The sequence below is a fragment of the Miscanthus floridulus genome, chromosome 10, assembly GCF_019320115.1.
Source record: "Miscanthus floridulus cultivar M001 chromosome 10, ASM1932011v1, whole genome shotgun sequence".
NCBI lineage: Eukaryota > Viridiplantae > Streptophyta > Magnoliopsida > Poales > Poaceae > Miscanthus > Miscanthus floridulus.
Window position 1 is genome coordinate 116,117,820 of NC_089589.1, and position 72,089 is coordinate 116,189,908.

The 72,089-nt window shown below is 44.4% G+C and overlaps 3 protein-coding genes across 6 annotated transcripts; 1 reads left to right on the forward strand and 2 right to left on the reverse strand.

Annotated features, from left to right (window-relative positions):
- The first annotated feature begins 24,429 nt into the window (after window positions 1–24,429).
- Window positions 24,430–34,380, forward strand: LOC136489367 (uncharacterized). The gene is made up of 5 exons (XM_066486026.1): window positions 24,430–24,488; window positions 28,138–31,251; window positions 31,366–32,937; window positions 33,681–33,753; window positions 33,994–34,380. Exons 1-5 carry the CDS (start codon window positions 24,430–24,432, stop codon window positions 34,378–34,380), a joined length of 5,205 nt encoding a protein of 1,734 aa, XP_066342123.1.
- Window positions 34,381–37,624: 3,244 nt separating this feature from the next.
- LOC136487016 (disease resistance protein RGA5-like) lies at window positions 37,625–50,129 on the reverse strand. 4 transcript variants are annotated; one of them, XM_066484122.1, is made up of 11 exons: window positions 44,498–44,635; window positions 44,090–44,421; window positions 40,979–43,400; window positions 40,685–40,879; window positions 40,392–40,607; window positions 40,119–40,313; window positions 39,826–40,041; window positions 39,553–39,747; window positions 39,326–39,437; window positions 39,134–39,212; window positions 37,625–38,222 (listed from the first exon to the last, which is right to left on the reverse strand). In XM_066484122.1, coding segments are annotated over exons 2-11 (3,939 nt in total). In that variant the 5' UTR covers window positions 44,398–44,421; window positions 44,498–44,635; the 3' UTR covers window positions 37,625–38,221. The 4 variants fall into 4 exon arrangements, with proteins under 4 accessions (XP_066340219.1, XP_066340218.1, XP_066340217.1 ...); XM_066484121.1 differs by adding an exon at window positions 49,943–50,129 and having other exon boundaries at window positions 37,627–38,222; window positions 44,090–44,848; XM_066484120.1 differs by adding an exon at window positions 44,960–45,590 and having other exon boundaries at window positions 37,627–38,222; window positions 44,090–44,852.
- A 14,895-nt stretch (window positions 50,130–65,024) lies between these two features.
- LOC136489368 (uncharacterized) lies at window positions 65,025–68,977 on the reverse strand. Its single transcript, XM_066486027.1, has 4 exons — window positions 67,197–68,977; window positions 66,035–67,074; window positions 65,875–65,962; window positions 65,025–65,804 (listed from the first exon to the last, which is right to left on the reverse strand). The coding sequence occupies exons 1-4, from the start codon at window positions 68,742–68,744 to the stop codon at window positions 65,025–65,027; spliced, it is 3,456 nt and encodes a 1,151-aa protein (XP_066342124.1). The 5' UTR covers window positions 68,745–68,977.
- Window positions 68,978–72,089: the final 3,112 nt, after the last annotated feature.

The window sequence follows — 72,089 nt, forward strand, 5'->3', positions numbered from 1 at the left end:
CGGAATTTTCACTTGGTGGGGAATCCGGTGTGGAAGCATTAGATCCAACAGAATTTTGGCTTGGTGGGGTGGAAGCATTATCTCTATTGGAATTGCACCATATCTTAACTTTATTTAACTCTTTCATATGAACCATTAGCTTCGGAAATCCCGGGTCGTCATCTGTGAGAAATCCTGTCAGTGTCCGCAAATTGCTCCTAGGCGGCAAAAATTTGTCTGCTTTAATATTCTCCCAGTTCATCTGTTCAAGCTTGAACTTTCCCAACAGGTGAGCTAGGTGTGGAAGCTTGATGATTCCCACAGGCAGGACCTCTATCTGGGTCTTCCTCAAGTCAACAGTCTCTAAGCAATGCAATTTCTCAATATCCCTTGGCACTTTTGTAATTTTCGCCCCAAGGCTCAGATATTTGAGATGCCACAGCATGTGTATGTCAACTGTATGTTCATCCTCCAGCTCGCTGCACTCTTCAAGATCCAAGACTCGCAGTAGTTCACACTTGGGGAAATACCCAGCAGCTTTGCCTGCAGTCCCACATACAGTAAGAGAATGGGCGCGGAGTTCCTCCTTCTCATCGCTAGATGTGCCACTAACATTTGATACCCCACCAATTGAAGACCTCCCCTCCAGAAAGAGGTGACGGTACTTGCTTCTCTGTAGATCATCAAGATCTGTAATGAAATTAATCGACCTGGCAATATACAGCAGGAACTCGTGCATGATGCCATGAGCTCTGCAGGTCTTCACTTTTGCATTCTTGCTTGGGTCGATTCGCCGAACTATATTAAGTTCAATTAGTTTGTCCAAGTTATCATCTGCGACATGCAGGGCTCTGCGTGGATCAGCATCTTGCACATATCCTTCGGTTAACCATCGCCTTATCAGTCTGCTCCTCCCTACGGGTTGTGTATTTGGGAACACACACATGTACAATAACAAGATCTTGAGATTGACATTGTGCCGACCTCGCAGGCTGTTGAAGTGTTTTGTCAGAACTCGTTGCAGCTCAGTGAAAGCATGCTCCTTCGGATCGTTCATACGATCACCTAAATCTTCCCAAAAGGTTCCTGGAAACTCTTCTTTCCTTAGCAAATATTTTGCCACGCTTAAAAGAGAATGTGGGTGGCCATCAAACTTCTCCACAATTTGTGCCAAATTCTGGTCAGATACAGCTAAATTATCCTTCAAGATACCGTCTAGCAACTCCTTGGAATGTGTCTTCTCAAGAGGTCTCATATTGTACACATAGCCGTCCCTACCATGCTTGCTGCAGAGATTAGCTACCGCCTGGTTTGTCGTTGTCACTATTATTCTGCTTCTTCTCTCTTTGGGGAAGATACACTTTATATTGTCCCACTCTCGCTCCTCGATGTCATCAAGTACAATGAGGTACCTAGAATACATTGAGAAAATTAAACTTAATTCTTAATTCAATTATCTTCTTCTAAGGAAAGTAATGGGAGATTGAGGGTCCCAATAGATACATTGAAATCGAGGTTTTTCTTGTTGTTCATGGCTTCACTTGTTGTATTTCCTGTTTCATTCTGAATTATACTTTTTGAGTGTTTTAGCTCACATGTCGTTTATTTGGTCTTAGGTAACCACCTTTTTCAAGAAAATGTAATTGTTGCTTGCTGGATCAATTGGACTCATCAAAATGCAATCATCTTTGACTGGGGCACCCTTTCTTTACAAGGTTGAAAGAAGTTGTTCAAGACAGAGCTTTTTCTACCACTACCACAAAAAAGAATATCCTTAGGGTCCAAAAACCTCAAGGAAACCTTAAAAAGCGCCAAGTACTATAACTTTGGTTTACATTGTATCTCCATCTGAGGTCGTTTGAAAAATTTTTAAAAAGTTGAAATTCAAAACTTTGAGAACTTAAAACATAGTTTGTGAACTTAAAACATAGTTTGTGGAGTAGTCCATTAGGTTTTTCCTTTACACCTATGGTCTTGTACCTTGTACATACTCTATTTTGCTAATATAATAAAAAAATAGGTAGGGATCTCCCATGTCCGCAAAAAAATCCAGAGAGGTGCACTGGAAGTTCTAGTGAGAAAACTAAGCACCGGAGTACTGCATAGTGTGGAGGAGATTGTAACGATTAGTTCTAGAGAAAAATGTATTGACCTTTTGGTGGTCAGATCATCCAATTCATGCAATTCTTATTAGCTATTAGCCAATGACTAGTTGGGGTGGTTTTCCCTATGTGAACACATGGTTGATATGTGCCCATGCATGTCGAGTTGATGATGTGTGATTGTCAGGAGATTATCAGGCTTCAGTTGAGTGTGAGACTAACCTTAGTGTGAGTTTGGTGTGTGCAACATGTCTCTTGGCTTGTGGTGTGCAGGTATGGAGCATAGAGACAGTCCATGGCTATGAAGAAGGTCAAGTAGAGAGATGCCGTGCTGGACTAGGAGCGGTGAAGGAAGGACGTGAGGCTTGGACCGAGAGACCAAGATGTCCGGAAGATGGACCGTGGGTGGCTAACACTTGGAGACATCGACAAGCAAGTGTACATGTGGAGGAGTAGACCATATTGACCAAGTCAAGTGGAGGCGCGAGGGACTTGGTGATCGGGCGGTCGAGGACAAGTGGCAACACACGTCAAGATCGTGGAGGAGGCGTAGTGGATACACTTCGCCAACTGGGTTTGGTGGTTTGGGCCTCAAAACCACCGGCGGACGGTTTTCGGGTTTGGGCTTCAAAACCCGGTTAGAGTTCAGTATGGAATTGGAGACGGCACGTGGCGTTATTGTGAAGCTTGCGTCGAGGCGAAGAAAACTCATGAAGAGCTCATGACCATCAGATGCACTAATCAAATGATGGTCCATTTTTCCCCTGGGGTTAAGTGGTTCAGTCTGAATATCTAAGGGCATGTTAGGAATTTGTAATAGCTATATAAATAAGTGGGTGGGTGCTCCTAACCAGCCCACCTCTCTTGTGCTTTCATTCCAGAGTTCCTTAGGTGTTAGTTTTTTAGTTCTAAGCCTGAGTCTGTACTAAGTGAGATCCGCAGCCGTGTCTGTGTAATCATTCCTTTTAAGAACCAGATATTGTTGGTGCTTGAAATAAAGCAATCACTCCTCGGAAGATCTGAGTTCTTGTTTCGTTTCGGTTTCTCTCGTGAACCCCCTTCTCTTTTGTTTTTGTGGTTTTTAGGATTCTATGGATTTGAGACCGATTGGGGTGGATAGAAACGTGCAACGACCTTACAGAAACATATCTACCAATTGGTTTGGTCAGATTCCTCTCGAGCATGAAGTTGGGGGATTTTGAGGAAAGTTGAGAAAACCCCGATCATATCTGGGAGAATCCAGATCCCTGGTGTTTCCCTTGGTTTTTGGAGTTGATCTTTTGGCAATAGTTTCTAAACTTCAATTGAAATGTGACCACAAAATTGAGCTCAATCAGAGCTTGTTTGATCGAGTTTTGCCTTTTTCTTCTTTGGTTCGGGCTGCTGAAAGCAGTAAGTGAGAAACTTCCACACCGGAATGAGGAAGTTCCGTGTTCGAATGCTGAAGTTCTATGATCAAGTGGAGAACTTCTTTTGTCAAAAAATAAACAATAATTTTCAGAGGCAGTTGGCCTATTTAAGGACACCAAGTAATCTACCATGTGTCAGAATAAGTTAATTGAGGCCGGCCCTCTTCACTAGTCCGCTACTCGCCTCCGTTAAATATGAGCCAATTTCTACGAAAGATCTATTAAGAGGCTCATCTCCGTTAAATTAGGCTCAACCGGTCTTGGTCCACTACTCGCCTCAGAGTACATAGTACAGGGTAAGATAACCCTATCTACTCTCCCTCCCCACCAGTTGCCACAGATACTTCTCTCCGATCCCTACATACCTCGATAGTTTTACCAAATCCTCCCCCCCCCTTCGTACCCCACCCCAGTCAAGCACGTGTGGTGCTCCCCACCACAACCATGCGTGCATGACAGTCCCTACCATGGCCTAGTGAGCACTGCAGCATGTTGGCCGAGCTCGATGCAAAGAGGCAGTGGGCTGGGGTGAGGAGGCGACGGTGCAGGCCTAGGTGGAGGTAGCGACGCCCATCTTCCCAAATGTGGAGATCCAAGTCGGTGGCAATGCTTCTCTCTCAGCATGCAAATCTGGGTCGTTGATGGTGTCCCACTCCCCAAGTGTGGAGATTCCAATCCTTGTTGGAGCTCCACTCCCCAAGCATGCAAATCTAGGTCAGCCACACCCATTGTCAAAGTGCGCATTGCGATGGCCACCATGGCAGGCTCCGCGGCGGACACCATGGGCTAGCTTGCTGGGTTGTTTTTTCTTTATTTCTTGATTTTCATTTACAAAGGCGGGCATTTAACCTACTATCTACGTAAATATTGGTTTACACATAAGCTTTGACGCAGGCTGTCTACACAGTTTTACTACAGTTCTGGAATTATTACTAATCAAGAAAGCCACATGGCTTCTCATCCAGTGGAAGGCTCCAAGTCATCCCAATTCGGGTCAACTATGTGATCTACAATCCTATGACTAATATTTCTCAAAACTGCTTACATGAGGAGGCTAATAATATTGCTTAGAGCTGCTTACATGAGGAGCAGCTTCTAATTATTCTTCTTGGCTTCTGCTGATTCAGGTTCTCTCCCCAACACCAAAATATATAGAGGCAAGTGGGTAGGCCGGCGCGCCACCTTTGAGGGACCGCGCACCATGCTCTCACTGCCCCACGCCACGCTGCCACCGCTCTGCGCCAAAGCTCAATTACTGGTGGTAGGTGCCACCCATGTCCGCCGTGCTGCTCCCACTACCACCCATGTCAAGCATTGGGAGGGCCGCACACTCCTCACGACTACATGTGTGGGACTCATCGGTTGTGGTGCGCCGCAGCTGGGTCATCGCCTTGTCCTCTGCTTCCACCCATGCTATGCTCGATGAGACCCATTCTGCGCCGCAGAAACTTGGGGCACAAGCAAATTACTAGTTCTATTTACAACAACAACACGATCGCTCTGATTTAGGAGTTGAGGTTGCCATCCTTAGATGCATTTGTCCATTTTGTGTGGCAATAGAACAAAGGCTAAAAAACGTCATTTCTCATTTGTTACGAGTGGCCTGATTTTAAAATACCGTGAAAACCCAGTGGTTTATTGTCCGAAACCTTCTTAATTTGTGCTGGTTTTTTGGAAGAACTAGGAGAGTAGCAACATGTGCATTGCAAATGGTAAAATATCCATAACATTTTCAGATAAAAGTACATATGCACAGACTAGTTAATAAGTGTAATGAAATTTTCATGTTAATGAATTGGCGTCAATTTAATGAATGTAATTTTGCATTTAGAATTTCTTTTATTTTAACATTACTTACAAAATTTTCTTGGTTTACTGCAGTTATATACTAGCTAAAATTTATGAGTAATATTCTAAAACCAGTCGAAATAATATAAAAGATAATGTAATTAATAAACTAGCAGTCTGGTGACTATACCAAGTCTAAATTAGCTATGGATGATAAATCTGCTAAATAGAAAATGAATTTTTACCTTTTATTTCTCAGGAAACTTGTGATATTGTTTTCGACATGGCCGCCTTGTGGATATTCCTGATGGTTCTTAGAAAGCTCCTCTTGTAATGCCATTTGAAGGTCAGTGGCATCGTTTTTGCACTGGGTTGCCACTACCCAGGCCAGGCAATCGAATTGGTCTGCACAATCATCATACACCGCCCTTGCGAGAGTGGTCTTACCCAAGCCGCTGAAACCCGCAATGGAGATCACGCTCAGTTCTTCATGTGGGTGGCCTTTCAACACCTCCAAGAGATCCTCCTTTGGCTCCTTGATGCCCACAAGTTGGTCCTCGCTCCTGCTCCTTAGCTTCTCGGGTATCAAGGGTTGGCTGTCATTGATGTTGTTCCTGTTTTGCGGCTTTGCACGCTCCAGCCTCTTCTTGAGGTCCTTGACTTCTTTCGCAAGGTCCCTGTCATGGCAACGGCCGCATTCAGAGAAACAAAGGATCCTGTCCATGCAATCTTGGATGTCATATGACAATTCTTGCATCTCTTTCATGTATATCCTTCTCGCGGTGCTTGGATCCCTCTTTCCCGAAAGCTGATCCTCCCCTTCAGCGAAGAGCATGCGAAGATCTTTTTCGAGGGAAACCATGTCTTTCTTGAAGCCCTCCCACAGCTCACTGTCCTTCTCTACAAGCTTGAAGACCAGCGCCATCACGTTGTTTGTCACGGGGCTCAGCGATGCACCCACCAAAGCTCCCACCACAGCAGATACTAAGGCAGCAACCATCTCTCCGGAGATTATCACTGACTCTCCTCAGATCCTTGTCATGCTAATTGGTAGAGTGATTTTTGAACTTGGGAAAGCTCCGAGGAGAGGGGTGCTCCGACGGAGATTTATGGAGACAGCTACGAAAGCGGACACCAAAGGCCAGACCACTATTCGTGGAACAAAGACGTAACCCAGCGTGACTAGGCTGCTGGTGCCTGATGTTACTTTTTGCAGTTGGGCCTCAGTTATCTGTATCTCTATCAACCTAAAACTTATTTGACTTGGGTGTTCATAACTCGAAATTTCGTGGAGCTAGAGTTGGGGACAGCTCAAGAGTGTCTGACAGTGCCTTCTTGTTTTCATTTTATCCTAAAAATAATTATTTTTGAAAGATGCCTAAAAATAAATTTGTCTTGGAGTCGCGCTCAATGCAAATGCTATTTTGTTTTTTCGAAGTCAACTGTGACAATGCCAACTATGAGTACTACAAACAATCTACGAATAATTTCATGAGATATATAAGGACGACAAGAACGTGCTACGTTGAACTCAGCCCTTCATCTATTGGTTGATACAGATCAAAGTCAAAACACTTGCACAAGTTGATTCTACATTATATGTTAATGCCCAAGTGGATTCACGAGCAGTTGGCTAGGCCCTAGTTAAGACCGGAGGACAGAAGTAGTTAATGTTCAATCGAGATGAGCTGAGATGTAACCTGTAGACCAACTGTACAACACCATGACTAAGGGCACTGGGCACTCCCAACTCAGAAACCACGTGGTTTCTATGTTCATTAATTAGGGTGCCAACTAAGCAGAAATCACTACGGGAAACACGTGATTTGCCAAGTGCAAAACTCTTTGCCGAGTGTCAAATTTCGGGCACTCGGCAAAGACCTGATTTGCCGAGTGCCGCACTCGGCAAAATATGGAGATGTCCTAGTTTGTGAGCATCGTACGTGACAACGTGCTCGAAACTTTTTTAAATTTTTTCCACGGCATACGCATACGATACGGCGACACCTCGACAAGTTTCATGATTTTCGGAATTCGTTCGCATTTTATACAATTAAAAAACCACTCCCACGCAAGTTGGCGGCGTTGCCCCGTGAGCACGTTGATCGAAATTTCGAAACAGTTCCTGGATTTAGCCTAAATTTACACTAAGAAACAAGGATAACATTTTTTGAACGAATGTAATCCATTATTCGATGCACCTGCAGTTCAAACTTACATTTTCCGGAAAAAATCAACAAAACAAAATAAACTATAGAAATATGCCAAAAGGCAATGAAAATGTCCCAAATTTAAACATGTTGTTTGTGGTAGTGTACTAAAGCTTCCAAAAAAAATTGGTGGCAAAAAACCAAAAAAAATTATTTTGCCGAGTGCCTAGGGTTGGCACTCGGCAAAGTAATAACTTTGCCGAGTGTCGCCCAGCTGGCACTCGGCAAAGAGCTGCTGAATTTTTTTTAAAGCTTCGCCGAGTGCCAGATCACGACACTCGGCGAAGAAAATTGACTTTGTCGAGTGCCGCCGATCTGTCACTCGGCAAAGCCGCCTTATCCCTTCACCCGCGCCCGGCCGGCGCGCTCTCTCTCTCTCTCATTTCTCTCTCCCTCTCACCTCTCTCCCTCAGCCGCTGCCGCCGCACATCGCCGGCCGCAACTCCGCCCCGGCCACCGCGCCTCCCCGCCTCGGCCACCGCGCCTCCCCACACCGGCCACCGCGCCTCCCCACGCCGGCCCGCGCAGCCCGTCCCCGTCCGCCTCCCCGCGGCCACTGCAGAAGAGAGGAGGAGGAGGCAGGGGGCCTCCCCGCGGCCACTGCAGAAGAGAGGAGGAGGAGGCAGGGGAGAAGAGAGGAGAAGGGGAGAAGAGAGGAGGAGGGGAGAAGAGAGGAGGAGAAGGAGAAGGAGAGGAGAAGGAAGGTGCCGGCCTAGGCCTGTCGACCCTCACGCCGCTGCAGTCGTCCCCGCCGTCATCGCCAACCCTCGTTGTTGCCATTCTCGTGGCGAAGGTATGCCCTACACCTGTAGTAGTTAGTAGTAGTACTTAGTAGTGTTAGTAGTAGTTGGTAAGTAGTAGTAGTAGTTAGTAGTGTTAGTAGTATTGTTAGTAGTAAGTAGTGATAGTAGTAGTGTTAGTAGTTAGTAAGTAGTAGTAGTAGTATTGTTAGTAGTAGTAGTTAGTAGTTAGTAGTGTTAGTAGTAGTGATAGTAGTAGTGTTAGTAGTAGTAGTGTTAGTGTTAGTAGTAGTTTAGTGGTAGTAGTACTTGTTGTTGTACTACTTCGATACTTTCATCTGCATGGAAAGAGAACTAAAGTACATGGCTCATCTTGGTATATATATGTTTGTTGGCATTCGTGCCTATGTTTGGTATATATGTGGTTGTTGGCCATCGCGCCTATGTTTCTTGCAAGTTTTGGAAACCTCCCCGTGCAGGGGAGGTGCTGCCGAAATTTTCAATGGATTCTAACCTATTGCCTTTTTATGTAGGAGAAGGACCCATGGGAGGGACTCGGCGACCCCGATCATCTTCGTCAGCGCTGCTGGTCTGCCTGCACCGCATCGCCTCGCCACTGCACCGACACGCCACTGCCCCGCTAGCCTGACTCCACCGCCACCCTAGGTATAACCCCCTCCTCCTTTGCATGCATGTTTTATATGGTCACGTAGCCCAGTTAGGCGTCTCCCATTCGAAAGAGATACGGTCGGAGGTATGTAGATCTTTGCATATCTGCGACCGTATCTCTTTCGGATTGTCCACATATTTTGGATAGCCCGCGGATGCGTAGATGGGGTTAGTTTCCATGGTTCGCTCCGGTCCGAGATAGACTTTCGGCATCACCTCCCTGTTGTTCTCCGGATACACACTCTCCCTTGCAGGACGTGTATCGGGAGAACAGCGGGGAGGTGCTGCCGAAATTCTATCTCGGATAGGAGCGGAGCATTGAAACTGAACTCATCTACGCATCCGCGGGTGGGATTAGGACCTATCCTCACCTATTAGATGGTAGGAACGCTGTGCAGATGCAATTGCTGGTTATATTACTCGCTTACATATGTATATGCCAGAGGATGGAGAACCGTGATTGGATGTACACGGGCCATGCAAGTATGACCCCAGAATGGATGACTAAGACTAATGCTTTCTTGGAGCATTCATTTGGCGAGGCTGCAAGAGGGTCGAGTCGGATGCCGTGTCCCTGCAGCAAATGTGACAACCGTGTAAGAAAGAATAGGAAGAACGTGGGGGAAGATCTTTGCAAGTATGGATTCACGCCAAACTATACCTGCTGGATCCACCATGGTGAAGCCGATCGTATTAGAGAGGAGGTGGTGAGACCACGCCTCGAGGCTTTTGATGGAGATGTCGGGGTAGTAGACTGGATGGATGACTTTCAGGAGGCACGGTTCGGTGAAGGATTAGAGGACGAGCTAGAGGAATCCGCAAAGGCATACTACGATATGCTGTCTTCGGCACAGAAGCCCCTTCATGAAAAGACAATGGTTTCGCAACTGGACGCCATTGACGCCTAATGGCGTTCAAGTCGTAGTGTAGCATGAGTCGAGACAACTTTGATGGTATGTTGGTAGTTGTTGGATCCCTGCTTCCGAAGGGTCACATTCTGCCAAAGAACTTGTACGAGTCACAGAAACTTCTTCGTGCCCTTAAGATGCCGTATGAGCACATCCATGCTTGTCCGAATGGTTGCGTCCTATTTAGGAAAGGTCACGAGAAAGCAACGCACTGTCCAAAGTGCAAATCCTCTAGGTATCTGGAGGTCGACACTAGTGATGGCAAGAAGGAACAGCTTGGTATCCCCACGAAGGTCCTACGGTACCGTACCGTCCAATTTACCTCGTTCAATCTTTGACATCCCACTTTGCTCCTACGAGCGAGTAATGTAACGATCTATCCGGCCTCACCTTGCAGGCCCGCAAGGATGCGGAAATGGATGCTAAGTTGAAAGGGCTCGCCAAAGGCTTCGCCTACAAGGTCAAGTCATTCACCGTTTATGATGTGAATGGCTATCGCTTTCACACAAGAAACTACTAGTGGAGTCGACCCAATCGGAAAACCACGAATACCGGAGTTCGTACGCCCGACACCGATGAGCGCGACTACTACGGCATAGTAGAAGAAACATATGAGCTCAATTTTGAGTGTCGCAAAGCTCCTAATCAAGTCGTATTCAAATGCCTTTGGTTCGATCCTAATGTCACGAGAACAGCCCCTGAGATTGGACAAGTCGAAATTCGACAGGATTCTGTCTATCAAGGAGAGGATGTCTATATTGTGGCTCAACAGGCCACGCAAGTTTATTATCTCCCATGGGCGTGCCAAAAAGACCCCAATCTTATCGGTTGGTACCTTGTGCAGTTGGTATCGCCGCACGGTAAACTGTCTGTCCCAAACGATGAGGATTACAACTTTGACCCAAACACACGGGAGTTCTATCAACCAGAGGGGCTAGAAGGGAGGTTTGACATAGACATGTTTTCGCTGATGGGCATGGAAGTAGACAATGACATTGATCAGGACGATGAAGATGAGGACGATGGAGAAGAGGTGCAAAATGCTAAGGACTTACAAATGCTTGAGCGATTACAGTTAGGCGATGACAATGATGACAACGATGGAAATGAGCCCGATTTACTCGACAATATTGATAGTGATGACGACACCTATGATCCAGCCGCTGCCGATCATGAAGAATATTTCTAATTCATGTAATACTATATTATTATTATTATTGCAATTATGTTTCGTTCATTTTGCATCTCTTTATAAGTACTTGTAATTTAACTGTGCTAATTGGTTTACTCTTTGAAATTGCAGGCACTCGACAAAATGCTGGGCGGAAGGCAGGCCCGTCGGGGGGTCAACTCCCTCTACATGAGGGAGCGCTCACCACCCCACGCTGAGGACGACCCCTTGTCGAAGCCGCCGACGAGGAGGACGAGGAGCGGCCGCCTCCGCGGCCATCCGAGGACGAGGGTGCAGCCGGTTGCCACCCCATCGGTGGACGAGGATGACCAGGCGGTGGGCCTACACATAGGAGGGGGTGGCACTTTCTCTGACTCGTCGGACCACGGGGAGGCGGCGATAGCGATAGAAGGGGGTTCCACTTGCACTGCCTCTGGCTCTACCTCGTCGGGAGTCTACTTGCGCAGGCCCTCGCAGCTCCCAACGCAGCCGATCCCACTTCACCGGCGCCCGGTGATTCGACCCAGCGGCGACAAGTAAGTATTATTTCACTACTATTTCATATGACATGTTGAAAATCGAACTGGAGACTAACAATTCTTCTTAATGACTCTTGCAGCAATTGGGAAGTTGTGTCCGGAACGGACCGGCACATCAATGGCACCCTGGGCCTTCTGATTCGGCAGCACTACCCTAGCATGGTCACCTACGCCTTGGTGACTTCACCGCCCTAGATGTGGGACCACTTCTACGCTGCCGAGGACAGCGAGTTCGGCACCATTGCGGCGTGGATCAAGGTCGAGTTCTAGGTGAGTCTTCATCGCACTAAATTGGTCAATACTACGCATTCATTGGTCGTTCTTGAAATAATGAAATGATACATGTTGTCTATATGCAGAACTTCTTTAGGTGTGACGAAGGGTTTGAGGACCGGGCAGCGCGAGTGTAGGACAAGATCTGTAGGTCCCGACTCTCAGACCTGTACCACGAGACGCGGCTCCAGTGCATCATCAACTACAGCGCCGACGTCCTTGGTCAGGTGGTGAGGAAGGCCGATGCCAGGACCAAGACACTCACCAAGGAGCAGTACCTCTCGGTAAGTACGAAACATTAATACTGACTCCTTCCATGAAGAATAGGTAGGCTTCATTTCATCTTCTGACATATCAATAACTTGATGGCATGCAGCAATGTCCTGATTGGTGCGCCAGGCACCGCCTCTGCTGGGAGGCCATTGTGGACAGGTGGCTCTCGGAGGAGTGGGCGGAGAAGCACAACATCCGTCGAGACTGCCGCCTGCAGATGGGTGGGGCGCCACACCACCAAGGCAACCGGAGCCTCAGCGCGTACGCCCAGACATGGGTAATCTTCTTTGTGTTTTCATCTTTATTTATTTATTCTAACGCTCAATTCTCATTACTTGTAATCATCTTTGTGTTTTCCTCGCAGTCCCAGGCGCACCAAGGCCAGGAATGCAACGAGTTCATGGCGTACGCCCTGGCACACAAGGGCAAGGCGACGGCCCCGGAAGTCACCTACAACCCGGCGGATGGGCCCGAGGCGTACACCAACGCGAGCGTCCACAACAAGCTTAGCGAGTACACCTCGGCGGCCTGCGAGTGCCATGGGGAGGACTTCGATCTGGCCACCCAGCCCCTGGACACAGACCTCCTGATGAGGATGGGAGGAGGGAAGCAGCACGGCCGGTACTGGATGGCGGACAGCACAGTCGACTCCACCTCTGTTCCCAACCTCACCGAGATTCGAGCAAGGAGCACGACCTCCTCCCTCCCCATATGCTCTCGGCAACAGAGCTCACAGCAGTAGATGATGGAACTCCAGGTTAGTACTGTTTTATTCATCGTTCATTGCTTTTACACATCTACCTTGCCTTTGCATTGTTTAAACATTGCGGGTGGAATGTTGCAGGCCGACTTGCGGAGGTTGGAGGCCCAGCAAGCGGCCCAGGCAGAGGCCCATCGGCTGGAGATGGAGGCTGTACAAGCCCAGAGGGCGGCTGAGGCGCAGAGGCTGCAGGACATGTTCAGCTTCATGGCGAGTCTTCAGGCCTTGCCAGGTGTGGTCGTGCCCCAGTCGCTGCTCGCTCCAGTTGTGGCTCCTCCTCCTCCTGTAGGGACTCCGGTGAGTATATATGGTTGTTTATTCCTTTAGCTTGTGCGGTTCTCCTGTAGATACTCATGAATTCGCTTCTCTTTTGTGCAGCAACAGTCGGCGGGTTCGAACCGGACTCCGCAAGGTGGCCCTTCTCCACAGGCCGGGTGGACAACTGGCCCTCCTCAAGGTGGCAGTTCACACTCTGGGTGGGGCGGCTAGCAGTAGGTACCGTTTATTTATTTCTTTTCATGTTGCATGGACTTGTGTTAGACTTAGCCTTATGTTGGACTACTACTAGAGACATATATATATTGTGATGGATATTGTCATGGATGATGCGAATGTATGTGATGGATTATGGACAATGGATTTGTATGTGATGTATTATGGATGGTGGATGTGTATGTGATGGGTTATGGATGTGTATGTGATGGAATATGGATGTGTATGTGATATATCATGTGCTGTGTGTTGATATATATGTGATTTCTTTGTTTGTGTTGATGGAAAGCAAAAAACCAAAAAATAGCATTTTTCCCCTCTTTGCCGAGTGCCACACTCGGTAAAGAGGGCTTTGCCGAGTGCCGTGACCATGGCACTTGGCAAAGCTGGGAAGCAGAGACCCAATTTCCCAACTTTGCCGAGTGCCAGAGCCATGGCAGTCGGCAAAGATTTTTTTTTAAAGGGAAAATTTCTTTGCCGAGTGCAAGAGTATGGCACTCGGCAAAGAATTTTCAAAAAAGAAAAAGAAAAATTCTTTGTCGAGTGCTGCTGAGGTGGCACTCGGCAAAGAGGTCGTCAGAGTTGACGTCGGATTTTTTTTTGCCGAGTGCCCGATATGTGGCACTCGGCAAAGAAACCTTTGCCGACGGGTTCTTTGTCGACTGCTGCGGCACTCGGCAAAGCCTTTGCCGAGTGTATTTAGGGCTTTGCCGAGTGCCGCAGGCACTCGGCAAAGCGCCTGAATCCAGTAGTGAATGATGATGTGGCACTGCAATTAAAGAAGAGAGAGGAGGAAATGGTTTCTTAATAAGAAACAAAGTCTACACGGGAACCAAGACATGAAGAGATATGAAAGGTAGATGAGTGAGGAGGAAGACATGTGATTGGACAAAATATCATTTTGTAGAAACAATTCATTGGGAATTTTGTTTCTACGTGTAATATCTACCCAAATTAAATAGACATAGAAACTATCTATGGTTTCTAGCATTAGGAGTGCCTTCGCAGTGCAGAAACTATGGTAGTTTCTATAGATATTAATTGCACTGTCACGTAGGCAATTTGCTGATGTGGCAAGTGATTTAATGAGGTGAGAGAAAAAAAATCCAAGAAACCAGGTCTAACTAAGAAATCGGGTCTTCACGGTTATCGATGGATAAGAAATCACTCGTAGCCCATTAGGAGAGGAAACATGATTTCTATCACTACTTGTGTTCTGAACTGTAGAAAATCTTACACTGGGAAGAATAGTTTCTTGGTACGATGTCGTATGCAATAGAAACTACTAATAGTTTCTTGCATTGGGAGTGCCCTAAGTCAGTCACGCCTGTCTAAACCATGGATGTCCATAGTACCTGCTACATGCAATCAACAATAATATTAAAAAACAAAGGGCACTAACCTACCTACATGCAATCAACAAAGATATAATGAAACAAAGGACACTAAACTATCCGCTAGCCTCCGGTCTTAACTAGGGCCTATTCAACTGCTTGTGAACCCACTTGGACATATTATTTAATATAGAATCAACTTGTGCACTCAAGTGTTGACTTTGATCTGTATCAACCAATAGATGAAGGGCTGAGCTAGTAGGGGGCTAGTATCGAATTTATATTTTTCAACTTTTGCACGGTTTTGTCCTTCTTTCATGAAAGTTTTCATGAATTGTTTAGTGCTAGCAATTGGCGTTGTCGTAGTTGACTTGGAAAAAACTTGGAAAAAACAAATGCAGTAGCACCTACTCTAAGACACCTCTTCGTCTCATGTACAAGTGATGAGGCACAACTATGGAATCACAGACTTCCGAGGAAAGACCATGTCATAATAGATGAGTGGTGTAGCAGCAATGTGTAGTGCTCCTAGCTTTTTACAGCAACTGTAAAAACGTTTGGATACCACGAAGGGCCTGTTGGGCCACAATGCAAATGAAATGAATAGGTGGGAGATTCTCTCGCCACGTTGACACTACAAAAAAACAATAGCACATGCACTGAACACGATACTTTATCAGCGGATTATTGCATTTGGATTCCAAGACATTTTTTAGGCCAAAATCAAAAGAAGAAGGCACTGCCAGATACTCTTGATGTATCCTCAACGCTAGCTCCAGAAATTTAGAGTTAGGAACACCCAACTACAAAAAGTAAGCACTATAATTAGTATACAAAATACTACTACATGTTTAATTATTTGATAAGAAATTTCAATATAATGTTTTAATTAAAAATGTATGCATGATACTTTTAAGTAGGGATGCAAGTGGGTACCCAATGGTGTTTTTTGGGTCGGCTAACTAATTACGGTGAAATGCCATTCTAGTTCAATTTTATCTCTCCCATCAAATTACATGAATGCCATTCTAGTTCATTTGATTAAGTTTTTGGGTCGACCCGATGACCCAAAATATTTTGAACTTGCATCCCTAGTACCTGTGATAGGTTAGAACACGGTAGACCTACTCTGACGTGGAATCTAAAGTGTTTCTTGATGGAAGTTTCCAATATTCAAAGTAGCAAAATTTTGCAGAAAAGTGCATGGCAAGATTCACTATCGATACACACCTAAAACTTTACACGACATTGACGCTATTAGATTTATTGTTAAAATAAGTTTCATAATATATTCTTTTGATTTAAGATAATGTATTTTAGAAATATCAATTTCTTTTTAAAACAACTTCAGACAAATATAGATGAGCTCATATTTATAGGATCTATGAACCTCCAATATGACCCTTATTTAGGGGTTAGGGCCAAAACATTGTTGGCCTGCGCGATCCACACTGCCTTTACGGTATCTTTATTTTATACAGTCTACTAGTCGTGCCTGCGCGATCCATTGCCCCAGTTGGGGCTTGTCTTCTCAGAGGTATGCATCAGTACGTCACTAATAGTACAAACAAGAAGGCTCTCTTAAGTTTTAAGCAACTAGCATATATGCAACAGAAAAGAAAGAGAACTGGAAGTTCCGCAGCGCACCTTGGCCTCGGGTTGCTTTGCCTTCCAGATCGAGTCATCGCACTACAATCATCATGTCCACCTCATGCTTTAGGTGAATCTCGATCTCAATTACTGACGCTTTATTCCCATTGGCAAATTATTTCCATCATCGTACATGCGTGCATATATTGCCAAATATGCTCATCATGATCTGTTCTCTGGCCTCTGATTACAGGTTGGAACATGAAATCCCTGATGATAGTGCATCGTTGGGTACCATGGGATACCTCTTCCGAAAGCTCGACAAGCTCTTGCAAACTGAAGACGGGAAGAACTCGATTATCCAGAAGTTCAGAGACGACGACGTGGTTGGCAGCATATACACAAAGCTGGAGAAGCTATCAGAGGTACACGACCCACCCATCACAGTGAATTACTGGATGAAGGATGTGCGTGAAATCTCCTATGACATGGCGGACTTCTTCGACGGGCTAGTGCATGCACGTGATGCAAAAGCTGAGATCTCAGAGTTTGAGGTTCTTATGCTGGATGCGGTTAAACGGCATGACCGCTACGATCTTGGAAATTATCAGAGTCGTGATTCAAATACTGCAGTAAGTCTTCATCTTGGATCAGTGTATCCGGAGCCTGAGCTTTGTCTTGGATTAGTGTATCCGGAAACTGAGCCTGTCGGCATAGAGGACCGAATCAAGGACCTTCGCTTGCTGGTGGCGCCCAAGAGCGATGACAAAGACAAGCAACTGAAGGTTGTATCCATTCTTGGTGTTGATCAAGGGGTTGGTAAGACTACGCTTGCCAAAAAACTGTGGCATGAAATGGAAACAGAGTCCGAAACATGCAGGGCATTCGTGCTGATGGCAAAAAAGCCTGATGTACGAATGATTCTTGGAAGCATACTGTCACAAGTCCGCCCGCACGAACCGCCAGGAGACTACAGGGTGCCGAACCTCATTCATGATATCAGGACACATCTACGAAATAAGAGGTTTGCACACTGCCTAATCTCCATTTCTATATACTAGCCCATCAATTGTGCTCCAAGAAGTCTTATGTTTCATTAAGTATCAAAAGTCTTATGTTACATTTAGTATGTATAAACTTTTTTAGATAATGGAAGAAATATATACAGCTTAATCCTCTAATAATAAAGAGAGGAATCAAACCAAATTATTACAAATTAACCAAACAACCAAACCAAGTTTACAGAACAAATCTAAATAACTCAATTCTTGAAATAAATTACCATAACTAATAATATTGATTACCTTTACTAATTACTATAAATTTCTCTATTCATTTCCTAATACAATTTCCATTTTTAGATACTCTATAATCTCTACTCAATTGTGCAAAATTTATAGATTATTATAAGTGCGTCTATTCCTTTCATTGCACATCCGCGGGGTTGTCAGATATATTTAGCTTATTTAAATCATAGTTTAAGTTAAATGAGCTTTTGCTGCATCGTCCATATGCCAACATCAATTCATTTTTTGGCTTTCATGTTTTGATCTTATTAACTGCTGTAATTTTGAATCCACATGTTAATTTCAAACCATAGTGTTTATTGTATACTCCCCCGCCCCCCGTCACAAAATGAGTGCACTTCAAGTTTGGAACTAAGTCAAATCTTATTATTATGTTCCACTAAGTATATAGAAAATAGTATAAACATTTATGTCATCAAATATGTTTACTATGGACATGTATTCCATGATTAATCTAATGACACTTATTCGGTATCATAAATGTTAGTACTTTCTCATATAGACTTGGTCAAACTTAAAATTATTTAACTTTTGAGGAAGTGAGAAATGCATTACTTTTGTGATGGGTGGGGTATCTTATTCACAGTTTTCATTTCATATTTCTTTAGAAAATATTTTTCAAGCCACAAACTATACTATTAGTACAATGGCATACAAAGTCATTTTAGCCTATGACATGTCACTCAAGATGTTCAATTTATTTTATCAAAGAATTATACGTACGTATAGTAGAGTTCTTGCAATTAAATTATCACAGTGTTTCAATCAAAATGTACAAACATATTTAAAGTCCAAACTTAATTTTTATCATATGGTTCAATATAATTTAAAACAAGCAGTAGCTTCAATTGGTATATAATTTGGTAAAGGGAGAATTTTTAACATCGATAAACTATCAAAAAAATACTTATCACTCATTTATGCATGTATTGGTTCACATGCTAAAACATAGCACTTAAGTTTACTTTGATTTTAATAGTGATAGAACTAAGTAATTTGGAAATATATGTAGTGTTCTTATGGTTATTAAATCATTTCTATAATATATTACATTAGTAATTTAGATTTTAGGGATATTTTAGTTTATTTCTCATAATGGTATATGCGAGCAATCTAGCAAGTTACATTATATTATCTTCAACAATGATAGAGGTGGATAAATTTAACCAGTAAGGGTTAATATAAATTGTCTTGTAGAATGGAAGAAGTGGATAGTTTAAATGTAGACGTAGAGGGTTTTTTTTAATGACAAAAATGGGAAGATAACACCCTTGTTTTAGACACTAAGCCAGAACATGCAATCACTATCGGACCATCACTACCGGTTATTGTGGAGCCGGCAGTATCAATGCCGGTTCATGGCTTCAACCAGCAGTTGTAGCAGATCCGGAATATCACTGCCGGTTTGCGGCTCTAACTTGCAGTGATAGACATGGTACTATCACTGCCGGTTAGAGTCACGAACCGGTAGTGATAGCCTGTTTTGTAAAAAAAGATTCATAATTTTTTTCATATGGCATCGGATTAAGTTAAACTTTATATCAAAATTATAGAGTTTAAAGAGATCTAAAACCTTATAGTTGACAACTTTTTGATTTGAGATGGTTTACAAGTAAATATGCAATATACATTCTCAGATCATATTTGAGATGATTAACAATGTCAAATGGCGATGAAGTCAATGTCAAAGTTGTAATACTCGACGAGATCTATAACTTGCAATTAACAACTTTTTCATTTGGGATCAATTCGAGTGTCAAATATACAATTTAAGACTCAAAATTGTGTAGTTAAAAGAATAGCGCCAGCTATATAGTCACTTGTTTTGCATAGGTCAATTGTATGTGCAGGCAAGAGGATGTTAATGTTGAGGTCTCGACTTGGAATCCTAAGAAACATATATTTTTTATTTTCCCCTACAGTGATGAGGCTTTTCCGGGCACTGCCGGTAGTGATGGGGGGTTTTCCCAGCGGTGATGAGGTTTTTCCCGGCACTGCCGGCAGTGATAGGTCCCACCCGGCAGCGATTATGAAATTTGGCATAGTGAGAGGCATTTAAGTTTTACTAAAATATGACCTTATTTTTTGAAAAAAAAAATCCAAGAACAATATGCTGAAAACATAGAGTTAAGAATTATTTTGAATTTAAACTTTCACAAAACTTATGCTTGTTTAATGTGTCGAGAACGATCTCTTTACACAAATATATAAAAAAAATCCTATGAAAACCGTTTCCATATTTTTTTTTAACTCAGCAGGCTCTTATGGCCCTGTGATTAAAACCAAATGCTCAGCCAAATCGCGAGCAACTAGAGTTTACAAACTCTAGGAGGGGGTCCAACCATACAACCGATTGTCCCGGGTCCCAACTCAAACCCACCTTCGCAATTTCATGTGCTATAGAATTACAAGAGCGTGGAATGTTACGAATACTATCACATCTAAAGTGGTCGGCGAGGAGCTCATGTATGCTGATAAATAGGACACCTTCAGGTGCTAAGTCTCGGGCGTTCGTGGTTATTGCCTCCCTCAACAAAGCACTGTCGGTCTCCAGCTCAATCCTTGAGATCCCATACATCTCCACAACTTCCAAAGCAAACTTGCATGCCACTGTTTCGCCCATCAAAGCATCCCTCACAGGAATTGCATTTGCTGCACCAGCCATCACCGGATCACCTCTGGTATTCCTGATAATGAAGCCGCAGGCCCCTGTTGCCGACTCTTGTCTGAATGCTCCATCAATATTCATCTTGAGATAATCATCTTTTGGCGGTTCCCACCTTCGGCCTTGGGGGTGCAGCACGGTGCTTATGCTGCTCTCCCTTGTTACCATCAACTTGGATATCTGCCACCACACATGACACCGTCCCGCATATCTCCTGGTCTGACAGAGCTCTATCACCGGCATTTGCTTTGTTTCTTGCATCCCATAGCTTCCACAAGAGAATGACCACTTTGAGGCAAGTGACTGCATCCAGAGCCAAGACGTCATTGACAAATTCGATCGCTGATCGAGCCTACAGCAGGTGTAGTCTGATCGCTTCTAACTGCAATCCTCACCAGCACGCCCGGGCCGCCTTGCATTTGAGGAAGCAATGGACCCCATCCTCGTCGAGGCGCCAACAGATCGGGCATCTGGTGTCTAGATCAATTCACACCTCTTGATATTCAGCTTCATTGCCAAGCTATTATGTCCCACTCTCCAGAGAAACTGCTTGATCTTTGCTGGCCATTTCATCTTCCAAATCTTCTTCCCAAGCCCTATATTGATTCACAAATGTTTTGGGGCTACAACTAGCCAACTAGGGTGTCGTTACATGTCCACTCGTCCCCCCTTATTCTTTCCCTATGTCATCAGTGGCCCCAATCAAAACAGGCCTCAGGTATGTTTTGTGAGCGAGAAGCGTCACTTACGTAAAAATAGAGATAGATGGCAATGGGGATCCGATGCTTAATCCTCTGTGGGGAATTCCCTGATTAGGGTATGGGGATGGGGCAATTTAATCCCCACAGGGGTTGAAACAGGCCGGGGAAAATTTTGTCCGTTGTCGGATTTGTGGAGACAGGGATGGGCGAGTATCCCCTGTCCCCCGTCCCCCCCCACCCGCCCCGCGAACTCGCTCTTACTCTAAATTAGTCCTTTGACATGTTAAAACCCTACCAAAACTAAACACATGTCCTAGTATAAATAGCAAAGTAAACCCTAAAGTAGATGTTTATTGTACTATGAAATCTTGCTTGTTCAATTTATATTGATTTTGCACCATAAATTTGCTTTTGCACTCCTAATATCGCATTTTCTAACAAGGATGGGTCCCCATAGGGACAAATTCTTAGCGCGAGGATAGGGATGGGAGGAAAAGCTTCCCCATGAGCATTTGCGAGGACATGGACGGGGACGGGGAATTTTTCTCCCCGTGGTGGTGGGGATGGGGATCTATCCATAGAGGGGGGATTCTCTGTTGACAACCCTACAAAGAAATATGCATGCTAGATGAAGCAATATTGCTTACGTCACCTCATATTGTAACCTTTTGAACTAAAAAAGTTGTACTATGCAAATCGAGCTACCCAATTAATTTCCAATTGCCCATAAAATGCTTTCAAACAAGACCGTACTTGGTATATTCAGATAAGGCTTCATTGTAGAACATTTTTCCTATAAAGGTAAAACATTTTCTGTTATTAAGTGGGGACAATGTTCTTGGTTGTTCCACCTACATAATAAAAATGTTTTAAATTTTGAACAAAAATATTCTATAGTTAGGAAAACAAAATTCCAGGGCCAGGTGAATGATATTACATAATATTCCTGTCCGGTGGTAGGAAAAAAGAGGGCACCTCATGGATACTTGGAAACAATTGCAATATATCATCAAGCATTTCATATATTCAAGTACTTTGAGAACAAACATAAATACACCATAGAACATCTCATGGGTACTTTGTGAACAAACAAAAATACATAGGACATCTCACAGGTACTATACTAACGATGCAAAATACTTAAATACACCATGTATGGTACATTAATACTATGAAAAAATCAAGGATACATCATGTAACATCTCAAAAATAGTATGTGAACAACTCATAATACATCATGGAGCATCTCATAAATAATATAAATAAAATATAAGGATAATTTAGAATATGCCCCATAAATACTATAAGGATAGCCATAGAAAAATACTCAAGTTAATATCAACACAAGGTTATGAATAAAAAAATGCTATGAAATCTACAGAAAAACATACAAATGAAAGAAAAAGAAAAACAATTAAATAGAAAACAAAATTAATAAAAATAAAACAAATATAAAGGAAAGGGAAAAGAAAATTTAGTCCATGTGCAGCCCACATGTACAGTTACGTACACACGGTGAAAAAGTTGGTTGGGGAGGAATACTCGCTGTCGTCTGGGTTATAAAATCAAAGTCAATAGTCACGGTGAACAAGTGACTTTGATGGTTGCCAATTTATGAGAGGGAAATTCCAAGGAGACTAGCTATAAACAACATCAGCCTCTCTCTCCCTCTACAAAAGGAGGTGAATGGAGAGCTAAATAGTATCATCCAAGATATGTACATGTATAGAACAAATACAAAGAAATTATAAAGAACTCCCTTCCCTTTCTCGTTTCTGTTGTGTTCTTGTGCCTGTGTTCATGTGTGCAAACAACTCAATTTCTTAACTAGTCGGTAGCGAATATTGGTGCTAAAACTACTCTAGCATAGGATCCAACCCGACATCATTTTCAACAAAATCTGAATTATATTGGACCAAAGCCCACTTACCATCTTGGGTGCCGGCTTACAATTCTTTCTCACTTTCTTTTCACCATCGGGCCCGTGACCCCACACTCCCTCTTTGCCTGCTCGGTCCGGTCAAGCTACTCGGCTCCCTTCTCGTTGGTGCATCGCATCTATGTGCCCGCGTGCATACAGAACCTCAATGGCCCAACCTCTCATCCAATATATATCCTCCCCTACGAAATAAGCTTCCATAGAGTATTTCCACTAGATACTCTATTCCATCTCCTATACCTAAAAAGTAGTATTTTAGGAGATAGATATGCTACAGCATATCTCCCATCTCATCTCCTATACCTATATTTTTAACAGATCTCCTAAAAGAAACATCATCTCCTAAATAAAGAAGACAACTCCCTCTCTATAATGAACCTCGCTGGGGGTGTGGCTAGCGGAGTAGGCGTAGGGAGAGAGGAAGGTGGCGGCTAGGGTAGAGAGGAGGGGCAGGCGCAGGGAGAGAAGGAGAGGGGTAGAGGGGAGAGTAATCGCTCAATTTTGCTTAAGATCCAAACGGTTACATGACCCCCAATATTTATAGTCCCTAGGGGACTTGACTCCCAAGCAAACTAGAAGAGTCCTCAAAGATTTGGACTCTCCATTCCTAACAAACCAATCTTATTTTCTAAACAAACTCTCTATTTATTCTTAATCTTACCCAAATCTATTTCTAACTTCCATCTATACCTGACTCTTACGGGTGGGAGGGGGCCGGCTGGGCTATGAAGGTGCCCCCCTTTGCTGCGCGCGCCCCTAGCCATGCCTAGGGCGAGGCCATAGCTGGGTAGGTCCCGATGCTAGGCCTCGCTCGGCTTGCTTGACCCGTCTCGATGACTCGTACTTAGGCCTATGACATCTCTCCCCCCTCTGCACTCAAAGCGTCCTAACGCTGAATCATGGTCTAGTTGTTTAGGTCGTTTGGGGGAAGAGCTCCACCAAAGGGTAATACCCTGATGAGGATGATGAGATGACCCAGCATGATGCCCGCACTGATGATGTTGTCATGTGTACGGTCGATGACAAACTCAAAGCAGTATTGACAGCTGTCGATGTAGTCGAAGATGTAGTACTTGTGTCCCCGTGGCTGATGTTGGTCCATGTGCCTCTCGAGCAGCAGTGAGGATAGGGAGATGAATATGGCATCTATGGACAGTATCTACATGACCCTAGGGGGCCTCTCCAAGTTGTGTACCTGGTTGTCGACGCTTGGGAGGATGAACCCTGTTACACGTCGGCATAACATCAATGTGATCCTCAAGGGCAGGGTCGTTGTCAGGGTCGTTCTCCCGTATCATATTGAGATGGTCAGATTTGTGGGTTCCCTGAGTCATGGTGCAAGTTGGTGTAGATGTTCTTAGTGAGAGGAATTGGCAGTCGGCACCATCGAAGAAGCTTACCATTGTCAACGATAGTACATCATGGGGCCACTTACGTGACATTATGATGCTTGTAGGGAAGATATAACTGTATAGGTGACCTCTACATCGTTAGTGGAGTATGGAAGCCCACCATGAGGAGTCGCAGGTTCATCATCCGTCCAATAAGTAGAATGTTGAGCAAGTCCAGCAATAGCGGTGATGCCGTCGGGAGGTAGAAGTGCCCGTCGAAGAAGAGGATCCCTTGATCAAGGGAACAAGTTAGTGCAGCTCTATCGCCAATGATGGTGGTGGTGATGGTGCATAGTTCATGCACCTTCTGAACTACTTCGCGGATGTGGTCGAAGACGGTGGCGCGGGCGCAAACAATGCCAAGTGTGTTTGGCTGATGTGGTCTCTTGATGGCACGACTCTGGTTGCAGCACGACTGCTGTCGGTGAAAAAGGTCGCGGCTAGGACGCCTGGTGTAGGGGTGCTGGCACGACCTGCGCCAGGGCGGGTAGGGCGAGCATGTTCTAAAGTGCTCGACGACTGAGGACGTTAGCGAAGGTGGACGGATCGTTCTCCCCGCTGGAACTACTTCTACGGATATACAAAGTTCCAGAGGATGTTGCCGAGGTTAGCCATCCATGGCATGCTGAGGATGATGTCGATGTTGACGCTAAGGTCCACTAGGAGGGAATCGATCTAGAACATCTTGGAGTCAATGAGTAGAGGCACATTGAAGCAGGCTCCGTGGTAGGCAATCTCATTGCCTCTATCGAGGAGTATCATGGTGTTGATGTGCCACTCTGTGAGACCTGCCAACTAGGCAAAGTTGACATCTATGATGTTGTGTGTGGTGCTAGTGTCGATGAGGATGCGCACGCCATGCCCGAGTATGGCACCTGCCAAGAAAATGGTGCGGAAACCATGCACACCTGAGTTATAGGTGCCCAGCATCATCATGAGGTTGGGATTGACCTCGTCACCATTGAAGTCGTTGACAAGCATGATGTCGAAGAGGTGCTTCCACTTGTGGTTGTGTGTAAACTACTTGTCATAGTTGAAGCACAGACCTAGGCAAAGTTGCTATGTCATATCCTCGGAGGATAGGCGCTTGAAAGCCTGAGGCGGGGCAGCCGACGGTGTTGTCTATGATGATGCTTGTGTGGTAGCCTTTGAAGGTAGAGGAGGACGAGCTACAAAGCATACCGGTGTTATAGTTTTGTTGGCATCAGCGACGACTTTTGTGGGTTCGATTCCGCGGCTGTAATCAAGTTGTTTGATGTGGGTTGATGCATGGGCCTCCATTGGCTTATGCACGTTAACACCCTAGTCCTTTAGTAGCCTGTAGTAGTTGTGAAGTTGACCATGTGGCCCATGTGGCACAGCGGAGTCGTAGTTGGTGGGTTTAGTACCACCTTGGAAGTTTAGGAGGGTGAGGGCCAGCTTATAACCCTTGTTGTTCCAAATGTAGCACCTCCAGGTTAATCCTTTTACATGAAGTGAGGATGAAAGTGTAAACGAGGTTCTACGCGTATGCTGGCCCGTTCCATGTGCGGAGCTAGGCTATATAAGCAGTTTTGGACGTGGGGTGTTACAGATGGTATCAGATCATTAATCCTTGCTGCATGTGCCCGTGGAAGGGTGTACCAAAGGGTGGTCATGAACATCTATTGTGTATGTGGTGAGATATCGAGGGCGTCAGGCCTTAGGGGGGTGAATGTAACACCCAGCTCGTTAGTAGCCTGTAGTAGTTGTGAAGTTGACCCATGTGGCATAAAAGGAGTCATAGTTGGTGGGTTTAGTACCACCTTAGAAGTTTAGGAGGGTGAGGGTTAGCTTATAACCTTTGTTATTCCAAATGTAGCACCTCTAGGCTAACCCTTTTACATGAAGTGAGGATGAAAGTGTAAGCGAGGTGCGCATGTAGTAGTTGTGAAGTTGACCCATGTGGCACATAAGGAGTCGTAGTTGGTGGGTTTAGTTCTACCTTAGAAGTTTAGGAGGGTGAGGGTCAGCTTTATAACCCTTATTGTTCCAAATGTAGCACCTCCAGGATAACCATTTTACATGAAGTGAGAACGAAAGTGTAAGCGAGGTGCTACGCGTATGCAGGCCAATTTCATGTTTGAGGCTAGGCAATATAAGTAGTTTTGGACGTAGGGTGTTACAAGCACTCAAAACAAAGGGGTTTATCTTGGTTCAGGCATATAAGCCCTACGTCCAGTAGCAGTGTTCTTCGTGTTAGAGTGCTCAATTGAGTTCTTACAATGGAGAAAGAGAGAGATGTAGGGGGAGCGATATGCTGCGGTTATAAGTATTTGGTTGCTCCGACGATGAGCACACCCAAGGCTCTAAGCCCTGGCTTGTTCTTCTTCGGTTTGATCTACTCTAGGGTTTTCTTTTGGTCACAATTGATCTGATCCCTTCTACAGGAGCCCATGCCCAGCCTTATATATCAGAGGGCGATAGGAGTACAAGTTACGTGGTTGTGGGGTTTTCCTAGGGTTCTAGGTCCTAGGTTTTGAGTCCTCCTCCCGATGGCACCAAGCGCTGTCCTCTGTGATGTACCTGACGGTCGACAATGTGCCAATGGCACCTTGACACCTATCGCTGCTATCAGGTGCTAACCGTTAGGCACTATCGCCTGGTATTAGGTGACTTTCTGTTGAGCGCTAAAGCAAGCCATCGGCGAGAGGCCAAGTGTTGTAGTGTGAGGCTGAGTGCTACAATTGGATGAGAGCAGGATATTGAGCATCGTAGCAGGACGCCAAGGAAGGTCATGTCATGCCGCAGAGGCTCAAATTGTGTGCAACATCGAGCGAGGCACATCGTTGGAGCGAGGTTCACAATGCCTTCATTGTTGAAGAAACCATTTTGATCTTTTTAGATTCATCTATGTGCGATGTCCCTCTACCTAGCACGCCAACTACCCACGTGATTGGGTCTGCACGGCAACTTTTTCCTTCACTTTATTGTTTTCATCCTTTTTATTTTTTATTTTTTTTACTTTTCCCTCTTACACACATATTCTACCAGTTTGTTCTTACATAATATTGACAATGTTCAATTATCTTTTCTAAATTCGTATAAGAATAAGTTAATTGTAAACCTTATTTGAAAAGTCATTAATCAAATTTTTTGGTAGTATAGTTTTTCGATAAGTTTTCTAGAAAACTTTGTTGGTCGAGTTGGCATGCAAAAAAAAAATTTCAAGAACATGGATGACCAACTTGTTCTAATGTTGAGCAGTGAAAACTTATATTTTTTTTATATGTAGTTTGTTAATTTTTTGAAAAATAGAATCTTTTTTGAACAAGTTTTTCGTGAATAAGTTGAATAGTGAAAAAGTCATGTGTTCATATTATGCATAAAAGTTTTCATAAACAAATGTCTATCAAAAAAATTCTACTGACAATGTTAACTATGCATGTTTCTCAAACATGCATTGTATGTGACGTCGAGTATTAGACATACTCCCTTTGTGTAATATAGTTTATTCTAGAGATTTTAGGACAGATTAAGGAACAACACAAAAAATGCATATGCCCTCGCTAGATTTCCTAATTTGGGATTGGTTGATAAATAGCAAGTAAGATATACTACCTACCAAATTTATAACGATATAATACCTACCAAATTTGTGCAACTAGTTAATGCAAACTATTGTCCTATCCCCTCAAACTCCTTATATTTGGGTATAAATTTTGATTGCTAGAATATACTATATTAGAGGACAGAGGGAGTATATGGGACTAAATACTAAGTTCTGGCAAAAACACAAATTAAAACAAAACATACATACATACGTGTGTTTGACATCCAAATCACCCTTGAATTTTCGAGTATTTTCTTTCCTTTTTACTATTCTTGTTAATACTAGTCTGACAGTGCATATCTAACATGTAATGAATTATTTGACAGGTATTTTATTGTGATTGATGACTTATGGGCTGTATCAGTATGGGACGTTGTTAGACGGGCTTTCCCAGATGGTATGGATTGCAGCAGAATAATAATAACTACTACAGTTGAGGACGTTGCCCGTGTATGCTCCAGTAATAACAAGTATGATATCGATATCGGACCTCTCAGTCAGAAACAATCTAATGAACTATTCTTCAGTAGAGTTTTTGGTCCTGGAAAAGAATGTCCTCAACAAGAACAATGGGATGTTCATTCAGAAGAGAGCACAATAAAATGTGGTCACTTACCCCTAGCTATTATTTGCATAGCTAGCCTGTTGGCATGCCATCAAGAAACAAAACAGAAATTGGATATTGAAAAAATGAAACAGCAATTGGATTGTGTAAAGAAGTTCCTAGATAACAATTTGAGAAGTAGACCAACTTCTGCGGAGAGTCTGAACCAAGTACTGAAACTGTGTTACAGTAGTCTTCCTCATTATTTGAAGACATGTCTTCTGTATCTTAGTATGTATCCTGAGAACTATTTGATTCTAAAGGAAGATTTGGTGAAGCAATGGATCGCCGAAGGTTTCATAGTAGAAGGGAAAAGCATTGCAAAAGTTGCTGGCAGCTATTTTGATGTTCTTGTCAGTTTAGGCCTGATACAACGGATGGATATTGAATGTAGCAAGGAGCAACATCGCAAGGAGAAGGAAGAAGGAAAATATGATGATGCCCAAAAAGAAAAAGAGGTGCAGGTTGTAGAGGTGGAAGAGGAAGAGAACGATGCCCTCCTGCATTCCAAGAGGATGTCCTATGTAGTGCATCCGACGGTATATGAATTTATTACATGCAAGTCCATGGAAGATAATTTCATCACCATCATTGATTATTCTCAATCAAATGTAGCACTCACTGAAAGGACCCATCGGCTGTCCCTCCAGTTTGGCAGTGCAACATATGCAGCTACACCTACAAGTATCAGGCTGTCGAAAGTTCGATCACTAGCTTTCATGGGACTCTTGAACTGCATACCTTCACTTGTTGAGTTCAAGGTTGTTCGAATCATGATCCTTCATGTACAGAGTGACGAACGAGACAAAAGGTTTTCCCTTGCTGAAATTGATAAACTGCTTCTACTAAGATACCTGAAGGTCAGATGCAACATCACTGTAGAATTGCCAGTTCAGGTGCAATGTCTGAAGCACTTGGAAACACTGGAAATAAATGCAGCAGTGGCAGATGTTCCAATGGATATTGTACACCATTCAAACCTGCAGAATGTCCGAATTGGAAGGAAGATAAAGCACAAAAATCTGCATCAAGGTCCCGCTATTTCCACTGAGCCTATCTTCCCAAAAGATGTAAGCAGCAAAGCCATGTCTGCCGTCCAAGTGTTGGAGCTGCTGCCTCCTATTTGTAGCTTTTCAAGGCTTCCCGGGTGGATTGGAAAACTCGCCAGTCTCCGTATTTTGGAAGTTGTTGTCAGAGAATTGGGGAACTACGATCTGGATCTTCTCGGGAAGTTACCGTTGCTTACAGTACTCTCCTTGTATGTTGAGAAACCTGATAGGGGCGTCGTCACTTTCCACAGAGTGGCGTTGTTCCCAGCTCTTGAATGTTTTAACCTGATAGGGGTGTCGCTGAGATTTCCAGAAAAAGCAATGTCCAAGCTTCAGACGCTCAAGATACGCTTCAACGCCCGCAGAGGGGAGAAGTACATCGATATGCTAGATGGTATCCAGCACCTGTCAAAGCTTAAAAAGGTTATGGCAAGGATTGGAGTAGACACTGATGCTGAAGAATCTGACATGATAGCTGCAGAGTCAGCGTACATGAATGCCATTAGCAAGCATCCTAGTGGCCTAAGCCCCAACGTGAAAAGGGTGGGCAAAGTTGGGGACCAATATGACCCCCCAGATTCTTCAAATAAGCAGGGCAAAGAAGTCCTGAATGAGATACAAGTCATAGACTCAACTAAACAGTCTGGCATTCCGGAAAACCTGACTGCAGAAGATAGTAGGAACACCACACCACCAGGCAATGAAGACTTGGCTGCAACTCCACTACAATCATCATCAGCGGCACAGCGACAGACACAGACCGAGGAGATTCTTCAAATAAGCATGGATGAAGTCAAGGAACAATATGACCCTCCAGATTCTTCAAATAAACAGGAGGAAGAAGCCCTGAATGAAATACAACACGAAGTCCCAAAACAAGCTTACATTAAGGAAAAACTGCCCCATGAAGACTGCACCCACAACACACCACGAGGCAATAAAGACTTGGTTGCAACTCTACCTCCACTACAACTGTCAATGGCAGCACGGCCACAATCACAGAACGAGGTCTGGACGAGAACAGAGCTGGACATTGACACGCACCGCATGGTGGCGGAGCACGTGCGGCAAAAGCTTCAAGCGCTGATGATGTGTTATGAGCACGAGCTGTTCTCCTGCATTCCAAGCCTCCTTGACGAACTTCACTTCATGCAGTATTATGAGCACGAGCAGTTCAGCAGGAAATGGTTCCACATCTACTGCGATCTCGCCAATGACATTGTGGACTGGGCTGACAGCTTCGCCCTCAGCAGAAGAAGCAGATCGTGGTTTGGTCGTGCCACGGACTGGTTCATGACCCTCCCTGCCAGGAATGCCATCTCCCATGAGATAAGCGACCACGTGGTGCGTGTTCGTCAACTCCGGCGGCTGCTTCATGAGGATTTCAACGTTGTGCCGAGGCCCTTGCCCTTTGAGCCCCAAGATATATTGGTCCACAAACACCGCAGTATACTAGTCGGCCACAACAGACTGATGGAGGATGTGATCGAGATGGTCATGAACTCCAGTCCCAAGGCAAAATTCATGATCATTTCCATCGTTGGGATGGTCGGCTCTGGGAAAACGACGCTCTCCGAGGCTGTGTACCAGCAGGTTAAAGAGCAGTTTGATTGCTGTGCCTTTGTATATATGGGACAGAAGATTGATGTGGTAAAGACTCTCGGGGGCATAGTAAAGTCTCTGCGGGGCATATTTCCGCTGCCAGAAATGAAGGACCAAGAAAGATCAGAAAGCAGGGACGTTGACCAGCTCAAAAGGAAACTCAGAACATTTCTGATGAACAAGAGGTATGCCTAATTTGAATTTTCACAAACCTCCGTGTGGTTCATACTTCACAACCTCACACTGATTTGGTACTAATTTGCTTCATCTCTGTAACCATTTCTTATTTTCCGTAACAGGTACGTCATTATGGTTGATGATCTGTGGAGCAGGGAGCATTGGGAAATCATACGGTATTGTTTTCCAGAGAATGAGCTTGGTAGTAGGATAATCATCACAACAACGAACGACGCATTGGCATTGCATTGCTCTTTAGGTTCTAGCAACTGCATTTACAAGGTTGGCCTCCTTAATGATGCGGACTCTGAACAACTGTTTCTGAACGAATTCTTTGGTAAAGGACAAGGTTTTCATCAGCATTTTAACGGTAATTCTGCCGAAATCATGAAAAAGTGTGGAGGGCTGCCCCTTGCTATAGTTAGAGCTGCCATGTTAGTGCAACGTCAATCAGTCCATGTTAGTGCAACGTCATTGGTATCAAGTTCAGATGAAAATTATATGTGGCAGAGGTTCAATCTCAGTTACAACGATCTACCAAATATTCTCAAGACATGTATGCTGTATCTAAGCATATTTCCTGAGTACCAGGAGGTTGACGTACAGCGCCTAATGAGGCTATGGATTGCTGAAGGATTCATCAATAATGCAGGCTACGGAACTTTGGAGGAAACAGCATTAAGCTACCTTGATGGGCTCATTAGCAGAAACATGGTGCTGCCGTTACATGTGAACCATCATGGTATTCCAAAGTGTTGCATGGTTCACCCTGTGATACATGATTTCATTGTTCACAAATCCAGGGAAGAGAATTTTATTGCTGTAGTGAATGACCAGCACCAACATATAGCAAACAAATATCACACTATTTGTCGGCTATCTCTGCAGAGTAGTAGCAAGAAAGATAGAAACATGCCTCGAAATAACTTATCCCATTTTCGCTCAATCATTGTCACTGGTCCAGCCAGCACCGCGCCTCTCTTGACTGGTCTGAGGCTGGTGCGTGTTGTGGACCTCGAAGGCTGTGAAGTTAGGACCGTATGCCTCGATGGCTTGCACAAGCTTCTGCGTCTGAGGTACCTGAGCCTCAGAGGCACTAATGTCAGTGAGATCCCAGAGACTATTGGGGAGTTAAGGTGCCTGCAGACACTGGATGTGAGATCCACGAATGTGAAAGAGCTGCCCTTCAGCATTGCCAGGCTGGAAAAACTAATGCATTTGCTCTGTGGCAGTGCCAAGTTACCTCCCACAATCGGGAGGATTAAAATGTTGCAGACATTGTCGTGTGCCACCAATAGCTCGAGCATTATTAGTGAGCTCAGTAAAATTGCTGGCTTAAGGGAACTAGAATTATTTCTTGATTTTACTCAAATGCCCCAGGATTGGAAGCAAGTCACTTTCCCTCATGGAGGGTTTCACAGTCTTAAGAAACTGTGCATCCGATGCCACTCAGCATCAGTGGCATTTGTGTCCACGTTGCCGATGGTCCAAGTGCTTGAACTGAGTTTTGAGGGACTTCTCGTTAATGAATCTAGCGTTGTGTCTGGCATTGAGCATTTGCCGAGCCTGGACCATGTGCTACTTGAGTTCTCACAGGTGGATGCAGGTGCCATGGCGACGGTGCATGCTGTGAAAAATGCTGCCGCCACATCGCGCTATTCCAATCCGAAGGTTACTGTCAATGTGGATGGGAGGTAAGTACATATTCTACTTATCACAAACAGTTGAAGAAATATGTTGATTTAATTTTTTGCACCCCTTAAATAGATGACATTTTCATGGTTTGTTAAGTTGATGAGTGATGTACTTTGTTTAGTGGAGTACCTTTTCATTTCATTTATGTGTGATAATGTGTCAAAATTATGATGTTTTCTGCTATTATTCCTTGCTTTCAGGCCCCTTGGTTCGACAATCACTTAAATGGCCTTCATTGTTCTATGCATCCTTAGCAGGTACTTCTATTCACCTTTATATATGTCCTCTACTATTAGCTACCTGCAGACCATTGTTTATGTCTAGACAGTCATATATCTATGAGATGGCAAATTGGGTAAAGGCAAGTTTATATGGTCTTGCTATGCTAATTCTTCTTTCAAAAAATTTGGCAGGACTGATAGAAATGTCCAAGGCTGACCCCTAGCATCCACGCAAAGTGCACAGGCATCAATGCTAAGGATCCTGTGACTTCACTGCCTGGCGTGTGAACTGAAGTGCCTTATGTCTTTCGATTTGACCTTCGACTTTTTGTTCTTTAATTTTTGGCCCTCCTATGGTCTGTCATTCTGATGCTTCCGTGTTTTCAGAGTTTGGTTTGGTGATCGTTTATCAAACTTTAATAAGCACACAGCATTGTTGTTGTCCTTAGTATTTCAGCTACACCATTGTACACCGATAAACTATTTCGTATCCATGAAAGATGGCTTGTGTGTCATGACAGATCTGATAGTCTGATTCAACTGCAGAACTATGTATGGTGTGTGCCGTTTCTTTTCCCAAGAAGTTTGGGACAGGTAATGTTACTACATCAAACTTTCAGGAAAAATCTCTGTTCTTAAAGATACGGTGTTCTACACCTTCAAGGTAAAGCTAAACATGCGCACATCTCGTAGCATTGTCGGCTTTTAGTATCCGGAATTGGCTACAATCACTGATGAGAACCCGCTACGATTGAATGCCACTTTGGTACTACGAATTTAATAGAAAATTAGCAGAAAAATAATTCACTCCCCACGGTACGCGATTCCAAACAGGACCTACGAGACTACAATGAGAAGAGACTAGTGTGCGGCAAGGCACTTACGCAGAAATGGACGAGGTCCTCGACGTCGCCGACCAGAGATCCCAACGCCATTGCCTCTCAGATTGGCCGCCTCCGCGTGGAAGAAACACAACCTGACAACCGGCTACTTAGGGTGGCAAGGCGCGGTCCCATGGATCACGGCACTCCCAGCACAGATACCGCCAACTGGAGATCGATGTCGAAGGCAACGGACGCCGCCGCCTGGCAGTGGCGGGATCTGCGACGGCGGGCACTGGATCCGCCGGCAATGCCCCAGGCTGGTGGTGACCGCTGCCGGGACGGGGTGGGCTGGGCCGAATTCATTTCTCTTGCACTTCTGCAGCCCAATGAAAACTAGAGGGTCCATCACGTTCAGTGTTTACAAAACGGGTAGCCCAAGCTGCACTGAAATGGGCAGGGCTGATAGAAATGTGTCCGAGGCCTGGCCCTAGCATGCAAGCGAAGTGCACAAGCATCGATGCTAGCTATGGTACTGACTTCATCCACACACACAAAAAAAAAGCTATGGTACTGACTACAGCGAAATGCCTGGGCACGTGAACTGCATAAAGTGCTTTATGTGTTCTTCTTTTTCTTTATTTTTTGGTCCTCCTTTGCTCTGTCATTAATGTTTTCTTAAACGGTAAACGATCTTTACATGGTCGCTCTTCGTTTAGCATTTAGGCTGTTTACACGATATTTAAACGAAGTTAAACGGTCTAAATGGGTTTGTTCTTTAAAAAAATACATATAATTATATATATGCATGTAAAAAATCAAGTATTCTAGCATTTATACATATTTATCCGAGTAAAAATCAATTATTTTTGTATGTATATATATTTATGCATGTGAAAAGAACCAAATATAGATATTTATGCATGTAACATATCAAGTGTACACATTTATAAATGTAATAAACTTAAGTATACAAATTTATCCATATAAAACTGAACTAGATTTACCGTCTAAACAACCGTTTAAATAGCTGTTTAGCCCGTTTAATGTTGTTTATCTCCGTTCTGTTTAGGCTGTTTAGACCGTTTTTTCCCGGGTTTTTTTTACCGTTTAAACGGTCAACTGTTTAATTTTCGTTTACCCCTAAACAAAACAGTTTATCACCGTTTACCGTTTACTGGCTGTTTAAACGGCCATTTAATCCATTTAGGCGAACAATGTCTGTCATTGTGACTATTTCAGTGTTTTCAGAATTCCCATTGGCGGCTGCTTATCAAACTTTAATAACCACCCTCAGCATTGCCATTGTCCTCGATTAGTGTACACCGACGAACTGTCTCTTATATCAATGAAAGATTGTTTGTGAGGCGTGACAAATCTGGTTATCTGATTCAGCTGCAGTTGTCTGCCTTTTGTCACTGTTCCTTCGGATCCGGTGCCCATTAGCTCTAGCAAAAACAAGAAGTCGGCATCGAAGCAGCCCGTACGCAGAAACAAGGACTCGGCACCAAGCAATATAATATGCAAGAAGCTGCTGGACCTCACGACCGGCCCAAGAGGAACTGCAAGCCCGGCCCAAATGGAACCAGAAGCCCAAATACTGGATTCTGGGTCTAGATTCAGACTGGGTAATCGGTTTAAACCAATACTTCGGTTCGGTTTAGCAAAACTTCGGTTCTCAAGAATCCAAAACCGATCGGTTCTCCTAAGAATCCTAAAGGCTTGAGAAGAACCACCAAGCACAGATTGAAGAAGCCCCACCATGCTAGACGAGAGGCGAAACTTGCATCAGCCCACAGATAAGACAAGGAAGAATTCCTGAGCAGAAGAAGCTAGATCAAAATTGACCGAGGAACCAAACTGGCGAAAAATCTCAGCCTCAACCACCTGTCCAGGCCGGGGATTCAAGACAGGGAACTCCATGGGCGGGAGCACTAATCGAAGACGCCATGGGAAGAGCTTCATGGTGCTGTTGTTCGGCGATGTCACGTTGCATTGAACAAGAGCTCACCTCTAGCTACCTCGATCCATCCCAACGATTGGTTGTTCCCATTTTGTGTCTAAATGCCCTCTAACTTTATCTGTTGTGGAGTACAATAGACGGCATCGGTAATTTTTTTCTGAACTAAATTTCTACATATACTAATGGCATATTGGCATTCAACAGACATCTTGTAACGCCCCGATCCGAGAAGATGGCTTAGGCCCACTCTACTAATCAACTCTCTTGCGTTTTCGTCCTCGCTTCGTGCAAAAGGATCGATTTGGAGTTAACAGCTTCCCAGATCTAGGCTTTTAAGCAGGTCTAGCGTTCGTTACGTTTCAGGCATGGGAGTAAACTGGGAATAATGTGCCGACGCTATGGTACCCCAAAGCCACAGTACTCATTGCTACAGTGTCATGAATTCGGTCCAGCCCAACTGGCTCAATGGGCTGGGTCTCACATTCACCCACCTTTAAAGGATTCGACATCCTCATCGAGCTATTGAACCACCTTACCCATACGGGACAAATGTTCACGATCAACTCTATTGGCCACGTCTGTATTTTCAGTTCCCCGGCCCAAGTGTCATGCCCTCACTGGAACCATGCACAACCTGTTCAGACTTCCGAACCCTACGCAACCGTAAAACCGTGAGAGTTGGCTCTGATTACCATTTTGTAACGCCCTGACCCGGGAAAACGGCTAAGGCCTACTCTACACATTGAATGAACCACACCTGCTAATCAACTCTCTTGCGCTTTCGTCCTCGCTTCACGCAAAAGGATCGATCCGGAGTTAACAGCCTCCCAGATCCAGGCTTTCCTCATCGCTATAGTGTCGCGGATTCGGTCCGGCCCAACTGGCCCAATGGGCTGTGTCTCACATCCACCCACCCTCAAAGGATTCGACATCCTCATCGATCTATCGAACCAGCTTACCCATACGGGACAAATGTTTAGGATCGACTCTCTTGGCCACGTCCGTATTTCCAGTTCCTCGGCCCAAGTGTCATGCCCTCACTGGAGCCATGCACAACCTGTCCAGGCTTCCGGACCATACGCAAGTGTCATGCCCTCACTGGAGCCATGCACAACCTGTCCAGGCTTTCGGACCATACGCAACCTTGAAAACACGAGAGTTGGCTCTGATTACCATTTTGTAACGCCCCAACCCGGGATGACGGCTAATGCCTACTCTACATGTTGAATGAACCACACCTGCTAATCAACTTTCTTACGCTTTCATTCTCGCTTCTCGTAAAAAGATTGATCTGGAGTTAACTGTCTCCCAGGTCCAGGCTTTTAAGCTGGTCTAGCATTCGTTTCATTTCCGGTATGGACTAAACTGGGAATATTGTGCGAATGATACAGCACCCGAAGCTACAGTACATCATCGCTACAGTCCGAGAATTCGGTCAGGCCCAACTGGCCCAATGGGCTGGGTCTCACACATCGTTATTCCATTGAGCCTGGGTTGTCACGTACAGACGTTCTCACCTCTCACAAGCATTATTTTAAAAAGAAAAAAGAAAAAAACAAAGGATCGTGGCAACACATTAGATTCGTGCTCAGCAGCCATTTGCACATATATGATTGGGATTTGATATGATGCAATGCCTGTGTTACAGACCACAACTCAGCGCCAATTGATGCATAGATCCCAAAATTTTAGTACAGCCAGATAATAAAAAATATGCATCTTAGCTCACAAACAATACTGAGTATCAGGTGGACAAGGGTATATAGTAGGCATATGCAAAATGTTAACCCCATCTGTAGAATCCAATCTAAATAGCTGAAGTGATTTAGAATTTCCTCATCCCCAATCCTTCGTATTGTACATGCTGGATTTGTTCCTGATTCTAACCTTTTCAACGAAGAGGCATGAGACAAAGATTTGATTTAAGATCAAAACAAAAAAAAATAAGTTCAACATTATTGACCAATGTGAATCCTAAATGGCCATCCATGAGACGTGAAGAACTACATAGCTCTTGACTCTAAAAGTTCACACACCCTTTAACGATAACAATTCCTTCTGGTCATTAGTATGCTATATAAGAGCACACAAAACCGAAACCAGTGCATCTTGTTGAATAGAACCTGCAAAAGAAGTTTTTGTACACAAAATCCTTTAGTGTGTGCTAAATTGCCCAGCTAAGCGTTGCAGCACACGTCAATGACAACGATGTACGATTCTGACCCACTGCTTGGAGTAAGAACAGAACAACTGAGCTGATGTATGTGGTTGTGAGATACCTGAAACAAGGTACACCGCACATTATAGACATTTGGCATAACAACATTCAAAGAAGAGGTGCTACATACTTTCTAATTCACTACAAAAGCAACAAATTTTACTATTGTTTCAATTCCGCCTATCTAGGTTGTTCGTAGTCTGAATGACCCCTCCTTTAAAAAGCCAAAAGAGATTTTTTTTTTTTTCTGGGAGTTACTTCCAGATGTCAACCTTTTGTGCAACCTTCATTCCGTTATTCACAAGAAAACCATAGATTGGCTTGAGTGTGAATTTGTCATAATTTGGTAAATCCACACAAAAGGATCCATATCTTATTTAGGTTAGTAATATAAGATCCACACGTGCAACAATATTATGCCAAATCGTGAGTTTGCTTGCTAGGAATGCTCTCATAAAAAGACATAGGCTCCGTAATATGGCCATTTCCGCTACTGTTGTATGCTTTTGAAATAATATTAATGCCCTGCTTGGTACTTCGGCTTTGTTCCTCCGGGCACTATTTACCGAGGAGGTGTTATATCTCTCTTCTCAAAATAAACTAGGATTTCAGTGGAACCACTATTTACCGAGGAGGTGTTATATCTCCTCTACTTATCAATGAAAGCCAGGCAACTGGATCTTTCGAAAAAGCATTATTTGGTAGTACAGTATATTTTTGTGCACTTGAGAATGGAGGGGTGGAAAGTTGGGAACGCGAACCCAAACCAAGTTTCAAAGTTTGAGTGTGAATGAGGAATTGCATACAGCAAACAAGTTTTGGAGTAGAAAGTCATAGGAAAATGCGAGAAAGAAAACAGATATGGTTTTTGCAAAGTGGTTGGCAGACTGACGGAAACAAGGCAGGAGTGAACACTGATCCCTGGTATCTACATTTAACTATACTGCGTGTTGGCTCATGTGCTTGGCTTACTATTGTATGATCCAGGGATTGGGAACCAAGTTGTTGATGACTGGCCTCATGTCCGCTCGCGAGTGCGCCGCAAAACGTGCTGCATTTGCGAATTGCCAGAGCACAGAGGTGAGAAAAAGGATATCGATCGATCTCTATACAAGTCACAAAATGTGACATTTGAGAAGGCCAGCTCAGACTTCAGATACTTACCGCGGAGCAGTGCAATGTTGTCGGTGGCGTCGCCGTCGAATGTGACCTCGCTGGTCTCTTCGAGGTCGTGGCGGTGCTTGTACGCTTCCATAATTAGCAGCAGCACCAACGCCTGCCGTGAAAGACAGTGGTTTTGTAAGAAAAGTCTGTCACCTCACCTCTGGCGATATGATATGACGATCAAGATAGCTGTCAGATGATATGATAGACAATATATACAGACTCACCATCTGGTCCCAGTTGAGCTGCTCCAACGGGCACTCAATGCCACCGATCTCGACCTTAACGAGGTTGAAGACGGAGTTCACGTAGATGGTGCCGCCATCCGCTGCGTACACGTACACCTTGTCGCCGGGGACGCAGGTCCTCGCGTGCCTGCTCGTCTCCTCCCACATACGGTCGGTCATGCCGTCGCCCAGAATCTGATCCCACAAGACAGAGCATTCAAACACAAGCATGCACGGCCAGAGTTCCGACCCCCCTCCAGAATGGAAACTCACCGCACGTAGTTCGTCAGGCTTGACCATTAGCATCCTTATAAAGTCCTGAACAGTCTTGATGTTGTTGTGCTCCAGCCTATTGTGGAACGCGCCTTCCTTGGCGATATTCTCGAGCACCCACGCCGAGTGGCCAAGGGAGGGAGGGTAGCGCGTCTCCAGCTCGATGAGGTTGTAGCGGTGCTCGTACGCCTCCAGAATTAGCTGCCGCAACAACATCTGCGCGAGACAGCAAATGTAATGTAAGAGTTCTGATGTCCAGCTCAAGGAGGCAGATGATCGATCAACTCACTCACCGACTTGTCTCTGTTCAGCTGCTGTAAGGTGCACTCAGTGCCGCCGATCTCGACCTTAACGAGGTTGAAGACAGAGTTCACGTAGATGGTGCCGCCATCCGCTGCGTACACGTACACCTTGTCGCCGGGGACGCAGGTCCTCGCGTGCCTGCTGGTCTCCTCCCACATACGGTCGGTCATGCCGTCGCCCAGAATCTGATCCCACAAGACAGAGCATTCAAACACAAGCATGCACGGCCAGAGTTCCGACCCCCCTCCAGAATGGAAACTCACCGCACGTAGTTCGTCAGGCTTGACCATTAGCATCCTTATAAAGTCCTGAACAGTCTTGATGTTGTTGTGCTCCAGCCTATTGTGGAACGCGCCTTCCTTGGCGATATTCTCGAGCACCCACGCCGAGTGGCCAAGGGAGGGAGGGTAGCGCGTCTCCAGCTCGATGAGGTTGTAGCGGTGCTCGTACGCCTCCAGAATTAGCTGCCGCAACAACATCTGCGCGAGACAGCAAATGTAATGTAAGAGTTCTGATGTCCAGCTCAAGGAGGCAGATGATCGATCAACTCACTCACCGACTTGTCTCTGTTCAGCTGCTGTAAGGTGCACTCAGTGCCGCCGATCTTGACCTTAACGAGGTTGAAGACAGAGTTCACGTAGATGGTGCTGCCACCCGCTGTGTACACGTACACCTCGTCGCCCGGGACGCATGTCCTTGCGTGGCTGGTTGTCACCTCCCACATATGGTCGGTCATGCCGTCGCCCAGAATCTGATCCCACAAAACAGAGGACTCAAAGAGAGTCAAAACCAGCCCGCGGCGAGAGACCGAGAGTCCGTGAAAGCATTCCCCTGAAGAATGGAAACTTACCGCTCGCAGCTCGTCAGGCTTGACCGCTAGCATCCTTAGGAATTCCTGAACAGTCTCGATGTTGTTGTGCCTCAGCTTCCTGTGGATCGCGCCTTCCTTGCCGATGTTCTTCAGCCTCCACACTGAGTCACCGAGGACGGGAGGGTAGTGCTTCCGAAACAGATCACCACGGTGGTCTCTGACCATGAAGGCTTCGGTGATGGCCTCAACGATCCTGCCGCCGTCGTAGCTTGCTGGCACGACGCGCGCCCCGATGCGGAACATGCGGCAACGGACCCAGGACGAGTTGTCCGTGAACTGGAGCTCGCCCACCGTGGCGCGCCCGTCCCTCATGGTGAGGCTGACGTCGCCTGTCAGGAGCGGGCCCTTGCCATGGCGCTCCTTGACGACGTTCCTATGGAACTCGTCGGCGGACCAGTCCTCGCGGCCCTCCGGTGGGAAGTCGCCGAACACCGGGACCAGCTCGACGCGCAGCGCCTGCGGGAGCACAGCCGGCGAGCCGGTGCCCGCGTCCACGAGGATCACCTCCAGCGGGTTCCCAGCCTCGTCCTCGATCTTGCTCCCCGTGAAGACCGGGAGCTGCGGCGGGGTCCGGAACGCCAGCTTCCACAGTGGCACTTGCCCACGTTCGTTTGAGGATCCTTCCTGTTGGTTCCAATCCTCGTCAACTTGATCCACCCTTTTCACCACCACCTCGAAACTTCGGTGACATTGATGCTGTCTAATTGCATCCTTGAACGCAGACCCTGCAGCTATCCTGTCAGATTCCCCAGCACCAGGGGCTAACCCAATGCCTGCAACAACTTTCTGGAGGCTTAACAGGTGGCTGATGCCCACAGGAATACCGTACTGCTCCCTTTTGTGGGCGTTGAAGACTAGCTTGAGCCAACGAAGATTGGGCAGTGTTCCTTTCTGAAAGCCCAGCGATAGCACACCACAGGCAAATTTGAAATACTCGAGAGCTGGGAACATTCCTCTGCTGAAGATTATTGCTAAATTGGGTGGTGTTCGGACGTACAAGGACAGATGTTTGAGAACCGGTAACTCCGCTAGGACATCAATGTCGGCCGACAATTGTCTGACCACAATTTCCATTCTACGGAGTTTGTGTAGTTGACGAAACCACCGGGGCAGCCTTGGAAACATGCAAATGGGATGCAGCAACTCAAAACTCCGAAGGGGGATGGAAAGAGACGGCAACCTCCACCTCCTCCAGTAAACTGAGGGAGTAACCTTGACTGAAACCATTTGACCCGGAGTTCGGTTTGTCTTCTCTCCAAGACGAACATGCCGCAATCTTGAAAGATGGACAATATCCGATGGAACATTTTCTACTACTGCATTTATTTCCAGTGTTTCCAAGTGTTTTAGGCACATCTGCTTTGGCAATTCCACAGTAACGTTGCACCTGACTTGCAAATATCTTAGCTGGAGCAGGTTACATATTTCTGAAAGTGAAAACCTCGTGTCCACGTCGTCACTACAGATATGGAGCATCATGACTCGAACAAGCTTAAACTCTGCAATCGAAGGCATGCAATCCAAGAGTCCAATAAAAGAGAGTGAGCGAACTTGTGATAATTCCACACTTTCAGGTGTAGTAGCATATGTTGCACTGCCAAAGTGGAGTGCCAGTCGACGAACCTTCTCACTGAGAACTACTGTCGACTGAGAATAATCTATGATGGTGATGAAATTATCTTCCATGGATTTGCATGTGATAAAATCAAATACCACAGGGTGCACTGTGTAGCACAACAAACCCTTCCTGTAAGAGTTAACAATATCTATTCGCTGGATCAGGCCTAAACTCAGGAGCTCATCAAAATAACTGCCGGCAACGTCTACAATGTCCTTCCCTTCTGGTGTACATATGAAATCTTCAGCTATCCATTGCTTCACTAAATCTTCTTTCAGAAGTAAGTAATTCTCTGGATACACACTAAGATACAGCAGACATGTCTTCAGATAATGAGGAAGACTACTGTAACACAGTTTCAGTACTTGGTTCAGGATCTCCATAGAAGATGAGTGTGTACTCAAATTGTTTGGCAGAAACTTAGTGACATAATCCAATTGCTGCTCCTGTTCTGTTTCTGGTTGGCTTGCCACAAGTCTAGCAGTGCAGATGATGGCTAAGGGAAAACCACCACATTTTCTTGTGATCTCATCTGTGAAATCATTGAACTGTGGTGGACATCCTTTTTCAGACCCAAAAGCTCTATCAATGAATAAATTTTTGGCTTGATCAGTACCAAGACATTCGACATTGACAATGCTATTACTGTCATAACTGCAGCATACATGGGCGACGTTCTCAACTGCTGTTGTTGTTATTATTCTTTGGTTACCGGCTGGAAAGGCCCGCTTAATAATGTGCCAAACTGACACATCCCATAAGCCATCAATTACAATAAAATACCTGGTAACAAAATGCTGTACATGTCACATGCTTCATCATAGCAACAATCATATAAAATAGAATGTTGTAGCCATCGAAGTTTTAAATTGAAGACATAAAATGTGCTAATAATCTCAGTTATGAATGTCTGCAATTCTTAGTCAAGTTGTCAGAACTGCTTTAGAATTTCCTAATTCAAATTTCATTGCATATTTTTCAACATCTTAATATTACTGGGTACATACATATATATACTTAGATAACCATGAAAATTCAATGCATGGGAAGATTGCTTATCGTATTGTGTATACTTTGGGGTCAGTGTTGGGTGACACAAATATTGTGATTTATAACTTTAATGATGGCAAATAACATGGCATGTTTGGACACCACTAAGCAATGTTTGTTGACAAAATATTTTACCATGCGTGCAAATTATTGTAATTGGCATATACTACTACAAAAATGATTTCAGGATTCTTGGCCCTTAAGAAAATTCTTGGCACTTAAGAAAACTCTTGGCCCTCAAGGTAATTCAGGATTCTGGTAGTTTACCTACTATGGCATGTCTGTATTTTGGTCTTTGAAATAAGATTGGGTTAGAGTGAGTTTTCTATCTATAGTGTGGTATGTGCGCACCCGGAGCACTGAAAAGGGTTAGAAACAAGTTTAAAAGTATTCAGCTAATTGTCTAGGCATAGTTTTCGAACCTCTTATCTTGGAGATGTTCCCTGAGATCGGTAACGAGTTTTGGCACCTTGCAGACTTTTAGTGGCTGCTTCGGGCGAACTTGTGAGAGTATGCTTCTGAGAATCATCCTCGTATCAGGCTTTTTTGCCGTCTGCACGAAAGCCTGGCAGTCGAACTTCCCTTTAGATAAACGCCATATTCTTTTGACAAGCGTGCTCTTCCCAGCTCCTTCATCACCAAGAACGGAAACAACCTTGAGCTTGAGGTCTTCTTCACCATGTCCTTTCGGCATCAGCCACTCAAGAATCTTGTTTGTTGGTTCTTCCATGCCGACAGGGTCGGGTTCTTCGTACTGAGTTCGAAGATGACGGCTCACTAAAATTTTTGCCGGATTACTGAGAAGTACGTATCTGTTAACAAGATTGTACCTCTCACATCTTTCGTTAACCTCCTTCACGCGAGCCTCAAATCCCAAGATCTCTTTACTCCAGGCCAAAATCCACGCTACCTTAGCTGGCAAATCTTCTGGCTGGCAAATCTGGACGAACAGGTCGACGCAGACTTCCATGTCGTAGGACAATTCACGCGCATCATTCATCCAGTATTTCACCGTATGGGGAGGGCTGTGTACCTCTGATAGCTTCTTCATCTTGGTGCTTATTATGCGAAGATCGCCTATGAGTCCCTTTGCCCACTCTTCAGTACGCAGTAGCTCATCGAGCTTTCTGAGAAGGGATCCCATGGCACCCAGCGAACAGCTATTCAGAGGTTCCATCATTCTGTCTGCAACGATCAGAGATCAATTGTTCTAGTTAGGTACTGATCAATACTAAGGAACGGAATCCTATAAATGAAAATGATAATGATGCTGCAGGAAAAAAGAACTTCACCGAAGATATCCAATGCTGGCCTCGCACAATCAAGTCCAGTCAAAGCATGGTAAGCAGGAATATATGGGTAACTTCTATTTTCTCTCTTCTGTCTATTGAATTTGCCTATATCGTATCCTTAGTGGATTGTGGACCTATAAAAGTGGTAAGAGCTGATTGCTGATTGTGCGTCCACTACACTCTAGGAAAGGCCATCGAAAGCAATCGATGGACGGTGAAGTTCCCCAGTCAAAGTGTAGTGCGTCCACTACATTATAGGAGTGAAATTTTTGCATTTTGGTCCCTTTTGAAAATATTTTTTACAAAAAGACCTATGCCAAAATGTTTGCTGAAAATAGACAATTTTTAGGCGTCTAAGAACATGACGCCAAGGTATGAGGGTCGGCGTCGACTGACACGACGCCGAGGTCTTGCCACGTCACGGACGACCTCGGTCGACGGCAACACGGTGGCGCATGGGGTCCGACACGTCGGCGTTGTGTCAGCCAACGCCACAGGCCCAACCTCGGCGCGGTGGAACTACACGCCGAGCTATTGGCACCATCCGGCGCACGGCCCAGGCGGCCCAACAACGCTTTGTGGCCCAATAGCTGGGCGCGGGGTCACTTAACGCCGAGCCACTAGACTCGGCGCGGCCCGACTCAACGCCGAGGTCTGGACTCTTGAAGCCGCGCCGCGGCCCCCTTCTTCTTCCTCCCTCCATTATGAAAGCGCCGGCTCTCTGTCTCCCAAATCCCCCCACGGCCCCCACGAAACCCTAACCCCCAAATACGACCCTAGGTGCCCGGATCTCGTCTCCTAAAGCTTCCTCGAGGTAATGGTCCCTCCCCTCCTCCAATCTATCCGCGTAGATGTGCTTGCATTGTCTCTAATCATGTGGAATCATGAGTGTATGGTGTTTTGGTATATGTGTATTTGCATTTGCAAAATGTATGGCTTAGGTTGATTGAGTGCATTGTTGTTTAACTGTTTTATGTGCTGAAGATGTTAGATAAGTTTGGTTTCTAGTTATTTTGGTCATTAGGGTTCTTTGTTTATTGTAGGTGTCATTAGGATTAGTTATTTGTTGGTCATTAGGGTTAGTATGTATTTTAGTTATTTATTCATAAAATTTTTGATAATGCTGCTGGAACAGACAGATAAATGTTTGCCTACTCTACTGTTCTATTCATTTGACATCTTAAACCCTTTAGTTTTTTCTTTTCTTAAATAAATAAAAAGGCTGCACGATGTCAAATTAATGATTTGTTGTGTGCTTACATACACACCAGAAAATTGTTTGATAATACGTGATCCGGTAATTTTTTTTTTGATAGGACGTGATCTGGTATCTGTTGCACTAGTTTCAATTTGGTCAAGAATGGCAGACGCTTGAGCGTTGATGTAATCCATACCTTTTTGCCATTTTTTGTGTCTCCATGATGAAGAGGCTTGAAGCACATCCATGTACAGTCGTGAAATAAAGGATGCACAGCGCACTACTCTAGTCGTGTAAGTGCTCGTATGCCACCGTAGCTGATTGATGCAGTTGTACAGTTGTCCAAACTACAAACTTCAACTTCCAGTTACGTGTATAATAATTAGCGAAGAAGTACAGATTAACTGAGTATGCTTATGAAGGTGGCCCCAGAGGCAGGATGTGAACCTATCTATAATCTACTACATGGGTCAAGAAAATATCTAACATTTAACGAATATTTAGGTAAAAATAATTACATTTATGATGCTAAATAAATATACTATAAAAATATATTTCATGGCAAATCTAGTGATATTTATTTGGTACTATAAATATTGATATTTTTATATATAGTAAGTAAAACATAATATTGTGCTAGAACTCCATTCTTTATGGACGAGAATTCAGCGAAACATCCGGTACTAGTAGTTTGTATTACCCTCTCTAGAAAAGAATGCAATTTAGCATAACATTTTCGCGGATTTTTGGGCCATCTGATTTGGCCTCTCTAATCAACTAGTTTTTGAGCCATCTGATCTTATGCGGACGCCTAGCAGGTGACGCGGCCGACGAACACGGATCGATATATGCCTCTAAATTATAGTCTTATTGGAAAGTTAATATAGATATATAACTAAAACAACTTTTTTATTATTTACTCTTATTCCAACTCTCTATTCACAGTTTGCCGTTTGCATCACACCTCCTTGTTGTTTGAATGTTATTAGTTGAAATCTTAATTATGCTGAGCTATGTGTTTGACATAACTATAGATATCATCATGGATTCCTGAATATGCTTACATAGGCTGTGAAGGATAAAACACATAAAGCATAAAAAGTTCAGTTAGTTATCCACATATTAACATTGGTATTAGACTATAATTTAGACATATTATTGGTAGCATAATTGTAAGATCTCTATATTAATACAGTATTATTACGTTTATAATTATTTGATAAGAAAATTCAAATATTTTGAGAAGTGAGAGAGGTTGTGAGTGCAAATCAAAACCGGCTATACTTTCTATGGCTATAAGTCGGCTAAAGCTGATTTGTTGTGAGAGAAAAAACATTGTTTCATGGCTGATAATCTAGACTGATAAGTTCAAGCGAACAGGGCCCAGTCTTTGGGAATAAATAATGACTACTCTGTATAAGGCTTATATATTAATAGAGAAATTTTATTATGGTTGAAAAAAAATGAGGACCATTGGTGAGGAGAGATCAAGTGGCTAGAAAAATAGAGGTACCAAAAGCATAGTACTAAATTGGTGGGGCTACTACTAAAAATGTGGATAGATTATTTGCATTTTCTATAATCTCTCCTCATTAATGGTACTTTGTTTTCCAACCATAATAAAATTTCTCTAATTTCTCTAATAGAGAATTCTCACACTGTATATATAACAATTCTTTTAAGAAAAGGAAAAGTATGTAAATAGTTAGTAGCTAGCTATTCCATGTGGATCCCACCACAGAAAAAAGACATGTTGCCGTCAATTCCAAAACCAACGCTGCTGTGAACCTGTGAACATGTTGCCCCGCTTCATTTCCTCGTTCCTGATCTTTCTCTTTGTTTCATCGAGTGGATAAGATTCAAGGCAGCCCCTTCCAAGCTCCTCTCATACTGGAAGCGGTATTTCGAAATATCCTGACGGTATTTTGGATAACCGTAAAAAAAATTGAAACCGTCAGAAAAACTCCAGTTTCGAGTAGTTTTTTCGGTCTCTCAATTCTCTCTCCCTGTACACACAGATCGATCTCTCATTCTCTGTCCCTGTACTACTTGATGTTTTCTCGGTCTGTCCGCTGTTTACGGTTCGGTGATACCAAGCTGCTTCATGTTTGGCTTGATTGGCGGTGAGAAAGATTGAATCCGGGTTCGTTTGATACTCCGTACTTCCCTATTCATCTTAATCCCACTTGTATTAAGGTGAATTGGAGTAAGTTAATTCCTCAATTCACTCTGTTAACACATGTAAATTGAGATAGACACGAGGGTATCCAAACAAACTCTGATACAAGTTAATAAAATCCTCTTCGTCTCCTCCAATAATTTTTTTAGAGGGGAGATTAACCGAACAAGATCTCTCCAGGGTGGCGGTCTCCAATCAGAGTTTCAGATCTGTTCCCCGATGTCCCGTGGATCTCTGGCTCGTATTCAGCTTGCTCGTCCATGACCATGAGCGAGGCTGCATGTCTGTCTGCAATGGTACCAAGTGCTAACCACGGCATTTCTGGTTCGTAGTGTTGTGCCATACTACAATCCGTAGCGCGATACTCATAACTAATCACCTTGATCCTCTCTAGCTAATCAGCTTCTAACATACGAAGAATCGTACCTATCTATCCACATGCACTACTACAAAAACGATTTGTAGCAACGCCTTCTTTTCCTTGTAGGGGCGGCTCTATATTGAGCCGCCCCTACAAATGGTTGTCAAATGAGCTGCCCTTACAAATGGATTTGTAGGGGCGGCTGTTGTTATTAGCCGCCTCTACAAATGGCCCGATTTGTAGGGGCGGCTCTATATCCAACCGCCCCTAGGGGCTGCTCAATATTAAAGTGCATGTACAAATAGACGCCGAGTATTAAAAATTAAGCACTAAAATTAAAATTTTGTAAACGACCTCGGATGGAGAAACAACCAAAATGAAAGTTGTAGATCTCGAAAAGTTATGAAACTTTGTAGTTGACAATTTTTTGATTTGAAATCATCTTGTCAAGGAAAACTATGTTTGAATTTTCAAAAATTTGAAATTTGAATTTTTTAAACGACCTCGGATGGACAAACAGTAAAAATGAAAGTTGTAGATCTTGAAATGTTATGAAACTTTGTAGTTGATAACTTTCTCATTTGAAATCATCTTGTCATAGAAAACTACGTTCGAATTTCTTAAATTTGAAATTCAAATTTTATAAGTGACCTCGGATGGAGAAACTACCAAAATGAAAGTTGTAGATCTCGAAAAGTTATAAAACTTTGTAGTCGACAACTTTTTCAATTGAATTAGTTTAGGGCCTCAAATAATCAATTTATGCTCAGTTTTGTATAATACGTAGGGAACTAAAATAAAATGTAGACACGAGTGATCGTGAGGTGCAGTGGTAGAGGAGTTTATGCGTGAGTGAGAAGTTGCCGAGTCGAAACCCGGCCGACGCAAAATGTGCAAAAATCGTGAAAAAGATAGAGTGAGGGTGTGTGTCACTACCGGTGGGGACCTCCTCAGATTAAAAAAAAATTGCTATTTTTTTCCCATTTTTTCATGATTTTTGGAAATTGATTTGTAGGGCCGACTACAAATCGATTTGTATCCACCCCTTCGTAGGGCGGATGGCAAAACCGGGTTACGAGCGGCCCTAAAAAAAACGTTTCCTAAGGAGAAAGATCTACGTAGGTGTACGTCGGACAACAAAATATGGAGTATATAGAAAGGAAAAACGACAAGCGAAACCACAATCGGTCGATTTGGTGTGCTATAGATTGTAAATAAAACTGAAAAGGAAAAGAAAAGTCTCACCGGAGAGGCACCGAAGAATTTGCTCGTCGTCCAAGCGACGACGGAGAGGAAGAGGATGGAGGAGGAGGCGAGGAGCGCTAGCAGCAGCGCGGAAGCACTATGAGAGTAAAGACGATGACGAAGACGCACACGGCCCAACACCGAACCTGGTCCTTAAATCGAAGCGCAGAGCCTAGATGCTGCCGTGTGATATTTATTCGTGCCGTGGAATATTATTGGATCAACGCTCAATAGTTATCAGGGGTCCCACGTATATAGACCTACGAGGCTAGGACGACAGGGATGCATCTTAATATCAGTCAAACGTTTCCATTTTTTTCGCGAACACATGCTATGCATTGCAACTGGCCGGAGATACAACTGGCAGTGGTCACATGGATCAGCCCTGGCATTGATAATGAACTTGTTTAGCTTTGTTGGATTTAATTAGGCTTGGCAGGACCTTATTTCAACTAAATTAAATAAATGCCAATACCCATAATAAGTGGTAGATGCAGTGAAGAATTAATCTTATATAAAAAATTAACTAGAGATCGATTTTGTTTAAATGTTTGCAACTATTGTGAAGTTAAAAGAAGGTGAAAATCGAGCCACATGCTCGCGCATATCTCATGTGAGTGACTATAGTTCTGGCTCCAGGCCACAATATGAGTGGTGTGGTGCCACTGGAGTTTTTGTAGCCCTAAACTATAACCGATGCGGCCTACATCTGCCACCGGTGAAAGCGAGAAGAGTGGGAGTAACCGTCTGTTTGGTTGAGGGGACCAACTAGGATGAAGTGGGATGATCCTGGGATGAGGGTTGTTTGGATGAGAGGCAGCCAGGGGCGAGTCCATCCCTACGAGGAATATGCCGGCAGATTCGGGACGCCCCCCGTCCCACGAAATCGAGGGGACAGGGTCAGCCCAAATGGGACGAGCGGGCTGGTGGTGAGGAAGAGGAGAGAAGGTGCGCTAGCTCACGGACGGCGTGTGGGAGAGGATGGGAGGAAGAAGGACGACGCGCGGAGGAGCTCGAAGACGAAGGAACCCGACTGGGGCGAGCGCCGCCGCCTCGCAGGTCACCGCGCGGGCAAGCACGCCGCCTCTCAGGCCGCCGCACGACGCAGGGGAGAAGGGAGAGGAGAGAGGATGGCCAGCACGGGTTCCACCACCAGCCCCGACGAGCTATGCCCGGCCTCGTCGCGCACCGGGGCAACTCCCGCGGGCGACTCGTGGCTACAGGGCAGGCGGACAGGGGCGAGCAGGGTCGAGCGGGCCGACTCTGGTGGACGGAGGCCCGGCCAGCCAGCGCGGGGTCACAGGTGGAGGGCGGAGGAGGTGCGGGATCGTGGGTGGAGGGCGGAGGAGGCACGTGGAGATCGCCGGCGGAGGCCCGGTCAGCGAGCGCGAGGTCGCGACTTGCGGTCCGAGACAGAGGAACGAAGAAGAAAGGATAAGGAAGAAGAAAAAAGAAAAAAAGAAAAGGGAAAAAAAATCTAATGATGTGGGCCCTATATGTCAATAGCTCATCCCACTTTTGAAGTCTCAGAACCAACCAGAAAACAGAATCATCACGTCCCTTCTCAACAAAACAACAGATGGGATGGTCCCGCCCCTGAAAACTAAGACGGAACCATCCCATCCCACCATGTCAAGGATGTGTGGTCTATATTTGCCACCCGTTAAAGTGCAAAGAGTGAATTATAGATGAGAGTAAGGGGACACCACTACTACAGAATGCTTTTGCGCGGCGGTCGTTTTTGCTTTTCCGCGGCGGGCAAAGGCGTCCGCCGCGGCGAGAAGGTCACGGTAAATCGTGGCCTTGCCGCGGCGGGCACCTTTGCCCGCCGCGGTTAATCGATTTACCACGGCGGGCAACTAAGAATGTCCGCCACGGTAAATCATTCCGAAAAAACAAAAAAAAGAGAAAAAACCCTGGACAGGCCCGCCAAGCCCATCCACAGGCTCGTCGAGCCCATCCAGGGCTGCAGCGCCGTCGTCGCCCCCGCCGGACGATCCACCACCGGATCCGGTCGATCCACCCCTGGATCCGCCACCAGGAGGAGCGACGCCGCCGGATCTGGACCCGCCGTGGCCCGATCTACAAAGAGGAGAGAGGGACGAGTGAGGGAGATTGAAGAGAGGAAGAGGGAGACGGCCGGGGATCTGGACCTCCTCGACCTCCGGATCTAGACCTCTGTCTACGAACCTCGAAGGAGAGAAGCCGACGCCACCTTGCGCCGGAAACCACCGTGGATCCGGGCTGGCACCACCTTCTTGCGCAGCCGTGAAACCACGCCATGACCGCCTCCTTGCGTTTCCCCCGTCGTGGATCCACGCCGTGGGGGCCTCCCCCGCTGACGAGGGAGGGAGAGAGGAAGAGAAGGAGGGAGCGCCTGAGCTCCGAGGGTCGCCACCGCGTGCGAGCTCGGAGGGCCACCGCCGCGCGAGCACCCGGGAGCCGCCGTCGCGGGGTGGCGCACGGCGGAGGGAAGAGAGGAGGAGGCGCGCGGTCGCATGAGTCGGGGATGAGAGAGGGAGGCGGCTGGGGATGTGGAGTGAGGCTAGGGTTCACAAGTGAAGTGCCACTTATATACAAGCCCAGTAGAAAAGCTGAGATGGGCTTCTTCTGGGCTGAGAGTTTGGGCCTTATTTTTTAAAGCGGGCTTTATAAAATGCCCGTCACGGTAAATCGATTTACCGTGGCGGGCTTCTTAAGACGCCCGCTACGGTTAATAGGGTATTTTTCGTGGCGGGCATCTTAAGACGCCCGCCACAGTAAATTAATTTACTGTGGCGGACAAAAGAGCCTGTCACGGTAAATAAAAAATGCCCGCATCGGTAAATCACGGGATTAACCGTGGCGGGCTAAAATGGACGCCCGCCTCGGAGGCCATCGGGGGGGTGTCGCGGTTAATCGTTTGTGTAGTAGTGCACTTCTAATATTTGGTGTAGATATAGATGCAGATAGATGTTTAAGGATTTGTTGATTTTCATTTTTCTCTTGGAACAGAACGAGATCTTTTCTTGTTGAGTGGAAGAATCTTCTTTTGCGTTTTTTAGCAGAATGGAATAATGGTCTAGAAGACGTTCCCGATTGTTTGCAAGGTTAAAAGGTTAAGACCGTAGGATAGTCTAATGGATTGGCTTCCAAACCACGATATTGTCAAGTGCATTCCGCTGTATATTTGCATGGTGTTGATGTATTTAGTTTATTCCAGCAATTCGTGTTCTCGCATGAACTAGAAAATTAGAAGAGTGTTTAATGCATTTGTCTAATAAAATTTACTTATATTAAATTGCATATTTTTTCTCATTATTCATTATCTACACAACATGCATAATAGATACTTTGTGGTCTTTATCCAATTGTGATTTTTTCCATCTATATTTATAGTTTTTTTCTTTTACTGGACACATTTGTGTATCTTAATTACATTTACTTGAAGCCAATATCTTATGACGTCACAACTTTAAATTTAAATTTTCAAATCCTAATATCACTGATTGCTGCAGATTTTTTTATACCTCGATTTAAAAAAAAAAGTAAACCAGCTCTAGGAGGTCTAATGGAAATGATCTTGAACTCATCCATGTCTCGATCACCTCCTCCATGGGTCTATTGTGGCCGATGTTGGAAATAATAGCAATTTAGTGACACATAAATTAATTACGATACTGAGTGAAGAACAACAACATATATCATAGGTGTGTGATTTAACACTAGCACTACGATCCAAGGCAAACTCAAACTACCCAGTGCTAGTAACAGAAGAAATACTAGAACGAACATTAGAGAAAGTGTAGACATTCTTACACGGGTTGTCGACACTAGAGATAGCGCAAAAGTAGACGAAACAGACTGTCGATGGAGATCAGCAAACACCGGTGTAGAGAAGGAAGAAGACGTCCAACGCGCAGTCCTTAGGGTGCTTCCTAAAAACCTGATACGGCCTCTACCCCGTGCAGGGACACGAGGAGACGTAACCTTCGGAGACCTGCCCTCCCAGCACAGATGACACATCGGTGACGGGATGGGGAAGATGGTGGTGGCACAGCATAGGGATGGGGAAGATGTGAAAAGTGAATGTATGCCTATCCATGGGGATAGGGCTGCATAGTCAGAGTAGGTATGCCCAACTGCACATTCAGAAAATCTACCAGAATATTCCTGATGATGTCAAAGTTTAGTTGTTCCTATGGCAAAGGATGGAGATGAGCGATGGTGACGTCATTGTTCTGTTCTTGTATGCGGCCTGTCACAACCCTCATCATTGCTGGACGCCCAGGAACCATAACTCGTTGTGCTCTAGGCGGCAGAAAAGGCCTTGGATCAACAAAGCGATAAGCCATCACCGACAGAGTAGATGGCACTTAGAATTTGGGGTTTTCTGAGTCTAGGCGATATGCAAAGAAACAGGAGCCCAACGAATGCCAAGAATCCGAGTAGCAAACTCACCAAAAGAGGAGCAGATGATGCTTGAGGAAGCTTCTGAAGGCAGTAGTAAAGAAGGAGATGACGGCTCATCGATGAACTCCGGCGCCTTGAGACGCCAGGTTCGGCTCCAGAGAACGACGATGGAGGGAGGGGAAGAATGCCAGTGACTTGATTAATATATTCAGCAAAAGTGTGGTAAAAATTTGGCTATGGAGGTGACTACGGCCCACTCGACAGCGACTCATAAGTGTTCTGAGTCCCCGAAGATGAAGGGCCGCTTGAATCAGGCATAGAAGGGAGGCACATAGATCGAGGCGTGGCATTACAATTTCCTGATTCATGCCCGAAGTTGAGACATTTACGGCAACGGATAGGGCCGTTACAAAAAGGCTGGTCATGGGCCGGAGCCAAACATCTAGGGCATAAACGCATTAAAGGTCTGGATCCTGGGTTGAGCTTAGATTGCTCCGGCACTGGGCCTAAAATTCCGGCCGGTGATAACTTATGCATGTGCAGGGGATTAAAGAAGGACATTGAATTTGTCCAAGCACCGTGGAATGATGCATATTAACTTGGGAATCAAAATTAATACACGAGAAAACTGACTTCCAGCCGAGGTGATTGGAAGATTTAAAATTTGAAAACACCATAGCTGGAGAAATACGAGGAAGACGATGATCACCGGAGATGGCATTTGCACCTGATAGACGTACCGGGCGTTGTTGCTGACGAGTCAGCTGATTCTGACGGTTGCGCTTAACAACTTCAACCCATTCAGCGGATTGCTCTGCTTCCCAATTACGTAATTCCATCTTGTAATTTGGTCCACCACCATGCCAGAGGTGGAAGAAGACCTTGAAATTCAAGCACTCAAAAGAACAAAGCTGGAAGACATGAAAACCCACCAGCTTTGAGGAGACCGAAAACCTGAAAACCCGGTCTCCTAGCTGCACCACTCGATAAGAACCACCAAGCACAGATTGAAGAAGCCCCACCGTGCTAGACGAGAGGCGAAACTTGCATCTGCCCACACATAAGACAAGGAAGAATTCCTGAGCAGAAGAAGCTGGATCAAAATTGACCGAGGAACCAAACTGGCGAAAAATCTCAGCCTCAACCACCTGTCCAGGCCGGGGATTCAAGACAGGGAACTCCGTGGGCGGGAGCACTACTCGAAGACGCCATGAGAAGAGCTTCATGGTGCTGTTGTTCGGCGATGTCACGTTGCATTGAACAAGAGCTCACCTCTAGCTACCTCGATCCATCCCGGTACATTGTCCCGTAAAAACAACGATTGGTTGTTCCCATTCTGTGTCAAAATTCCCTCTAACTTTATCTGTTGTGGAGTACAATAGACGACATCGGTAATTTTTTTCTGAACTAAATTTCTACAAATACTAATGGCATATTGGCATTCAACAGACATCGTGTAATGCCCCGATCCGAGAAAACGGCTTAGGCCCACTCTACTAATCAACTCTCTTGCACTTTCATCCTCGCTTCGTGCAAAAGGATCGATCCGGAGTTAATAGCCACCCAGGTCCAGGCTTTTAAACAGGTCTAGCTTTCGTTCCGTTTCAGGCATGGGAGTAAACCGGGAATAATGTGCCGACACTACGGTACCCCAAAGCTATAGTACTCAATGCTACAATGTCATGAATTCGGTCCAGCCCAACTAGCTCAATGGCCTGGGTCTCACATCCACCCACCTTCAAAGGATTCGACATCCTCGTCGAGCTATCGAACCACCTTACCCATACGGGACAAATGTTCACGATCGACCCTCTTAGCCACGTCCGTATTTCCAGTTCCCCGGCCCAAGTGTCATGCCCTCACTGGAGCCATGCATAACCTGTCCATACTTCTGGAATCTACGCAACCGTAAAACCGTGAGAGTTGGCTCTAATTACCATTTTGTAACGCCCCGACCCGGGAAGATGGCTAAGGCCTACTCTACACATTGAATGAACCACACCTGCTAATCAACTATCTTGCGCTTTCGTCCTCGCTTCGCGCAAAAGGATCAATCCGGAGTTAACAGCCTCCCAGATTGTTTGCAAGGTTAAAAGGTTAAGACCGTAGGCTAGTCTAATGGATTGGCTTCCAAACCACGATATTGTCAATTGCATTCCGCTGTATATTTGCATGGTGTTGATGTATTTAGTTTATTCCAGCAATTCGTGTTCTCGCATGAACTAGAAAATTAGAAGAGTGTTTAATGCATTTGTCTAATAAAATTTACTTATATTAAATTGCATATTTTTTCTCATTATTCATTATCTACACAACATGCATAATAGATACTTTGTGGTCTTTATCCAATTGTGATTTTTTCCATCTATATTTATAGTTTTTTTCTTTTACTGGACACATTTGTGTATCTTAATTACATTTACTTGAAGCCAATATCTTATGACGTCACAACTTTAAATTTAAATTTTCAAATCCTAATATCACTGATTGCTGCAGATTTTTTTATACCTCGATTTAAAAAAAAAGTAAACCAGCTCTAGGAGGTCTAATGGAAATGATCTTGAACTCATCCATGTCTCGATCACCTCCTCCATGGGTCTATTGTGGCCGATGTTGGAAATAATAGCAATTTAGTGACACATAAATTAATTACGATACTGAGTGAAGAACAACAACATATATCATAGGTGTGTGATTTAACACTAGCACTACGATCCAAGGCAAACTCAAACTACCCAGTGCTAGTAACAGAAGAAATACTAGAACGAACATTAGAGAAAGTGTAGACATTCTTACACGGGTTGTCGACACTAGAGATAGCGCAAAAGTAGACGAAACAGACTGTCGATGGAGATCAGCAAACACCGGTGTAGAGAAGGAAGAAGACGTCCAACGCGCAGTCCTTAGGGTGCTTCCTAAAAACCTGATACGGCCTCTACCCCGTGCAGGGACACGAGGAGACGTAACCTTCGGAGACCTGCCCTCCCAGCACAGATGACACATCGGTGACGGGATGGGGAAGATGGTGGCGGCACAGCATAGTGGTAAGAGAAGGAGATGAATTGTCTACGTCTGGTCTCAATATACATGCGTCGCAGCTGTAGTAAGTAATTAGCCGCACAATCACAACATTAATTAAGATGATTGACCTGCCGTTAGTCGACTAGAGCAATTAGAGAAATCACCATTAATGCGAGAATAATCCGCAAGGTGAAAGTGATAAATCGTCAGACCATTCACGTGTATGTCGTGTGTCCACGCCCATTGCTCTACCCGGCCTGGCAAGCTAGCGCACGGGTTTATTCCTTTTTCTCTCCTCAATAGCTTCAACTAGACAGAGATAACTCAACTATTTAATTGGCCTCACTCCGAGAGTATCAACGTGGAACTGAAGTCTCCCATGTTAGGATCGATGTATGAGTGTACCTCTCTGTGTAACCCGTAGATCCGGGTAGACTTCTCCTCCTTTCTCTGTTGCAGCGCATCTGCAAGCGTAGACGCCGGTGCTGCGGCATTGTAGTCGTCCAGTGCGGTGGAGATGTAGTCCAGTGGTGCCGGCGGTGACCTCATAGCGCGAGCCCCGATCCCCACCTTCTCCATTTGTATGTGCTAGTGGCTGCTCGTCGATGGCAAAGGGCCCGGGGACCTGGCCACTGAAGGGCGGCGGCGCTCGCCTAGTCGTCGCCGCGAGAGGGAACAAAATTGTCTGACGTCGGGTTCAGCCACGCCCCTCTGCAAGGGGCATCGGACCCTTGGCACTTGGCTGACTGAGATGGAGCTAGGGTTGAGGGAGGCGCGGCCGGCCGGGGTTTTTGATGCCCCGAGCTGTACGCTCCACCGTTCGATCTGGATGGACGGACGGAGATGATCGGGCCAGCGCCGCAGCCCAGGCGGGATAGGGCGCGAGGCCGAATTCCGGGCCCAGGCCCAGGTTGCGGCCTGGGCGCGGGGGAGCGTGCACCACGCGGCTAGGCCGCGGGCAGCTGGGCTGGGAGCGCTGGCGCGCGCGCGTTAACCAGGCCATGGGCCGCATTTCGCTGGGCCACGCGCACTGTTGCTGGATCGGGCCGAAATGGCCAAACAAATAGTACAGTCACAGTTTTTTTTTTCTTATTTTCCAGAACACAATTTGATCAATTTGAATTGAATTTTTATGATAATTTTCTGTACAAAATTTATCCAACGATATTTTTTGTTCAGTAAATAGTAAAGTTGCTTCTGGAAAATAGGAAAATGATTATTGAATGTTAATGTTTCCGCTGCGTATTTAAAGTAATTATGGACTTTTAATTAAATTCGAATCAACGGGAGAATTTGATTTTAAGAGCCAAGAGATAAATATGAGTTGATTATGATATTGTTATTTTCTGACCAACGTTGTTAATAGCAATATTATAATTTTAATGATTATGCATTATTTCTATTTCTGCCCAACGGTGATGTAGATTTAATATATAAAATAATTGTATGTTTTAATTTTGACCAACGTTAAACTAAGGCATGCAATTATTGTTGTTATTATTTGTGTTCTCACACTATTTGAATTGTGTTTTCAGGAGGATACAACTTGATGAGTTGTATCAAAGAGATCCCCACTCTAAAAGGTGATAACTATATTGAGTGGAAGAAAAAGATAGACCTGGCTTTCATCCTCGCTGAGGTGGACTGGGTTGTCACCACACCGTGCCCCAGAGAACCTGTGGCACCAGTGAGGGAGACTGATGAGACTGATGCTGCATGGCAGAACAGAGAGCAGGACTTTGTTCCCGTAAAGATGTCTTTTGACCTCGAAAACAGAAACTGGGTCACAACCAATAAGAAATGCTTGGCTGTGATAAAGAATACAATTGAGCCTGCAATAGTGGGCTCAATCCCAGAATGTGACACGGTCATCGAGTACCTCGATAGAATAAAGAGTCAGTTCACTGGCTCTTCAAAGACATATGCCACTTAGCTGATAAAGCAGCTGGTCACAGAGTGTTAATCTGGAAAAGATGGCATAAGAGAGCTCACGATGCGTTGTCGAAATTATGGCACTATCGTTTAGGCCATATTTCGAGGGGGAGAATAGAAAGACAAGTTAAGAATGATATTCTTCCTCCATTAGAGCTCTCAGATTAAGTTCAATGCAGGGAATGCATAAAAGAAATGTATGTAAAAGAGATTAAGAAAGATGACAAACGAAGTGTAGGAATTTTATATATTATTCACATAGACATTTGTGATCAGCTTTTCTATAAAGAGTGTGGATGGTTATGATTCTTTCATAACATTCACATATGAGTACTCCCATTATGGCTATATTTATCCAATCAAAGAAAGAAAAGATGTACTGGATAAATTCAAGATATTAAAGATTAAGATAGTCAGGTCTGACCGTGGGGGAGTACTGCGGTCGACATACCCTAAAAGAATGGCATAGTAGCCCAGTATTCTATACCGGGTGAACCTCAGCAGAATAGAGTAGCTAAAAGAATCAATCGTACCCTAATGGATATGGTGGGCAGTATGATAAGTTACTGGAGGCGTTAAAAACCCCATTCATATTCTTAAAAGAGTACCAAGTAAATCGATGCCCAAAACACCGTATGAGTTGTGGACGGAAAGTGTACCCTCACTAAACCACTTGCGTGTGTGTGGGGGAGCCCTGCTGAGGCTAAAGTATTTAACCCAAACATTGAGAAGTTAGATCCCAAAATAGTAAGGTGTCATTTCATTGGCAACACAGAAAAGTCAAAAGGTTTTCATTTTCCACTGTCCAGAGAGACATACAAAGTTTGTGGAAACGAGACACGCTGTTTTCCTAGAGGATGAAAAGATGAGGGGAGCATGGTAGCTCGAGAAATTGACCTTGAAGTGAAGCGGGTGTATGCGCCCACTCCAATGATTCATAAGCCAATTTTCTCACTACCTGCTGTCGCTGCACCGACAGTGCTAGATACTGTGGTGCCAGCACCTGTTGTTATCCCACCTGTGGCAACAATGAATGATGATGAGGAACCTGTTCCTCAGGATCCTATAGAAACTATTGCCACACATGAGGGGGAGCAACAACAGCCTCAAACAGAAAATGTGCCAATTGAGGAGGCCCCTAGAAGGTCTCAAAGAGTCAGAAAATCAACTATTCCTGTTGATTATGAAGTGTACAACACTGAAGAATTTCAAATGGAGGATGATCCCACCTCATTTGAAGAAGCCATGAAAAGTGATCATTCATCAAAGTGGCTTGAGGCCATGGAAGATGAGATGAGATCAATGAATGCAAATAAAGTTTGGGATTTGGAGATAATTCCTAAAGGAGCCAAAACAGTAGGCTGTAAATAGGTCTACAAAACAAAACTTGACTCTCAAGGGAATATAGAGAGACATAAAGCCCGACTTGTGGCAAAAGGCTTTACACAAAGAGAAGGGATTGATTACAATGAGACCTTTTCTCCAGTCTCATGTAAGGATTCCTTCAGAATCATAATGGCATTAGTGGCACATTACGATTTGGAATTACATCAGATGGATGTAAAGACGACATTTCTCAACGGAGACTTAGAGGAAAATGTTTACATGGCACAACCGAAAGGTTTTGTCATGGAAGGAAAAGAACGTTTGGGATGCCGCCTAAAGAAATCCATTTATGGATTAAAACAAGCTTCAAGACAGTGGTACTTGAAGTTTGATCAGAAAATAAAGAATTTTGGGTTTAAAGATAATGTTGAGGACAATTGTGTCTACGCAAAGTTTAAGAATGGGAAGTTTATCTTCCTTGTCCTATACGTGGATGATATCTTACTTGCTAGTAGTGATGTCAGTCTACTACTGGAAACAAAGAAGTTTTTGTCCTCAAAATTTGATATGAAAGATCTTGGTGAAGCTTCGTTCGTTCTTGGTGGGCCGCAGCTTTTCTCCCAATCTTTAGCGCTTCCCCGTTTTGACGCTTGCTCCCCATGGGGATTCTGGATATCTTGGGGGCGGTTCGCTGCTGAGATGGTTCGCCACACCACGCTCTTCCGTGACTCTCAACAGGTAGGCTTCCCTAGACTTTCCTCTTTCTTACTCCAATCCGCTGCATGGAGCAGCTGGGGAGTACTATTCACTTGCCTTCTCTGGTCAGCTGAGAGCGTGAGCTCAGTGGAGGAGTCCCTGATCTAGTCGAAGATTGGATTTTTGTGGGGTTGATTTGAGGTGTTTTTTGTAGCGCGATTTGGTGGTGTGGGCTTTCTTCCTTCCATTTTTGTAGCATCTGTCTTGTGTGCTTCTTCCGATTTTGTGGGATTTCTAGTCCATATCTCGCACTAGTGATGACTTGCTTGACTAGTTTCTTGACTGGTTTCTTGTTCTGTTTCTCATCGTTGCTTCAGTTCTTCCGATCCGAGGAGCCCCGGTGATGAACAGCATGCCGATCTCTGCGTCCTCTGTGGCAGGCGTCGACGGCGGCGCGGTGGTGACCGGCACGCCCATGAAGAATGCAACGGCGGTGGCCGCTGTCGCAGAGATGGCGAGGCATCTCACCGTCGACACGGACGACGCCTTCGCGGGCCTGCTGGAGCTCGCCGCTGACGACAAGCGGCAGAACTTGTTAAATTTGGTTAATCTGAATATGATAATGGATGTAATGATATTGGGTTGTGCATATGCTCAGATTTGAAATATATATATATATTCTTGTTGAATTTGAATTGTAAATTTGAATTTTTTTACGGAAAATGTACTGTAGGGGTGGCTGGTACTGCGGCCGCCCCTACAAATCAATTTTGTAGAGGCGGCTGGTAATCGATTTATAAGAACGGTCTGGGAACCGTCTCTATAAATACATGATTTGTAGAGACGTTTGGGTAGGGGCGGCTGGGCAAACCGCCCCTACAATGCCTCTAGAGCTGCCCCTACAAAGGTATTGTGTAGTAGTGCTTGGAAGGCGGCTAATGTTGGTCCGGAGACTAAGGTATTTCAGATGCCACAGCTTGTGTACGCCATCCATATGATCGTCTTTCAAATCCTTGCATTCTTCCATATCCAAGACTCGCAGGAGCTCACAATTGGCAAAATCCACAAATGCATCTTCTGCACTCCCACAGATTGTCAGAGAATGAGCACGCAGTTTCTCATCTCTAGCTCTGCTGCCTCCTTTGTGCATATTTGATACCCTGCGTTCGTCCATAAAGAGGTGACGGTAGTTTCTTCTTTGTGCTTCACGAAGAGATGTAATGAACTTAGCAGACATGGACATTTGCAGCATAAACTCGTGCATGATGCCATGGGCTCTGCATGTCTTCACTTTTGCGTTCTTGCTCGGTTCAACTGGTCTGATGATGTTCCGGTCTATTAGTTCCTCCAGGCTTTTGTCTAGCCATCGCCTCAGCAGATTGCTCCTCCTGATCGGATGACCATTTGGGAACACACATAGATACAGTAAGCAGGTTCTGAGATCAACAGGACTACCCGGCAGGCTCCTGTAGTTACTCATAAGGACTTGTTGCATTCTGAAAGCGTACTCCTTCCGCCATGTGAGAGCTCAGGTGGCGCCAGAAGTTGTTGCAGTCTGTTTCTGTGAATTGTTTTTCCCTTAGCAAATAATTGGCCACACTTACAAGAGCAAGTGGGTGGCCATCACATTTGTTGACGATTGCTGTTGAGCTCTGCTCCAACCCAGGTAAATCTCTCTTCAATACAGCTTGTAGCAGCTCCTTAGAATGCTTCTCATCAAGAGATCTGTTGAAACTAGTGGTTTCAACCTGCGTGGCGGAGACCGAGGCCTCCATCTGTCTGGCGATCGGCCTCGGGCGGAGGCTCGGGATACGAACGACATGGGGGATAGTGGTGAGTAAGGGAATGATGCGGAAATCTATGGTTTCATTAACTCGTTCACCAACCACTACAGGAAGACCGAGCATCAGTGATAAAATGTGGTGGCGAAATCTTAATTTGTCACTGATTCCCATGTTATTAGTGGCCAAACTAATTTTCATCACTATTGCGTCGATTATTAGTGGCAAACTACTATATCGCCACAGGATGCACCTTCAGTGGCGAATTTAGTGATGAAACATTAATTTGTCACTAATAAATAGGTTAATTGTGACTAAATATTTATTTCCTCACAGTTTTGCCATCTACCGGTGACAAAATATTATATCACCACACGGTTCAAGGTCAGTGAGAAAATGTTGTGGCAAAATTGTATTTTGCCACTATTTACCATCTTAATTGTGACTAAACAATTTCCCCCCACTATTAGTACATTAATATGTGACAAAATTTTGCTTCGCCACATGGTAGCTGATGACTGAGAAATTTTTGTGGCAAAATATTCTTTTGTCACTTGTTACCAAGTTAATTGTGAGAAAATAAATTTTCTTGTTATATAATATTTATATTAGTGATAAAAACATGTGTTCCGTATGATAAATAATTAGTGGCAAATATTGTATTATCATGGGTCCCACTTGTCAGTCAAACTCCACCTTATCTTCTTCCGTTTTCTGCAGCTGCAATTACTGGACGAGCAAAATCCACCTTATCTCCGGCTGCCCCCAAGCTTAGAGCTCCGCCAAGCGCTGACGAGGTCGCCCATAGTCGCCGGCCGTCGATGCCCTTGCCCATGGCTGCACCGAAGCTCGCACGTGTAGTGCTTAGCAAGCTCTCCCACGGCCGCAGCCGCCTATCTCGACGAGTGTCTCCGGCCGCCCCCAGCTCGATGCTTCTGCTCCGCGCCGACGAGCTCGCCCATGGTCTCCGGCCATCCCCGCTCCCACCTGGATGCACCGAATCTCGCCTCGCACTCGACGAGCTCGCCCACGGTCGCCGCCGCCAATCTCGACGAGCTCGCAAAAGGTCGGATTCGCTACGTCCCTGGCCGCGGCCATCTGCGCGCGAGGAGGAAGACGCCGAGCCGCTTGCTCGCGCCGTACTGTGAGCCGGGTACGGTCATCTTGCGGGCGTCAACACGGGCAGGGATGCGGGCAGCCCGCTCAGGCGTGTGGCGGGCGGCCGCGTTTGGCGGACGGTCGTAGCTCGGGCGTGTCCGTAGTGGAGCACTGGAGCTTCAGGGCCGCCTGTGCAGCTAGCAGCTCGTGTGGCCAGGGGCCTAACAGGGCGGGTCATCCGAGGTCATAGGATTGGATAGTAAGCACTGTTGCTCTCCAGTTTAGATTATTTGATCAATTCACCATATTTGCCTATTCGATTCTCTGGAGTTTGAATGTAGGCTAGACACTGAATTGCCAAATGCCTTAGTGATGTTTAATTGGCATTGATTGGGCACTTGAACCTTGGTCATTGCATACGGGAAATGCCTTAGTTATGTTTAGTTACATAATACTAGTATATTATGTTGTAATTCTGTAATTGAAGTACAAATTAGACCTCTATTATCTTAGGTTTTAGTGACTTTATGTACCAGTTAATTTGGTTGTGGGAACAAAAAGACACAAGTTTGTCTTGTAGGGATCCAGAACGGAAGTAAAATTAGTGACCATGAATATATCATATTACCAGAGGCTTGGAAAACTGATAAGTATTAGGAAATAAAACATAGCTGAAAATGCCAGAGTGACCATGATATCCTAAATGCTTATTTGTTTGACACTACTGTGTAGTGTTTGTAAAGCAAGTGACCAAGGAGATGAAGCTGCATCTAATATATATATTCCCTTTAGAAATTTCAGCTTCATTTATCAGTTATTTGCTAGTCGTTATCTATTTATTCTTCCGATTCACTGTCTTCGTCATCTGAATCCATGTACTCACCACCTTCGCTGTCATCACTTTCAGATTCTTGTTGCTCATCTTCATCCTGAACGTCACCCTCGTAATGGAGTATCGGATTACCTTCCACAGCCACAGGCATACCTTCAGCTTCCGCTTCAACTTGAGGTGTGTCCAATATACTTGTGTCATCATCTTCTATTGTATTTGGATTCGGCACAGTTATTACTTCATTTTCTTGGCAAGCTTCAGGACTGGATTTACTTGATTTAGTAGTGGCATCTTCTTCATCAGTGGGAGGAGTGTCAAAATAATCACGGGGTTTAGTCTTTACCACGACATACCATTTTGGATCTTGAGTATCATTCACATAATATACTTGCTCTGCTTGCGAAGCCAAAACATATGGCTCATCTGTTGACAGCCTGCGAGTAGTATTTATCATTATGAACCCATACTTATCTTCTTTAACTCCCCTTGTTGTATGTACATCCCACCATTCACATTTAAAAAGAACAACCTTATGAGTCCCATATAAAAGCTCCACAATATCTGTCAAGACACCAAAGTAATCTTTGTTTCCAGTTCCTTCATCGCCCTTGACAAATACTCCACTGTTTTGTGCTTGAAATAGGGCGTCTCTGTCCCTTGTGTTAAATCTCCATCCATTGACCATATAACTTGAGAAATGTGTCACTCTAGTATCGGGTCCTCTTGCTAGATCAAACAATTCATCAGAAACAGAAGGATCTCCTTTGGAATACATAGTTGATATCTACATGAAGCACAGTAGTTAATGAAGCTACCCTAAAGAAATAATGTAATAAATACATCCTTATACTTACATGGTTCTTGAACCATTGAAAGAACTCTTTCTCATGCCGCTTGTCTACATTTTTGGTGCTCTGTGTCCTTAAATATTCCTTGTGAATGCTGTGGCATAGGAGAATAGATGTTACAAAATTGGAGGTCCACTGTTGAATGAACATCTTAGGAGTGGCTTACCCTGTATATGGAGAAGCCTCTTCACAGTTTTTTAGAACGTAGGCTTGTGCTTTGTTCACTTCATTCATCTCCATCTGACAATATCTATTCCCAATAAGCCGTCTTCCAATTTTGGCAAAAATCTGGAGCTGTGTGTTGCTATTGTTATCACCACTGTCATCATTACGGCTTGGCCTGTTGATTCTTGTCTCAATTCCATGCAAGTACATAGAACAAAGAGTCACACATTCCTGTAACACTACAGCCTCAGCAATTGCTCCCTCTGGACGAGCTTTGTTTTTTACAAATGACTTTAGTCTGCGCAAGAATCTCTCGATGGGATACATCCATCGATATTGCACAGGACCACCTATCATTGCTTGTTGAGCTAAATGGATTGGTAGATGCATCATTACATCAAACATGGATGGAGGAAATATCTTTTCTAATTTGCAAAGAGTAATAGCAATTGAAGAATGAAGCCTTTTAAGGATCTCCACATCTAACACTTTTGAGCAAATTTCTCGAAAAAAGTTGCATAGCTCAATTATTGGAAGACAAATATCAGCCGGAAGCATGCCGCGAATAGATAGTGGAAGGTATCTATGCAGAAACACATGGTAATCATGGCACTTCATCCCTGATATTTTAACATTTATTGCATCTACATAATTAGATACCTTTGCAGAATAACCATCTGGGACTTTGATTTTTGTCAAGAACTCACAAAATGCTTTCCTTTTAGGTCCAAAAAGTGTATAAGGTGCATTGTGAAATAAAAATTTTCCATCATCTGTGGGAGTCGCATGAAGTTTTGGTTGTATTCCCATGATTTCCATATCAAATCGAGAATTAATGTTATCCTTTGTCTTCCCCTCCTGTCCAAGCAAGGTACCCGCCAAACTTTCACCAACATTCTTTTCAATGTGCATGACATCTAGGTTATGTCTTAGTGTCAATTTGCTCCAATAAGGGAGTTGAAAAAATATACTCTTTTTCTTCCAAACACCATACACTGTGCTGGAACGTTTCCTTTTCTTATCAGATTTCCCAAATATAACCTGAATGACAGCATAATGATAGCAATGTTACACCTTTGAAATTACATCAAAATATCATAACTCGTATCATATTTATTTACAAAAAGAAAGCTGCATAGACTTAAATCTTTTTGTATGTGTACCTGAGTAAACTTTTCGTATTGTGAAAGAACTTCAGCGCCTGATAATGGTTTTGGAGCACATCTCCTTTCCCTTTGGCCATTAAAAGAAGTAGTATTGTTCCTCCAACTATGTCTTGCTGGTAGGAATCTCCTGTGTCCCATGTAGCAACCTTTTCTTCCATTGGCTAGCCATTGGTAGCAAGTGTCGGTATGACAGGATGGACATGCATATTTTCCCTTTGTGGACATTCCTGATAAATTCCCTAAAGCAGGGAAGTCATTAATTGTCCAGAGCAATGCAGCTTTTAGTGTGAATTTACGCTTCATCGAAGCATCATAGGCCTCCACCCCACCCCACAACTCAATCAGCTCATCAATTAATGGCTGTAGATATACATCAATGTCGTTGCCAGGTGCTTTAGGGCCAGGAATGAGCATTGAAGTTATCATATAAGGATCTTTCATGCACATCCAAGGAGGTAGGTTATAGATCACAATAACAACGGGCCATATGCTGTATGATGTGCTCATATGTCCAAAAGGATTGAATCCGTCACTAGCAAGCCCAAGCCTAACATTGCGCGCATCTGATGCAAATGATGGGAAATTTTTGTCAAAATCCTTCCATTCCTTTGAATCTGCCGGGTGTCTCAAATATCCATCATCAACTAGCTCCTCTTTGTGCCAACGCATATTAGTTGCAGTTTTGGAACACATATACATCCTTTTCAATCTTGGTATCAATGGGAAATAGCGCAGCACCTTCTGTGCAACCTTTCGAACTCTTCGCCTTCGTGATTTGGATGCATTGTTCTGGTCATCACTTTTCCACCTAGAAAGCTTGCACACTGGACATGACTCAGCTTTAGCATAATCACCTCTGTACAGAATGCAATCATTTGGGCATGCGTCTATACGCTTGTAATCCAATCCCAAATCTGACATGACTTTCTTAGCATCGTTGAATGACTTTGGAGCCTTATTCTTGGTAGGAAGTACCTTCCAAAACAGAGTAAATAGAGCATCCATTGCATTTCCACTCAAATCATATAGGCACTTGATGTTCATCATTTGCACAATGAACGATAGTGTAGAGAAGGTACTGCATTCTGGGTACAGCTCATTGTCTGCCTCTTCAAGAAGTCTATAAAATTTGCTAGCTTCTTCAGTAGGACCTGTAGATGCGGTCGTGTCATCCTGCAAGCAAGGTGATGAACCATCAAATGATCCCAAGTTGTTATTCACAGCATTTCCAAAATCATTCACCATCTCACGCAGACCATAGTCATCATGATCTTCCATGTTGTCGTCACTGTCTTCTGAATCTGACACACTCTCTCCATGATGATCCCATACTCTATACTCTTTCCATATTCCATTCAGCATGAGATGCTCCATTATAGATATCTGATCAGCAAAGTAATTGTTTTTGCAGATTCTACAAGGACATCGAAGGAGCTTGTCCGCACTGCAGCCAGAAAAAGCAAACTCAATAAATTTTTTAGCTCCTTCTTCGTATCGGGGAAGCCTCCTATTGGATATGTCCATCCAACTTTTGTCCACAACCATCCTGTCATTGAGGAATGAATTGTTTACAAAACTACAGTTTGTCAAGTTATTGCATTAAGAAGAATCTTCCATTTTTTTCTTGAATACGCAGTATCATTGCATTAAGAAGAATCTTCCATTTTATAATTCCTGGATGTTAGTATCTAGATTATTTTGATATTGCATTTTCCTACCTACAGGTTTGTGAGTCTTATTACATCTCTTGTTTGATGTTTTTAATATTGTTGTTTATGAACCAGGTATCAGACAATGCACCATTATATGGTGTTTGTTTGTATGTTCAGGAAATAGTTCAAAAGGCACCTGGTATACTAGGTGCAGTTTTACCCTTAAACCCTACTTCCTATAAGCCAAGTCTTGAAAGGGGAGAGGCTTCAGATGGAAACAGGAATGATAGTGCGGACAACTTGTATTTTGATCAAAAGTATTACCTGACGGCAGAGGTGTTGGACATCAGCATCTCAGCTCTGCACCAGTGGATCGGTGACAAGAAGCAAATGGATCAACGGGCGGCGGCCATAGCAATTTGGGGGCTGTTTAGGGTTTAATCGGTAGCCATTGAGTATTGAGTTCAGATTCGTGGGCTACCAGATCTGGGTCCAAAAATGTAGGAGGTTTTCGCTCTATTTTCTTTTTCTTTATATTTTTGTGGTGAACATTAATGCCGATGAATATGGCAGGCAGCCTGGTTACTTGTTAAGGACTTGATTTTGTATTTTACAAAGATTTAATAATTAATAAAGCACCAAAATTTGCTTTATTAGTCATCGAAATATGAGTTAGTTATTTGCAAACAAAATGTTTGCCAAAACAAAACTAATATGGTTCGAATGTTGATATTTGGCATGATATTGTGAGTAGAAAACTATGATATTCTATATTATTTTTTATAAATATTTAATCTATGATCTAAATAATCATTTGTTTATGATTTTTATATATTTAATTATTAGTTTAACACTTTATTTGTTATATACTCATACTTTAATCCTAACTTGTTTAATGACATTTGTTATATACGCATACACGCACACTCGTCCAAATTAATCACCACACTAGAATAAATTCAGAAAAATAGGAGCAACTACATCGTGACTAACACGGCTCGCCAGGTTCCACCATAAGAACCTAAACAGATGAGTCTCAATTCAACTTGTTTGGTTTGGTCCCCAACTCTTATATATGCAAGCTCTAGTTAACAATTTTTGACATGTTTGGTCGCCCTGTTGGGCTCATGTTTGGCCGTTTTTGTGAAGCTAGGCCCGAGCTAGCCCTTTTATCCGCTTGCCTCACCTCCCGCTACAAGATAAAGCAACCAACAAAAACGTAACATTTCTTATACTGACTAAGCTAGGTCATGCAACCAAACAAGTTCATCTTGTATTGTTGAAGCCAGGCTTGAGCTAACCAGGCTTAATTGGCTAACCGAACACACCCATATTGAATATCTTTGACTGACCCCCTCTATGTATAATTTGTAGCCACATATGTCTTTTTATTTGTTGAAATTTAGTTATATGGACCTTGTTTAATGTCAAGTGATGCGTCTTATTCGAAGAGATTTGAAGTCGAATTTTATTCTATCTAAAAAATAACAATTTTTTTTCCAATAAACACACATTAAAATAAATTTGGTATTAAAAATTATAATTTCTAGTAGAAATATTATGGACCTTGTTTATATTTTTTCACATTATATCTCTAGTAGAAATATTATTGGCCTTGTTTATCGTTTTTTTCAAACCGAGCGCTCTCTTTTCCGCTTAATAATTATAATTGGTGAAAAATTGTTCCCTCCAAATATCCATTCACCTTTCCCTCCAATTAATCCGTGATTTTTTTTTACTCCCGCCATATTGCATTGGACATCAAGTATATATATATACATACATGGAGTCCTTTCCATCATCTACGGATCTACCAAACAATCAAAGCCAACTGACGGGGAGAAACACGGAGAAACAGGCGACCCACAAAGGTGCACTGCGTAGTACTACTAGTTTTTTTTTTGCCAAGTCTTCCTCCATCCAGCCAGCATCGTCATTATTAGCCCCCAATGATTACTCCTATCCTGTGTCAAAGCCAAGGCCATGTATCGCGCACGCCCAGATGCCTCCGGCCACCCCACGGATCCAAGATGCTGATGCGAAAAATCCACCACCGTGATCCAGTTCGTCGTGGCGGCCTCCGATCCAGTTCGTCGTGGCCTCCGATCCAGTTCGTCGTGGCCGCCGCCGCCGCCGCCACCACGGCCGCCGTGCCCGCGGCCAGTGCCGCCATCGCCACGGCCACGGCCATGGCAAGAAGATGCGATACCCCACGGATCCATGATGCCGATGCGGAAAATCCCCGGCCTCCGATCCAGTTCGTCGTGGCCGCCGGCGCCGCCACCACGGCCGCCATGCCCGCGGCCAGTGCCGCCATCGCCACGGCCACGGCCACCGTCGCCGCGGCGGCCACCGCCACGGCCGCCGCCACTGCGGCTTGCACAACTGCCATACTGATATCTTGATTTCGATCTATGAATATGCATCACATCCATACCATATTTGTACTGGACACCAACCTACAACACCCATGCCTCCAGCCCAGTCCAACTTTATATTTCTCAAATTATTTTTTGACAGATTGTTTCCATCCTTTGTATATGTCTCAAATTATTTTTTTCGTCAGATTGTTTCTTTTGGTAAAATATCCATTAATTTGATGGCTATGTTTCTCCATCAATTCCATTGTTGTTTTGCAGGGAAAATGGCTCCACGGGTGCCGCCACGGGTGCCTCAACGAACAGTTGCTGAAATGGATACGGAATTTGATGAGCTTGCCTCTGCTTTATCCAAAGATCCAAGGGACCAATTGACCTCTGGTATAGGTTTGTTTTATACATTCAGCACCACCAAATATTTCTTTGCATAAAAATTCTGATGTATTGTAGCATGTTGCATCAAAGGAAATTAGGAAAGCTACAATTTTCTGCAGCCTCGTTTGTAATATAATGTTTCTATATTGCTTCTAGTGTATAAGAAAACTTACATGATCTTTTGTTAAATTCATATGATGTGTCTTCTAGTTATCAGCAACTCGACTTATTAGTACTGATAGCGATTCCATTAATAATCTCCATGAGAACATGCAAGTTCTTGACTTCTTGTTTAATTGAATGCACCATTATTTGTTCATAGATCTGAACGAGAGCTACTATGAACAAACACATGGGGTTTGTGTTCATGCCGATGTCAAAAATCCTAGTTATATTACTTGCAATTGTGTTCACTTGTATTACTTCGTGTGCTGATGGTACAATAAAAGATAGCCATTTCTGTTGTATTTAGTTATGTAAAATTT

Bases quoted from the DNA above. Each gene is read 5' to 3' on its own strand.
- LOC136487016 (XM_066484121.1), bottom strand. From the start codon at position 44,847: ATGATGGAACCTCTGAATAGCTGTTCGCTGGGTGCCATGGGATCCCTT. The intron at 40,042-40,118 runs GTGAGTGAGTTG...TGTCTCGCGCAG, and splicing joins AGCTGAACAGAGACAAGTCG to ATGTTGTTGCGGCAGCTAAT. The intron at 39,438-39,552 runs GTGAGTCTGTAT...CTTTCACGGCAG, and splicing joins AGCTCAACTGGGACCAGATG to GCGTTGGTGCTGCTGCTAAT.
- LOC136489368 (XM_066486027.1), bottom strand. From the start codon at position 68,744: ATGGTTGTGGACAAAAGTTGGATGGACATATCCAATAGGAGGCTTCCC. The intron at 67,075-67,196 runs GTACACATACAA...GCTGTCATTCAG, and splicing joins AATACGAAAAGTTTACTCAG to GTTATATTTGGGAAATCTGA. The intron at 65,805-65,874 runs GTAAGTATAAGG...TGCTTCATGTAG, and splicing joins TTCAATGGTTCAAGAACCAT to ATATCAACTATGTATTCCAA.
- LOC136489367 (XM_066486026.1), top strand. From the start codon at position 24,430: ATGCCGTCGGGAGGTAGAAGTGCCCGTCGAAGAAGAGGATCCCTTGAT. The intron at 24,489-28,137 runs GTTAGTGCAGCT...ATTATTTGACAG, and splicing joins TCCCTTGATCAAGGGAACAA to GTATTTTATTGTGATTGATG. The intron at 31,252-31,365 runs GTATGCCTAATT...TTTCCGTAACAG, and splicing joins ACATTTCTGATGAACAAGAG to GTACGTCATTATGGTTGATG.